This window comes from Panicum hallii, chromosome 5 (assembly GCF_002211085.1).
Source record: "Panicum hallii strain FIL2 chromosome 5, PHallii_v3.1, whole genome shotgun sequence".
NCBI classification, from domain to species: Eukaryota; Viridiplantae; Streptophyta; class Magnoliopsida; order Poales; family Poaceae; genus Panicum; species Panicum hallii.
Window position 1 is genome coordinate 18,071,821 of NC_038046.1, and position 71,283 is coordinate 18,143,103.

General features: G+C 46.3%; 3 protein-coding genes and 1 long non-coding RNA gene across 6 annotated transcripts; 1 reads left to right on the forward strand and 3 right to left on the reverse strand.

Annotated features, from left to right (window-relative positions):
• Nucleotides 1-9,322: 9,322 nt before the first annotated feature.
• LOC112895582 lies at nt 9,323-10,312 on the reverse strand. The gene is made up of 3 exons (XR_003229206.1): nt 9,909-10,312; nt 9,673-9,828; nt 9,323-9,593 (listed from the first exon to the last, which is right to left on the reverse strand). It is a non-coding gene; the product is annotated as an uncharacterized LOC112895582 (long non-coding RNA).
• Nucleotides 10,313-16,169: 5,857 nt separating this feature from the next.
• Nucleotides 16,170-19,175, forward strand: LOC112893897 (IQ domain-containing protein IQM1-like). Its single transcript, XM_025961422.1, has 4 exons — nt 16,170-16,455; nt 16,835-17,499; nt 17,636-17,812; nt 17,938-19,175. The coding sequence occupies exons 2-4, from the start codon at nt 16,876-16,878 to the stop codon at nt 18,829-18,831; spliced, it is 1,695 nt and encodes a 564-aa protein (XP_025817207.1). The 5' UTR covers nt 16,170-16,455; nt 16,835-16,875; the 3' UTR covers nt 18,832-19,175.
• A 4,802-nt stretch (nt 19,176-23,977) lies between these two features.
• LOC112892050 (carbamoyl-phosphate synthase large chain, chloroplastic) lies at nt 23,978-29,730 on the reverse strand. Of its 2 annotated transcripts, XM_025959112.1 has the most exons (4): nt 29,539-29,730; nt 28,358-29,496; nt 26,789-27,484; nt 23,978-25,865 (listed from the first exon to the last, which is right to left on the reverse strand). In XM_025959112.1, exons 1-4 carry the CDS (start codon nt 29,642-29,644, stop codon nt 24,324-24,326), a joined length of 3,483 nt encoding a protein of 1,160 aa, XP_025814897.1. In that variant the 5' UTR covers nt 29,645-29,730; the 3' UTR covers nt 23,978-24,323. The 2 variants fall into 2 exon arrangements, with proteins under 2 accessions (XP_025814897.1, XP_025814896.1); XM_025959111.1 differs by having other exon boundaries at nt 28,358-29,730.
• A 10,686-nt stretch (nt 29,731-40,416) lies between these two features.
• Nucleotides 40,417-46,856, reverse strand: LOC112893164 (casein kinase 1-like protein 2). Of its 2 annotated transcripts, XM_025960345.1 has the most exons (16): nt 46,536-46,856; nt 46,400-46,440; nt 45,669-45,738; nt 45,432-45,580; nt 45,241-45,336; nt 45,049-45,119; nt 44,776-44,837; nt 44,606-44,669; nt 44,427-44,511; nt 44,207-44,333; nt 44,023-44,102; nt 43,878-43,938; nt 43,100-43,239; nt 40,916-41,239; nt 40,724-40,834; nt 40,417-40,643 (listed from the first exon to the last, which is right to left on the reverse strand). In XM_025960345.1, the coding sequence occupies exons 1-14, from the start codon at nt 46,609-46,611 to the stop codon at nt 41,156-41,158; spliced, it is 1,206 nt and encodes a 401-aa protein (XP_025816130.1). In that variant the 5' UTR covers nt 46,612-46,856; the 3' UTR covers nt 40,417-40,643; nt 40,724-40,834; nt 40,916-41,155. The 2 variants fall into 2 exon arrangements, with proteins under 2 accessions (XP_025816130.1, XP_025816129.1); XM_025960344.1 differs by lacking the exons at nt 40,417-40,643; nt 40,724-40,834; nt 40,916-41,239 and adding an exon at nt 42,205-42,994.
• Nucleotides 46,857-71,283: the final 24,427 nt, after the last annotated feature.

Sequence of the window (71,283 nt, forward strand, 5' to 3'; positions counted from 1 at the left end):
CAACCCCACCCCTCAAACTCCATCCTCCTCTGCCTGCCGCCCTCTTAACACGAGTGCCGCGGCGTTCTCCCCATCGCCGGGTGCGGGCCCGTCGTGTCTCTCTGCTGGGACTCTAGAGGGGCTTTGCTTTAGCGCCCCATCTGACTCTGACGAGGATGAGGATATGCACTGGCTTCCCCGCGCTACTCGCCTAAGGGCAAGGGGATTGCCTTTGACTCCCGACGGTCCTCCCCACCTAGGCGCGTTCCGGGCGGCTTCATGGCCGACACACATAGGCCGCCTCTGCAGAGGCCCACGCCTCCGGTCGCCAGGGATTCTGCTCGGTCGCGTGTGGCTCCCCCTATGGATGCGGAGGGCTTTCAGCTCATCATCAGCAAGCATTGGCTTAGGTCGGAGCTACGTCTCCCTCGACCTCCTCTGCCCCTCGTCGGCCAGTGCCGGCGGATTTGGTTGGGCGTTGCTTCAATTGTTTAGCGTTCGACCATGTCGCGTCTCGTTGCACCTTCCCCTCGTGCTGTCTGCGCTGCGAGCAGGAGGGGCACATCGCTCAGAACTGCAAGAGGCCTCGCCCCGTCGTGCAACTGATGCATAGTCGTGGTCGTCCCGCTCACGCGGTGCATGCCATTCTGCGGCGTCGGCCTCAACTGCCTTGTCAGATTCTGCTTCAACGAGGCACCCCTGCTCTAGGCCGCCCTTGATTTGCGCCGCCTTGCCGGTAGCTTGTGGTCCTTCATCGGCAACCCCCTCACCAGTGCGACCGAGGGGACACCTATCTCGCCGCCCTGCGCTGATCTACCGCACAATCCCTCGGACCGAGGAGCTACAGGCGGAGGAGGATGCGTTGTCGGCCAACGCGCTGGTCATTCTGGTAGTCGGCACGCAGCCTTCTTTCGATCCCTACCAGGTGCGTAGGTTCATCCAGAACAACTACGGGATCACTGGCTCTGACTTCACCCTACACCGCCACTGGCCGGAGGACCTCATGGTCAGAAAAATAGCAAAACTATAGCAAATGGTGTCCAAACTTCATGAGATTTGAACCAGAGATTCCCCTAGCCATCATGAGTCTTCTCCCAAGATATCTTCCCAAACTACCCACTTGGTAAAACCCGGAACTTCCGCGTTTTAAACTCGGAACTTCCTAGTTTTTCCTAGGTGTAGAAAAATCCAAAGAAAAGAGGAAACTCAATCAAACGGCGTCCAATCCTAATGAAATTTTAACCAGAGCTTCGCATGTTCCTAGTGAGTCTTTTCCCAAAAGATCTCCTAAAAAGATCAAGACTTCACAACAAATTTTGCGAATTCGGTCAAGAACAGTAGAGAGGAAGGGTTTCAGAAAAACTCAAGATTTAAGGTGCTCGTGTGTGGATTCAGTGGGGGACCACCCTAGATGAGTTTGCACATGTCACAGCACCAAATTCCACCAAGAAATCCAAGCCAAATCGCAGCCAAAATCAAGAACGAACAATCACTCAAAAATAGCTCCGAAAATCACATAAAAAGAAAAGCAAGGAGACTAGCCATGAATCAACCATGAATGATTAGATTGAAACAAAGGTCTTACAAGATCCGAGGCTAGGAACCTTCCATCATCCTTCCCGCTTAAGATTAGAGTCACCAATCTAAGGATAATCACTCTCTAAACCTAGTTCCTCACCATTAAGCAAACCCTAGCCTTTTGTCTTAGGAAAATAAACCAAGGGGAAGGAAGAGATGGCCTCCACAACCAGCCATCTAGCTATATACGGAGGTCTGAACCAAAGACCAAACTAATCCTAAGATATTTCTAAGATATCTGCCCACGCAGCGGGGCGAAACGGTCCAGATTTTTCTCGGAGCATTGGACGGACAAGCCATCTTCAAGACTTCCCTTCGCCTCGAAGTAAGCTCCACGACGATGCCACGTGCCCTCCATCCTGGATGCTCGGCCGCATCGAGTCCACCTCCGGTTTTGAGGCCTAAACCGGAAACCAGCCTCCATGGTGGTTTTTGAGCCCCAACCGTCCATCTCCGCGGGGCCGCTACGTGACCTCTTCGATGTCGATGCGTGTCCGACCTCCCGTCGAGTCTTGACGCCTTCAAATCTTTCGCGCTTTAGCCGCACGGGCCGCCTACTTAACTTGCCATCGCCTTCCCGCTCGACTTGTCCGACACCGTCTCCATCCTCCTTCTACATGCATTCTTGCTCTTCCATACACCATGTGAATCGTCCATGACTCCGCCCGGTCTATTCGGATCCCTCAGTCCAACTCTACTAGCTTTCACTCCGAACCTTTCACTTGACCTTCACCTCGCACCGTCGGCCGCCATGTAGCACCCAACACCTGCACTTCACAAGCCAAGACATGCATCGTACGCCACAGTTGTCAATCACTCGTCATCCAAGGGTGACCACTTCATGTATGCTGACGGTGCCATGTTGTTCTTATCTCCTAAACAGCAGGACCTGGTTCTTCTCACGAGATGCATTTTGGAGATATTTGCAAAAGCTTCCGGACTAAAGACAAACATCAATAAGTGTCTGATTTCACCTATTCAATGTGATCTTGAAGCTACTGTCACTCTGCTCACTTTTTTCCCTGGTAAATTGGACCCTTTCCCCATCAAATATCTTGGCATCCCCCGTCCCTAACAAAGCTGCGCAAAGTCGAGTTCCAGCCACTGATCGACAAGGTCGCAAGTCGCTTGTCATCCTGGAAAGCAGGTCTCCTGAATCGTGCTGGTCGCGCGGTATTGGTCAAGAGTACTTTGTCGGCAATCCCTACTCACACGCACCAGGAACTCTAGAAAAGTCGCGCAAGCGTTACAGGATAAACAGTGGGTACGCGACATCACTGGGGCGCTGACCGTGCAGGTTATCTTGGATTTCTTGTTGGTTTGGGACTTGATCAGCAATGTGCACTTGGACGCCGGCTGACCAGACGCAATTCGTTGGAATGGACAGCGGATAAGTCGTTCTCCGCCTCCTCAGCCTACCAAGCCTTCTTTGTTGAGCGGCATGCCGTTCCGGGTGCCAAGCTTTTGCGCAAGACGCGTGCTCCGCCTAAATGCAAGTTCTTCATTTGGCTCGTGCTCCACGACCGCTGTTGGACGGCACAACGGCGTAAAAGGCGCAACCTGCAGGACGACGACTCTTGCGCTCTCTGTAATCAGCTGCCGGAATCAATTGCTCACTTGTTGCTGGCGTGTCCAACCTCTAGAGAAGTCTGCTTTTTGGCGTTGCGTCGTCTAAATTGGCAGGTGGTAACTCCTACGGCGCAGACGAACGACTTCCCACCTTGGTCATCTTGATCTCGTGGTGGCTTTGGAAGGAACGTAACAGGAGGATCTTCGATCACCGCACACGTAGCACTGCTGAGTTAATAACCTGTATTGAGGACGAGGTGGCCACCTGGTTACAGGCAGGGCATAGGCAGCTTCAGATGTTAGATCGACTCCAGCGGGCTTCCCATCCCGTCCTCGCCGCGGTAAATGGGACGCTGGGCGCACTGTTCATGCGCCCAGCGGATTGCCCATTGCTTCTCGGAAAAACGGGGTACCTCCCTCCCGTCCCGCAGATCCGCGCGACCCCCCCCCCCCCGGCATCCCATCCCAACTGTCACTCCCGTCCTTCCCTTCTCCCTCTCTGGCGCATCTCCCGTTCCGCAAGCCGCTGGAAGGAGGCAGCGGTTCTTCTTTCCCAAAGGGCAGGCCCCACGCTCCGCATCCCGGGCGAATGCCGATCCGCAGCCGCGAACGGTTGGAGTCGGTCTTAGCTCTCTCTAGCTCGCGCTTTAATAACAGTGTAATCGATTTTCGTGGACGCGAGGATAGTCCCCCTCTTTGCGACTATTCCTCTGCATGTACTTTTTCTACCTTCTTAATGAAATATGTGCCGCGAAAAAGCAGTGCCTGTCTCCGCGTCCGCCGTGGCGGGGGCGCACGCGCCCTTGACCAGACCCGTCCTCCTCCTCGTCCATCTCCCGTTCCGTTCCCACGGCTACATGCGGTGCGCCAGCATCGCATCCATCGGTTTGGGCTACCAGCCAAATTAATTTAAGGTGTGTTTAGTTTAGCTGTGAGCTGTGAAAAAGCTGTTGTGAGATGACAGCTATGAAAAAGCTGCCGTGAGATGGCAGCTGTGAAAAAGCTGAACGCTGTTTGGTTGAAGATACTGTGAAAAAGCTGAGAGCTGTTAACTAACCATTCTATTAATTCCCAAATATCAATTAGCCATTCCAGCTCTCAATTACATTAATTCTCAAATCTTAATTAAAAAATTCCATCTCTCAATTATATTAATTCCCAAATCTCAATTAGCCATTCTCAAATACGTATCAAGGGGATGGGCAAGATCCGACGGTCTGCGAGTCAAGGAGCGAGCTCCGGCTGCTGCGGCGGTGTCGTGCGTTCTGTGCATTCTGATGGGAAGAGTCGGAAGGGGTGGAAAAAATAACATGAGCGAATCGGTATCACTTAACGGATGGCACTTGCGGGTAATTTCGGCGACTTTCCATCGCCTCCAACGCTGTGAAAGCAGGTTCAACCTGCGGTGAAAATTGCACATAGAAACGTAGCTGCTTTTGAAAAAGCAGGTGTCGGCTAGGTCTCCTTTGGTTCAACTTCAGCGTTTTCAACGCAAACGCTGCCTGCCAACGCTGAACCAAACGGAGCCAACAAACGACGCTGCCAGCTGCCCAATTCGCCCACTACTACTAGCCACAGGTACTAGTCTCGAGCCAAGTTACTCGTTGGGGGAAATGTTTTACTGGGCAAAGCAAAACTTCGTTGGAAAGTTCAAACTGGTGCGAAGTTTCGTTATGTTATTCGAGGCCACAAGAACTGGTGCACAAAACTGACTGCGGCTTTCAACATTTTTGGCTGCAAACAAAAATTGACTTTAGCACCCCTATTTTAGCACATTCGAACACCCCTTCGTCTCTTTTCCATCGCTGGATATACAAATCTGCCAAATCAACTAAGAGCAAAGTTAAGGGGGTGTTTGGTAATCCCATGCCAAATCACTGGATGAGGGAGGGTGAGAAAGTTAGCCGGCATGCTACGCATGCGGCAGGCCTCTGGTCTCATGACGGTCTGCAGTTAATCAGATCCCTTGGATCGATTCAATCTCGTCGTCTCCGTAGACAATCTCTATCGGTCACTCACTTTCCAAAAAAAGGTCCAGATCTCCACGCTGACCCATCTGATTGACTGACAATTCTGCAGCGGCAGCAGGTCAAACTGACTGACCGGGATCCCAGTGTACGACGAGCTAGTAGCACATAGGCACGGAAAACTGGTAAGAGGCTAGAGCTAGCTAGAGAAGGGCCAGAGAATTTCTGTCTGGAAATCTCAACGTCTGCTAGGAAAAAAGAAGCCGCCGCCAAAATCAAATGGTTAAAAGTTGCAGCGTGAAGCTGCTCAGAAATGAGGAGCAGAGTTGGCCGGCCGCTCAGCAGGTCAGGGGAAGCCATACGTTCTGATCTTCCAGGCTTCCCTAATCTTTACAACCAGAAAATCCATTCAAAAAAATCACCTGATGTACTTTGTGCAAACTGAGACGTAGGTTAGTGCCAGTCTAGATGGAAACGCAAGTAAGTGTGGTTGCTTCGCAGCAGCTTGCCTGCCCAGCCCATTGCCCTGCCCTGCCATAGTGCCATGCACGCATGTCTCTAATTTCCTCTTTTTGAATAGAAGAAAGCCAAACTTTCTGCTCGCCGTCGACTGATTTCCACAGAATTTCCAGATCCACCTCCAAGTTGACTGCAGAATAGTCTGGTCCGACTGACAACTCTGCTGGAGCAGCCCATCGATCAAGTGGGATTCGGGCGTACGATAAAACGAATTGGTAAATAATGGTAGCAGCACATGCAGGGGACAGGAGAACCAAGGGGCAAGACGGTGCCCGCGAATCCAACACGTTCAGAATCTCCGCACGGGTTCTAATTTCTTCTTGGAGAATACATATTTTGGTAGATATACATGACCCTCTTTCTATACAAGTGAAAAATCAATTCTATCAATAGAACTAGCAAGATGCTCCGCGCAAACAGCGCGAGTAGCTAGCTTTTTGCTGCTAACATTTCGGTTTCTTTTTACCTGAAAATAAATTATTTAAATAATTTTGCTTTGTTGTTCATAACAATGATGTTCTCCATAGTTATCATCTGTCATCTCTTCCACTGTTTAATGGGGAGTTTCTAGTCCTTCTAGATGAACATGTTGATCTATTATTTTGTCTTAGAATTTATCTACTAAACATAATGGTATGAATATAATATTCTTATTTTAAAATTTATCTAATTTAACATATTCTACATGGTCTCTTTAGTTGATTCATATGCTTCTAAATATTAATGGAAATTAAAATACATTTTTCGTTTCTTTTCTTGAATTTAGTTATTTATTAATTGTTTTTTAAATGGACTATTTATTTTGCTATTTTGGTTCCAATTTAATATAGGGTACAACTAATCTTCCTATTATTTTAATTCTTAATTTAGCTATTCATCAATTATCAATTATACTTATCATGCATTCTTATATAGGCCATTAGACCATCATAAAAATAAATGTTGTAAATCATATTTTATTATCATGGTAATTATATGTTATAATTCAAAATTTATCTATCAATGAGTTATATTATACATCGGCTGTTTACGCAAGTAATTAGCTTCCCAATCTAAATGGAAATTTAAAAAACAACTTTTATTGTTTCAATTCCAAATCTTAATCATTTATTAGTTGTATATGTTGGAGACCCTTTATTTAGCTATTTGCTTCTCGATTCCCATATAAATGAACTACTAATTTTTTAATCAAAACTTTAATATTTGTTGATTGTATTCAACATGGATATTTTGTTCAACTAATATTTTTCTTTGTGTAATTTCTAATTCATTTATTTGTTAATCGGATTTGACTTTGATTTTTTGGATTTTTGTAGACCATTGAATCATCATAAAACCCAATGGTGCCTATTTAATCATACTTTTTACTAGAATTGTAATGAAATATTTCTAGACTTTGCATCTGAGATTAGTATTCTTTGTCTTTTGTCTACTATAAAATTAGGAAAAAGAATGCACCATTCCACATTGAAAATCGGTATTCTTCTGCGTTGCCACAACACTTCTAGTCTGACCATATATGACTGTTTTATTTCTACACCGCAACATGGCCAATTAGCCGGAGGAGTTTTGATCCCTATCGATTCAGCGAGAACCGTTTCTTTCCATGAGCAGAACCTGAATCTTCCTTTGCCTGTTTTCACATTGAGTCAATGCTGATCACTGAAGCAAAGCCTTTCATCTAGTCTCTCGTCTCTTCTCGCTTCTCAATCTACGTGACTTTCCACTCTACTTTAGCGCGCTCACCAATGTGGAAGAAACATAGGAGACGAACTATCTTTGTGCATGGCTTGAAGGGCTAAACATAGGAGAGCTGCAGAGGAGGTCGTGATTCTGGAGACAATGATAAGCCCGCCATCAAGAACCAGACGAGCGGCTAGTAATGTGGAGCACAGAGTAACAATAGTTGAATTTTTTATGAATGACTAGCTCACGTGATCTTTTTGATTTCTCGGCATCTAAACAACTGCTTGCTATTGTTTTATATATCTATTAACCATATTCGATACAGATATAGATTCTTTGAAATAGTTTGCGCCATTCGATCTTCAAAAAATCCAACGACATGCTCCTTTTTTTCTGAATAATGTGGGAATTTCTAAACCCTCTGGCAAACGTGGTGACTTCTTTTAACACTCTACATAATATCTACAAAATTGGCTACAAAATTAATCTATTTCCATATTCTTACTATTTTTGCTTTAATGTTCCATGTTTGTCCCTTTGTTGCCAACTACCTCAGTTATTTTGTATGCCATTATAATATTTTTGTAAAAAAGGGTATTTGTTCATCTTATCCAAAGATTTGCAGTTGTATAGAATACTTGTGATCCTGTTGACGAATCTGTGGCCAGGTTGACCGTAGAAGATGGAGAAATTATTTTGGCTAGAAAAATTCATGCAAGACCAAGCTGATTGTACGCATTGCATTAACATTCCATTGATATTGATGAGGGTGAGCACATTTGTGTCAGTGTCGGTCATGGGACCTGATCCACCCAACCTTGATTTGCTCGCAAAGCAGGCATGTTTTTTCATGTTTCCTGTTTATTTGCACCTGACCAGAATGTACATGTTTTATGATGTCTCCTTTCCTTTTTTTTTGACCTGATGGGAAACATGATTATGGAAAGGTGGAGTCCAAATTCTTTTTACATTAGGAAAACTAATGAAGTCTAAATATGATAGAAAATACCAAACTAATATGGACTCTTTAGAATAATAGAATAATATAGACCATCAGATCTTCATAAAATCCAACGGTGTACATTCTTCTCTTTTTTAGACTAACGTGGTAACTATCTCCCGGGGAATGTGGTGGCTTCTTTTAACACTATTGTATTAAGATAATAGATGTCGTATAATTTCTCAGTGAAAATATATATACTTTTTATGCTTTTAATGTGACAAAAACAAACATAGAGAGCCCCACACATTATTGATGCATGGATACACACGAAGTCAGCCAGTTTTTTAATATGATGCAACCAGCCTCCTTCACACCCAACAATCAATCATCTGGTCATTATCACATTTAATCCAATCAACATCCTGACTAAATGATGAGGGTGCTGGCTCATCTTCTTTGCTTTGCTATCGTAATTAAATACGGCTACGGATCGCGGGTTCGTCGTCAAACAACAACGATTCAATTCCGCAACCAGGTTAAACATGTTGCCAGAATGGAGTGGAAGATGTGAAATGTTCACTACGGGAAACGGTTACTTTGCCGAGTGTAAAAAACACTCGGCAAAGGCTTTGCCGAGTGTTGCACTCGGCAAAGGACACACGGAAGAGAGATTGTCGGCAAAAGGTACTTTGCCGAGTGCATTTCGTCGGGCACTCGGTAAAGCCTTTGCCGAGCGCAAAGCGCCGCGCTCGGCAAACTTTAAGCGCCGTGACGGAACAGGGCATATGACGGCCGATTTGCCGAGTGCCAGGATTTGGCACTCGGCAAAGACGGTTACTTTGCCGAGTGTCTGATGCTCGGCACTCGGCAAAGTAACCGCCTTTGCCGAGTGTCGCGAGCACGGCACTCGGCAAAGATTCTTCGGTCTTTGCCGAGTGTTTACACGCGGCAAAGATTCTTCACTCTTTGCCGAGTGTTTACAATCAGCAAAGATTCTTCAGATTTCCCATTTTAATCTGTTTTTTCAATTTCATCCACACATATACATATATATCAGAAAAATATTATATCATCACAAAGATCACCAATATCACATCTATATCACAAACATCACATCTATACTACAAACACAATTGATTCACATACATATCCCAAATCGGTTCACACACGTACTATTATTACAGATCATAAATATGCATGTCTCACAATATAGTCCACGGATGTCCAAAAACATGAAAAGTCTATAGAAACAGGATAAGTGGTAAGAATCATGATCAAGACCTCCAACCCGGCGACCTCCATACCGGCGTAGTTGGAGAAACATGAGGGTCATTTGAGGCCGCCGATTGATTCTGCAAAGAGGAGAAGCGATCCCATGTGTGAAACAAGATAAGTAAAGGTCAGACATGGCTAAAACTTATCCATACTCACAGGAGTAGAAAACTCCGCAGGAGGTCGAGGTGAAGCGAACAACGAAGGTGGTGGAGCTACACCCGTTGCGGCACCAAGAGTCTGCATGTAGGCAAACATATCCCTCATCCTGTGCTCGTTCTCCAGACATAGCCTCCTCTCTTCTTCTAATTCGGCCTACAAAATTTTCACTCCAATGTTATGATAATACAAAGAAATGGTATACAATAATCAATGAACGACGAATAAGAAATGACCTGGAGTGCCTGTATCCGGTACTGTGAAGTGTCTTGCCGAGGTCGTATGCCTGGGCTCGCACTCGTGCTCCTTGCTCTAATCTGAGATAGAGTAGGAGTAGAGGACGAGTCGATTGCGCTGTCGGCAATCTAATACCGCCCATGATTCTTACCTCCTCCAACCCTCATGACGACTTCTCCGTCAAGGTCCTCGGTGGCCGGATCAAACTCTGGACCATGGACCTCCCTTGCCATCATTGTGTACGCATTGAGGCGGGTATGGACCATGGGGTTGCTGTATGCCTCGGGCCCGTCCTCCGGATTGTAGTTGACGTCAGACGTCGCCTTGCCCTTATGGGACATAGCATATGCCTTCAAGAGGGAGCAAGGCTGGCCACCATGTGACGACGACTGCAAGAAAACAAGCAAGACGATTAAAAATCATGCATAATTGAGTGTTACATTAAATAAATTCATTCGCGTACCCATGCTTCTGCGTATCCGCTGAGGCTGCGACTACCTTGATGGTGTGTTGCACCTGGCATCAACAAACGTCGCTCCCGACAAGCGTTATGCGACTCCTCCCACTCGTCGGAGCACAACTTCTGCACCATCTGTCGCCAGCACTCTTGATGCCCGAGGCACCAATAAAGAGTCATCTACAAGGCATCAAGTATTTGAAATATTCGAAGATGAAATTAAGCCTGCTTAATGTAAACCAGAATGCATATTAATTTTCTTTATTTACCTGCAAATACTGCTCCTCAGTCAAAGACATGGTTCTTGCTTCCGTTTTGGTGACCCTCTCCCCAAGAACGTTGCCGTGAAAACTAATAATGGCCTGGATACGCGCCTCATAGTGCATATCCACGACTCATTTCTTACATACTTTGGTGGCCACCACATACTTTGAAAGCATACGCCTGGAGGGAGATTGAGGAGGATAACGAATACTGGCCAACATGTGTATGTTGCAGCCATCATTCCATAAGGATTGAACCCATCTGTTGCCAGCGCAACATGTACATTACGAGACTCTCTGGCTTTCTCATGATGAATGCTATCAAAGTGGGTCCATGCTTCACCATCGGACGCATGTACCATCTTATCACGATTGTATCGTTTTCCATTTTTGTGCCATGTCATTTGTTTTGCGTATTCCTCTGTCATGTATAACCGCTGGATCCTCGGTATGAACGGAAGATGACATAGGATTGTCACGGGGATGTCAAGCTGCCTCTTCTGCCCATCACCAGAGTCTACCTCCATGAACCTAGAGGATCCACACCTTGGACAATACTTTGATTCTGCGTATTCTTTCCTAAACAAGACACACCCCTTCGGACAAGCATGTATCTGGTCATACGGCATCTTGAGTGCACGAAGAAGTTTCTATGCCTCGTACATGCTCTTTGGAAGAATGTGACCCTCCGGAAGTAGGCTGCCAATAACTGTCAACATACCATCGAAGGCGTCTCGGCTGCGACTTTAACGCCATTATGCGTCCAATGGCATCCAATTGAGAAACCTTTGTCTGTCCATGAAGGTGTTTCTGTGCCGCGGCAAACATGTTGTAGAAGACCTTTGCAGTTGCCTCTGGCTCCTCCTTCGTATGTCCTTCAACAAATTGTGCCTCGTGGTAGTCATGTAACATTTCCGCTACCCCGGCATCGGCATCATAATCCTCGACACGTTGCCTCACCACCTCCTCTCTCATACGATCGGCTTCACCGTGGAAGACCCACTGGGTATAGCCTGCCGTAAATCCATTCAAACAAAGATGTTCCCCCATGACCTTCTTCGTTTGTCGTTTCCTGTTTGCACATTTGCTGCATGGACAGAACATTCTACTTGCTCCTTTAGCAGCTTCGCCAAACACCCGTTCCAAGAAGGACTCGGTCTTGTTGATCCACTCATCGGTGACTTGACCCCGACTTAAGTGGCCAGTGTACATCCAGTCACGGTCCTCCATCCTCTAACATATGCATTGGAAAGTAATATCAATTTCACATGACAATGCATTCACACTTTTTAGCCTAAAAGATGACTAAGGGACTAAAGTTACAAACATTGCGATCTCCTAGGCTTCTACGCTATGTTAATATATTTAATGGTCCAAAATGGTACCTGTCTCTACTTCAATACAAACAAACCATAGCAAACATATTTGCAAGTACACATGCATCATCTGGTGGAACATTAATGGATTAACGGATGCAGTACCTGCGGCGGCCGGGGGTGTGGCGGGGGCGCGGCTGGGGCCGCAGCCGGGGGCGCGGCAGGGGCGCTGCAGGGGGCGCGGCGGGGGCGCAGCGGGGGGGGGGGGTGCGGCGAGGGCGCGGCGGGGCCGGGGGCGCACGGGGGCACGGGGCGGGGCCGAGGGCGCGCGGGCCGATACACCTAAAAAGATCAATTTGTTAGAACAAAACAACTCACAATACTCTTAATGACACAACTATACAGATCAACTCACTCTACATCTAGGAACTCGCTTAGAAAACTGCACATAGCACAACCAAAATGCCAACAAAGGGCGGACCTGGACAGCGGACAAAGCCACAGAGGTCGATCAACTCTATTATTGCACATCGGTGTCAGCTCCACAGATGAACAATAAATAATAGCGATTCCTAATTATTTTGCACAAAGTCATCGATATCAGCTTGTATCGATGAACAGGCCTGGATTTGCCCAGCCGCAAAGGAAAAGCTAACATGCACAAAATTACTGGGTTTGAAGGTCTTGTAAGTGTTCAAAGATTTTTCTTGGTTCTCTTTCAAACCATCGATTTGACATCCATTACTAATCGTTACAATATGACATAGAGAGCAACGTTATTAATCCTGCAAGGGAACACGAGAGTATGATACATTCCCTATAGATTAGCACGGCTTGAAAGCTTACCAAGCAATTGAGTTGGCAGTCTCCCTAAGCTCTGTACTAATCCCGGGGACGGGGCGCGCGGGGCGGGGCCGGCGGCGGGGGCGCGGGGCGGGGCCGGGGACGGCGGCGGCGGGCCGGGGGCACGGCCGGCGGTGGGGTCGGCGGCGGGGGCGCGCGGGGGCGCGGGGCGGGGCCGGGGGCGGCGGCGGGGGCGCGGCCGGCGGCGGGGCGCGCGGGGCCGGGGGCGGGGGCGGCGGCGGGGGCGGCGGCGGCGGGGGCGGGGCCGGGGGCGGCGACGGGGGCGCGGCCGGCGGCGGGGCGCGCGGGGCCTTTGGCAAAATTTTCGTAAGTGCTATTAGGGTGGGAGCGAGCGAGGGAGCGGGCCGGGGCCGTATATTGAATAGCTTTGCCGAGTGCCAGATCGGCGGCACTCGGCAAAGTCACCTCTTTGCCGAGTGCCAGACGGCGACACTCGGCAAAGGATACTCTTTGCCGAGTGCCAGACGGGCGGCACTCGGCAAAGAGGTCACATTTTTCAGTCCCCTTTCCCAATTTATTTAATTTTTGTATTTATTGAAAATTGAGCTAGAAGTCACTCGAAAAAAGGAAAATAATGAATGAAAAAATTATATTCACGTTATTGAAGGATGCGTTGAGACCTTATCGAGAAAAAAATCAGAAATTTCAAACTTGTTGTCCACAAAACATGACGACGAACTTCATATCCAGTTATTTTTAAAATGTATAAAAAGCAAATATGGTCGGAAAATTATAAAATTTGTCGAGATGTAATGATATCATATGGGGAAGCTATGATAAAAATATGACGAGGTTTCGTGAAAGTTAAAACATACGATGCTTATAAATTGAAAGTTCTTCAAAGAGATATATGATTTCATGTGACATCCGATTAAGTGTTAAGCATCGTAGATGTCAAACTTTCACGAAATCTTATACAAATTTTATCACAATGTCCTCACATGATAACATGACATCTCGACAAGTTTCATAATTTTCCGACCAAATTTATCTTTTATACAATTTAAACACGACTTGAACATAATTTAGTCGCCATGTTTTGTGAATAGTAGGTTTGAAATTTGTGGTCCTTTCTTCGTTAAGGCATCAAAGCATGCTCATTAACATGAATAATAAATTTTCATACATTTTTTCCACTATTAAAATGACCACGTAGTTCAAATTTGAATTATTCAAGAAATTCACTACAATGAAATAAATTATCGAAATATAGCAAACACTTGGATAAAAGAACCTAAATAACATATCTTGTTCAGGAGACTGTAGGAAGACAATAGAAAAAAATTTAGAGAAATTAAAGAAAAAAAATTTGAATATTTTGCCGAGTGTCTGGCCGCGGCACTCGGCACAAGCTCTCTTTGCCGAGTGTCTTGGACCAAACACTCGGCAAACAATCACGGCGTGACCTACCGTTACTTCCTGGCGCCTGTTTGCCGAGTGTCATCCTTTGCCGAGTGCACGGCCCTCGGCAAAATGGTCTTTGCCGAGTGTTTTACTTTGCCGAGTGCCCGACACTCGGTAAAGGATGAATTCACCGTGTGTTTGTCTTTGCCGAGTGCGGCACTCGGCAAACAGTATCTTTGCCGAGTGCCCGATATTTTGCGCTCGGCAAAGCATTTGGCACTCGGCAAAGTGCTGGTTTCCGGTAGTGGTTGCAGGACTCGATTCATCACTTAGTGTCCTTGACATGCGTAGTGGATCATCAATGTGGTTACGCTTTCTTTTTTCACATAATATTCGTAAGGATTAAAATTAGTATCAATACTATTGACAAGTGATATCAAACACTCAACGGATTAACGGCGGGCCCAAAACCGTAATAAAGCTTTATGCAAATTTTGTTGAAATGTTCAAAAATAAATGGAAAAGAAAATGGACGTATGACATAAAAGGTACGCAGCTTGTGGATCAGCTTATCAATTCTATAAAATATATATCATCAATAACCTTAAAAACTGTAAAATGGCTCTAACCTTCTAGTGAGGATAATAATGTCGTATAATTAAATACAAAAGATTTGTAGAAGAGAACTGCACGGAGCCAGTGGTGAGGAGCCAGTGGTGAACTGGTGATGTTGTCACATACTATAGGTATTTATTACTGCCTGTGTTCTATTTTGTTTGATGTTTTGACTTTGATGGTCTCTACCGAAGAGGAATGTAAGCCTCACGCCTCTAGGAAATAATTTTTTGATGACTCAAAACGATGCATGTGCAAAAGGCCCACAGTATTGAGTTGAGAGTCAAAGCATCGCGGGATGAGATTGCAAAATTAACTAAATCAACGCCACATATCATAGGGGCCATCGTGATAGTGATAGTATCTAAGATAATAGCAACGCGGATAAGAATATCGTGTTGATCATGCTCATTAGGATGTGCATACATATATTTTGATAAATGTCATGGCGTGTCAACAATCCACGAAAGGAAAAATAGTTGTAAAAAGCAGATGATGCGGAATTTGACATGCAGCGAGAGAAACGATTAAAAGTCCAGCCTCTTTGTGTCAACTTTATCCTCCACAACACGACTATCTGTATATCAACATATAAATTACATAAACATATAAACATGTATGCACTCCCTCCGTTCCAAGTTGCAGGTCGTTTTAGCAAATCTAGATGCATAGATTTTACAGTGCATCTAAATATACATTATGTCCAGATCCATAGCAAAATTTATGCATCCAGATTTAAACGGACTACGATTTGGAACGGAGGGAGTATTTGTTTAAGGAGGAACCGGTGGAGCATATTTTTCTTTCTTTCGTAATACAACACCCGGTAAATCAGAAGGGTCCTTTTGCTAATAAAGAAGTAGCCCCACAGTTTTTGTCCTACCAATAATTTAAATGTTTTCATGACCGATATACATGGCACTGATATTAGCAAACCACATGTATTTTCAACGCTCTTGTGCATGGTCAAAACGACGCTTGTCCATGATCCAGAAGCGCTAAACCGTAGCTTGGACTACCGTAAATGATCAAGCTCAGTCCGAGACAACGCGGTAACTAGCTCTGGGAGTCTCCGGGTCCAAGCAAGAGCCCAGCGGAAGGAACAAAAATTGACCAGTACTGCATGTGTGCGCTTGTCCATCCGTCAAGAGTGCAGCCACTAGAACCGTGTGTTTGAGGTCGTTTCCGCCGCGGTTGATCGCTTCAACCGGCCAACCAACGCCGAGCATCCCTGTCGCGCGGTACGGATATTTGCTGCGCCCCGGGCGAGGCCGACTGAAACCAGGCTCGCAAGCCGCGGGCAGCTGACGTGCGAGTCCAGGCGGGCAGGGACGCGGAGGCTTCGTCGGCCCACCCCCTCCCCCGCTCGCGCGGCAACGACCGGCCCCGCGGTCCCGGTCGTCGTCGTCTCCCGCACGCGCGCCCCTTCCGTTCCTGCCCCCGCAACGCACAACTTGGACTCGTGTTCCTCCGCCTCCATGGCCTCCTTGCAGCACGCTCGCTCGCGTATATATAGGCGCCCCCCATCCCGCCCCGAGATCAGTACCATCACGGATCGGGCCAGCAACACCTGAACCCTCAAAGCAACACGGCGCCGAGCTCTCCATCTCCCTCCTCCTGATCGCTACGCTAGCTAGCTAGCCCAGCGTCGTCTCCGCATCCGCTTCAGCTCCCATCCGCTCTCTGGGTATGTACTGATGCGAGTTCATGCTAGTAATTTTTTCCCCTTCTTGTTTATGGTGTTTTGCTGGTGTACTCTACTCCCTGAGGATGCCTGCCATTTCCATGGATGCTCTTTAATCTCCTGCCGTAGTGCAGCGCTGGCAGTAAAGGCCAAGCTTCCGGTTTGGTCCCGTTCCTGCGACTTTTCCTCTCCACAGGATAAGCTGCTGCGTTTTTTTTTTAATAAGGCCAAGCATTTTCCAAGCCTAGCGTTTAGAGTAGCTTGTAAACAACTGCTACGAATAGATGCTAGGCCAGCAACCACCAGCCTGATTTTTCCGACGATCTAGTAGTACTAGCAGTTCCCCAAGCTGATCATCGCCATGCCCATGATTCGCCTGCAGGAACGACACCGTCTACTCTTGAGGGAGAAGCCAGCCGGGAGATGACTCTGAGGCTGCTCAACACAGAGCGCAACCACCTCCTCTCCCCGAAGCCGCACAGCCCCCGCCGGGATGGCTGCTCCTCGCCGCTGAGGCCGTCGCCCTCCCGCAAGACGATGGCGCGCGGCGGCCTCGAGCGCTCCCTCAGCTTCAAGAACTGGGAGGCGCAGGTAGCGCCTCAGGAGCCGGAGCCGGCGGGTGCAGCCACCGGCAAAAGCAGCGGCGGCGGCATCAACGGCGCGCGCCCGGGGACCCTGGCGCTGCAGCCGGAGCCGCAGTCGAGCCCCCGGCGGGCGTCCCCGGCGGCGCAGGCCATGATCGAGTTCATCTCCCCGCGGCCCCGCGTGGAGCTCGACCAGGCCGCCACCAGGCTGCAGAAGATCTACAAGGGCCACCGCACGCGCCGGAGCCTCGCCGACGGCGCCATCATCGCCGAGGAGCTCTGGTGGAAGACCTACGACTCGGTTTACCTCAACATCAAGTCCATCTCCTTCTTCGACGGGGAGAAGCAGGAGACCGCCGCGTCGCGCTGGTCCAGGGCCGGCAAGAGGATCGCCAAGGTCGGCAAGGGGCTCTCCAAGGACGACAAGGCGCAGAAGCTCGCGCTCCAGCACTGGCTCGAGGCGGTAAGTACATGGCCTCCAGTCCAGTCCTTTTGTGTTCATTTCTGTTCTTGTTTCTTACAGTAATTTTTTTTCTTGGATTGGAGGAAAAAAAATGTTTCTCATCTGTCTGTTTCTTCTTCTTCCTGAATTCAATTAGATTGACCCGCGCCACCGCTACGGCCACAACCTCCACCTCTACTACGACATCTGGTCCGCCAGCTCCAGCTGCGAGCCCTTCTTCTACTGGCTGGACATCGGCGCCGGGAGAGACATGCATCACCCGAAGTGCCCAAGAAGCAAGCTTTACTCGCAGCTTATCATGTACCTCGGGCCGGTAGGTGCTCCCTCACAACACATCCTTCCTTCCTTCTAAAGATCTTTAAAAAAAAATCTATCCCCAATTGTATTGCAATTGCAACAGAACAAGCTTACTGATCTGACGTTTCTCCGATCTCGCAGAACGAGAGGGCGGCGTACGAAGTCATCGTGGAGGAAGGGCGGCTGCTGTACAAGCAGAACGGAGAGTTGGTGAACACGAACGAGGAGTCCAAGTGGATCTTCGTGCTGAGCACGAGCAGGTCGCTCTACGTCGGGCAGAAGAGGAAGGGCAAGTTCCAGCACTCGAGCTTCCTGTCCGGGGCCGCCACCACGGCCGCCGGGAGGCTGGTCGCCAAGGAGGGCGTCCTCAAGGCGATCTGGCCCTACAGCGGTCACTACCTCCCGACGGAGGAGAACTTCAGGGAGTTCATCGGCTTCCTAGAGGAGAACAGCGTCGACCTCGCCAACGTCAAGCGGTGCTCGGTCGACGACGACGAGTTCCCGTCGTTCAAGAAGGCACCGGAGCAGCCGGCGGAGGAAGCCGAAGCGCCCACCGCTGAAGCCGCCGCGCACGATGATGAGGCCGTGGAGAGCCAACCGGTCGAGCTGCCCGAGGTGGACATCGTGAAGGAGGCGGTGGCCGAGACGGCCGCCGGCGACGAGGACGCCGCGGGGTCGAAGGTGATGGCAAGCCGGCCGTCGTTCAAGTGGTCGACACCCACGGGTGCGCGCATCGGCTGCCTCCGGGACTACCCGGCCGACGTCCAGAGCATGGCTCTGGAGCAGGTGAACCTGTCGCCGCGGGTGGCGCCGTCCCCGGGCGCGGCCTGCAGGCTGCCGGTGCCGATCCCGTCGCCACGCCCCAGCCCGCGGATCAGGCTGTCGCCGCGGCTGCACTACATGGGGCTCCCGACCCCGACCGGCGCCAGGCTCCCGGTGCCGAGCCCGGCCAGCAGGCGGTCGCCCAAGCAGGAGTTCACGGGGTTCCAGACGCCGGCCGTGGCGCTCACGCTGCCCAAGCACAAGGCCAAGTGAGGCATGCATACATGCCTGACCTCGGATCGCAGCCGCAGCGCCGGCCGTTTTCGAAGGCGTTGCGCGTTTGTTCGTCCAGCTGATTAGATGACGACGAGGGTTAACAATTTTGTTGGTTGTTTGTTGTAAGATGTTTTTTGATCTTGTACAATTCATTCTTTCGTATGTTTGTTCATCTTTTTTCTTCTTCTTTGACCTGAGGTGCAGCACAAGCTGCACGCTGTACAAGTGTAATCCACACGCTGCAAGGCCTGTATAACCTGAACCTGCAGTTCTCAGAGGAGTGTAAACACTGCAGGCTCTTTTCTGAATAAGAGCATGTCTTAAGGTTTCTTTTAAAATTCTGAGTGGATTCTTACATTACACCTGAGCTTTTGTCCATCTTGATGAGATGAAAACAGCGGCACTCCTGAATGAAAGGCAAAAGTGAATCAAATCTCGGGAGAAGGTCAGTTCACGGCGTCACAATCCTGGTAGTAATATAATGGAACTGGAAATCCACAGCAAAAGGGTCATGCGACGAAACAGGCACCCGGGAGCGTGTTTTCTGACTTCTAAATCCCCCATCCCACCCCCCCCCCCCCCCGCCCTCCTCGACTGACGCGCTTCGCGTCTTGAAGCTGGAACTCTGCGTTGTTTTCGAGCGCAACTTGAGTTCTGACGTGCAGAGGCCGCAAGTCCATGTCCTGAAGCAGAGCTCAAGTGGCTAGCCTGAATGTTAGTGCTGTATATTTCGAGTCTGCAGGTCTGCTGTCAACTTGTTCCACTTGCATTTCATCTTCCCAGTTCCAGTGTCTCCTTGTGTGATGCCACTTGAGCTCTGCTTGAATGTGGTGCCACAAGTCTTCAAGTCTGGTGAGAACTTGCTCTACTTGCATTTGCTCTCTGGAGCATGACATTTCTGAAAATCTGGGGCCCTTCTGAGGTCCCAGTTCCAGTGTCTTCTCGTGTGATGTCGTCTTGGACTTGTTTTTTAGACAATGCCGTGTTGGACTTGTGAATTTTGACTCTCTCTGATTACAGTGACAGGGACCTTAATGAGTTCTTAGAAGTACACGATTAAAACCTTGGGTTCTGCTGCCTCCTAACAGGCTAAGAATAATACTGCAAAGCGTTGCTGGTCGTTTCCCAGCTACTCCCAGAATTGTGACGGTAATCAGATCACGATGGCTCCATATTCTCAAGTCTCGCTGCATTTTCTTTTCTTTTCTGAAGGTTTCAGAAATCGCGTTTGACCACAGGGTGGGTCAGTGTGGATGCGCGTCTGATCCGATCGATCGGCACGAGCGCCTCCCGTCGCTGAGAAGAGCAAGGCTCCGAGAAAAGGTCCAAGTCTTTGCTGCTGCGCAAGTTTTCAGGGATCACCTGTCCACGTCACGTCATCCGGTCTCAACGTGTCCGCGGCAGCGGGAGTGCCTGAACACGCGGCTCCGTGCAGATCATTGAGGAACACGTGCCCAGGACTTGGGCGTCATTTGTATTGGCAAAAATAGCCAATTTGATTCTTCAACGTTTCATCAAAATCATCCTTCAACTATAAAATTGATCAATTTCATCCTTAAACTTTTTATTTGAGCTCAATTTCATCACTGGTCCTATATGGCATGATATGTTAGCATGCTTATTCAATAATGGGTGATGTAAAAGTGAGACAATAGATATAAACACACTCTTTTACCTCTAACTTTTTCTCACATTCAATGTCTCGCGAAAAATATGGTTCAACATACAATAAGAATGTATGAATAAATAAAATTTAAAACTTTTATTTATAGACAAAAGGTCATCAATAGTTTATTTTAGCTATGTTAGTGAATTATGAGTTAGTATACCACTTGAGTTGATATCGCTGTTGGACTTGATAACACGTCCAGAACCTTACATACACTCTGATATGACTCGGCATGTAGGCATACCACACCACTCTATAGATTAAATTGAGTCTAAATAGAAGTTTGAGGATTAAATTCAAGGACGAATTTGAGCCTTGAAGGAAAGTTGAGAGATGAAATTGGTTATTTTGCCATTCGTATTTTGGGGCTAGCAAAAGGAACTGTATCCATGCGATCCCCTCGTGTCGATCTATTTCGTGAAACAGGCCGAGTCCCAAACATGCTAAGCGTGTTTGCTTGGCGGATGGACGCGCAGTACTCTGTTCATCTCTCTGCTCTGTCTGGGTGCTCTGGACTGAAAGAAAGAGATGGTGCTATTGCAGGCCGTCGAACCCTGCTAGGCCTAGGCGGGTGTGTGTGTGTGCAGACGCGGAGATGTGCAGCCAGGCCGAGTTATTAGTTCTTTGAAGCTTCTGCTACGGCTAGGACCGAGCACCGGAACCTCAGGACCGGCTTAAAAATGGAAGCGTCCTGCTCATGGCTATCTCAAGGTTAGTTAATGACGGTGTGGGATTAGAGACTGGTGCTCAAGTGATGAAGACGGTCCTTGGACACTAGATTATATATGCCCGTGTGGTGCTTTGCTTAGAGAGATCGATTGAGGGTCTGTTTGGAGACTTAGTGCTAATGCATAAAATTGCTAAACTTTAGTAGTAGCATCTCCAAACAGAAGTGCTAATAAGAGTGCTAAAGTTTAGCAAACTTCAAAAATATAGGCAAACCATTAGACGGGGAGAAGGAGCTAATAGGCGCTAATTCCCACCATTTAGCAATAAAGTGTGGAGAAGGAGGTTCCATTGGCATGTGATTAGCACATGGCTCCAAACAGAATTTGGCTAAAGTTTAGCTATCTAAATTTTAGCTAGCTAAACTTTAGCACTTGAAATTAGCTCCTCCAAACAGGGTCTAAATCTTTTTTCGGATGTTAAGAGTTCGGCATGTCGTTTCTTTTCGGATGTAGCCCGGCCCATCTTACACGCTGAAGGTCTCTAGTTCAATCCTGGTCTCCTGGGCAGCAGCACAAGCTTGTACACCGCATATCCAATAGAATGGAGATCTATCATGAACAAATAATCGCTCAGCTATGCCTTGCCAATAGACAAGCAAATAGCTAACTATTCATGTTTGTAGTAGGACAGACAATAGACTGAGGCAACTGGACTCAGGGTTTCACACACACAAGCATGGACAGTAATCATTGTAAACTTAAGACATTTGGACTCAGGACAGTAGCAAAGATCTAAATAAATAAACAGCAGATCCAAATACTCCTTCCATCCTAAAATAAATATTATTTTAGCATTCAAATTTTATCCTGCAAATAATCTTTTAGTGAGGCTCATCTAACAAAAACAACACTCACACCAATAAAAGAATGCGTAGTATAGAGAAGCGATTAGATCTAACTAATTTGATGCTATTTTCTAATTCCAATGCATGCACATTAACAAACGGACGGATAGCGTGGCTTTCAATCATAACTACTATGTATAATTACGAGATGCCCCTTATGCTCGAAATATTTCTTGCGTATAAAGATCAAAGCTTTCATGTGGTGCAGATGTACGGGGCATTGGTTCTCGCTCATGGCAATTCTGCGCCTGGAGTTAGTTCCTGCTGGCTCCACATGGTTGATTAATTCTGTTGTTTTGAAACGGTGGTGATTTGATTACTTCACTCAAAAACACTGTTCATTCGACCTCTATTTTGCTTTAGAGCAACATAAATTCAGTTATGAACTCATAGTGCCTGTAAGCGTACTGCTATTTTTCATATTTAAAATTTTATTGATTGTTCTAAAGCTTTTATTTTTTGGAAGGAAAATATAATAAGCTACCAGTGTGCAATTCGTTTATCTGTTGGTGTTCCGTCTCAACTTCCTTAGCTCCGGTCTTGTCACATCTAGCACTGTTTTAATTTCGTCATAGAAAACTAGCAGTTTCTTCTGCCTGTCGCTTATTCAAAATTTATTGATTATTCTAAAGCTTTTCCTAGCTTTTTAAAAATATAACAAGTAACCAGCGTGCAGGTCCTTTTTGCATAGTTCATGACTTGCTTACTTCTGGTATTCACCAGTTAGGACTGACCGTTATCTTAGTTTCATCAAAGCAGCAGTATCTCCGGTCTTTTCTTTACCTTGCCAATTCATCTTTTGATAATATTGAATCTGGAAGTAAACGATTTCATTAACTTACACGGAACTCTTTCATTATCCTTTTGCTTTTCCAGATGAAGTTGTTCTTCATGATGCAGAGAATTTGAACATTCACTGACACTGATTTTTATTCGCAGTTTTCCCAAGAAAGAACAATGCAACTAATTGGGAAATCTGTGGAGAAGCTGCTGAAACAATATGATTAGCTTGGTGCAATGGCGAGGCACTTGCATGAGCTAGCAATTATGCAGAGATAGAACAGTCTGAAAACAGAAGTGTACTAAACATGCTTTAGGCTATGATCTTCAGCATTGATGAAACGCCACTGTTCACATATGCACATGATCGATGTTGGACATGTAAATCACACGATTTGTATAGATGGGCTGGCCCACTTCACGGAGGCGGTGGCGAAGCCACGCATGGTTTTCCAGTCAACAGATGAAAACAAGCTTGGGCTCAAGACCGCAAGATGCTTCCCACCCGAATCCATCAAGTTTTGCAATTCTTTTTCTAGATATTAACATTAATATAAAACACAAAAGAGTTACTATAGAAACATTTTAACTGCACTAAGTTGTTCATGCATCACTATCTGTGAATCAAACAATGGTAGACTGCTAGGGTAGATTTGGCAGAGCTCCCAGAGCTCATTCCAGGAGCTCTGCCAAATAGTTTTTCAGAGAAAAGTGATTTCTGCTGATTTTGTGGCTAGAGGTTAAAAAAAGTAGTTACTCCTAATTCTGTAAAGTGATTCTCCATCGTAATTTTAAAAGTTTATGCTAGAGAATCAAATAGAATCACTTTCAGCCACATAATTACTTCTCTCAGAAAATCGCGCTCATAGAAAATCAGAATTAGATAGAGCTCTACCAAACAGGCCGTAAAATCGCGCTCATAGAAAATCAGAATTAGATGGAGCTCTACCAAACATGCCGTAGTAGTGTGAGAAATCCGGATCAGATGCACTGACTGCAAGGGTTGACATAATTATATGACTTATGGTCAAAACTACTTTTTGACTAAACACTAAACAGAGGATAAAAGTTTTAGTTGTGGTACAGACAAGGTGAATTTGTAATTTATCATAGATAACAAGTACTAAACAATATTCCGGGATTCCACTTCCATGAAAATAACAGTACAACACTTAGAAGTTACAGTGCCATATATGATGTGCACACCAAGAATGTCCAAGTTTCATTAAACAGAAACTGTGCACCTTATAGCAACCAACATCCTGCTTCCCTATTAATCCATATGTTGCAGTTCATGCTAAATTCAAGTGTTCTCAAAAAATTGTAATTGGTACTCAGCTAGTCATCCCCACCTTTTAGCAATTATGCATGCAGCAGGTGCACTTATGCTAACAAGTAAACATAATACCACATGGGATGTGTTTTGGTTCGCGCTAGGCTCACATTACATGAATTAGAGACACGGCTCTAAGGGGTGGTTTGTGCCGCTGCTTGCAAGTCAGGCGACGCATCTGCAGTTTGAAAGTAATCTTGCAAGGCGAGGGTCTCGATCGACTTGTTCTTCAGGCTCTTGATAGCATCCATGGTTGCTCGTGCCCCATCCACAGTTGTGATTATTGGGACCTTGTAGGCGAGGGCCAGCCTGCGGAGTTGGAGGCCATCTTTTGAGTCTAGTGCGTCACCAGAACTTGTTATCACCATCACCTGAATCTGACCATTCTTCAGCATATCTCTGGCATTCGGTCGCCCCTCATGTATTTTCAGAACTGGCTCCACAGGGATGCCCTCGAGCTGGAGCACTTTGGCTGTTCCAGATGTGGCGATGATGTTGAAGCCAAGGTCCCGGAATCCACGCCCAATCTCAGCAAGGTGCCGTTTTGTCAGGTCGTTCAAGCTAAGGAACACAGTGCCACTTAAGGTGAGCTTCTGTCCAGCAGCAATCTGTGCCTTGGCAAAGGCACCAGAGAACTCGTAGTCAATGCCCATCACCTCTCCAGTGCTGCGCATCTCTGGTCCGAGAAGAATGTCACAACCTTGGAATTTCTCAAATGGAAGAACAGCTTCCTTAACAGATATATGCTTAGGAACCACTTCTTGAGTGAAGCCAAGTTCAGGCAAAGTCACACCAGACATGACCAATGATGCATACTTAGCCAACGGATGACCAATTGCCTTTGACACAAAAGGGACAGTACGAGAAGCCCTTGGGTTTGCCTCAAGCAGGAACACCTCGCCAGAAGTAGAGATAGCATACTGGCAGTTCATCAGTCCACAGACATTCAGACGCTTTGCTAGTTTTGTGGTCCATGAACGGATAACTTCTAGGCACTGGGCTGAGACTGTTCTAGTGGGCAGGGAACATGCTGAGTCACCAGAATGAATACCAGCCTGCTCAATGTGCTCCATAATTCCACCAATCACAACATTCCCAGCTGAGTCAGCCAATGCATCAACATCAATTTCAACTGCATCAATTAGATACTTGTCCACCAAAACAGGCCGTTCTGGATCTACTTGCACTGCAGTTGCAAGGTACTTAATCAGTTTTTCATCGTTGTACACAATCTCCATTGCCCGTCCACCTAGAACATATGACGGACGGACCACAACAGGGTAGCCTATTTCTGAGGCAATTGCCAAGGCATCAGACTCACTTCTTGCAATCCCTCCCTTCGGCTGTTCAATCCCAAGCTCTTCAAGAATTGCATTAAATCTTTTTCTGTCCTCAGCAGCATCAATTGAATCTGGTGATGTTCCCCATATCTTAACATTCCCGTTGCCTGAAGCAGAAACCATTTTGTTCTCCTCTATATACCGTTGTATAGGTAGCGCAAGCTTTAGAGGAGTTTGTCCTCCAAATTGCACAATTATACCATCTGGGTGCTCCAAATCAAGGACATTTGATACATCCTCAACTGTCAATGGCTCAAAGTACAAACGGTCACTCGTATCATAGTCGGTTGAGACTGTCTCAGGATTGGAGTTCATCATAATAGTCTCGAATCCAGCCTGTAAATAGATGAAAAAGGAACAAAACATTAGTTTCATCAACAGTGATAAAGAAAAACAGAGGGTCATATAATCAGTGGCGGAGCGTGGTGAAAACTCAAACTAATGTAGTGATGTATAAACTGACATACAATTCAAAGTGCCATTTTGCAAAGGTGAACTAATTTATTGAACTAATTACACACATATAAGAAAGAAGTAAAATGAATAGCCTGTAGGAGAGTTAGCAGTTTTGCACTTGGCTTCGCAACAGGTATTGGAACATGGGTTTGAAAATTGGTTAACCAACTGGCACTGATGGAATTAGCACTATCGATGAAAGGCACCAACAAGGAGATACAAATTTCAGCAATAGAAAAACAACAGACACTAATGGGGAAAATCGGTCACAAAATCAACAACGATATTCTTCTAATCACACACCCACAGATCATTAAATCAGGTCAAAAAAAATGACACAACTCGATGAATTATTAAACATGTATGCATACAAAATCTACATGAATCAGAATACCCATCACATCAGCTAAACTAGCAAACCAAGTCAAAAAAAAATCAGATCCAGCAGCAAGCTAAGTTGATAAAAACAGAATAGATTGATGAGTGTTCCCTGACACCACTAAGAGTATATATGCATGCAGCCATGCAGATGTGCAGCAGTGTACATGCCTTACACATAGGGTCATTTGAAAATGCTATGCATGCAGCCATGCCAATGCACATGCAGTGAACAAGTTCTTTGAAAATTCATCCCAGTATCGACAGAATGTGGCTCTGCCAGTGAATATGATAGAATGTAGTTGACTAAGAAACATGCAATATGGTTTTGCTCACAATAAGAATCTATTTATACAGATATAGACAACACAACTGATGAAAACAATTAGTGAAAGAAGATGGATATAAATTATGAAGAAACAAACCTCTCGGAGTGCAAATGAAGCATGACAGCAGCAGTAATCAAACTCGATGCCCTGGCCTATGCGATTAGGCCCACCACCCAATATCAGCACCTTCTTTCTATTGGTTGGAGCTGACTCGCATTCATATTCATAGGTAGAGTACATGTAAGGGGTGTTTGCTTCAAACTCAGCAGCACAAGTGTCAACACGCTTATATGTTGGAGTGACACCTAATGCCAAACGCCTTGATCTCACATCACTTTCTGCTGAAGAAGTAGCAAATGCAATTTGCTTGTCACTAAAACCCCTCCTCTTCACCTGATATAAGTCATCCTTTGACAACTGATCTAGGTTCCTTGATATAAGGAACTGCTCAACATCCACTAGCTCCTTGAGCTCTGTAAGGAACCATTTGTCAATAAAGCTAATTTCGTGGATATCATCAACCCTCATTCCTTTCTTGAAAGCTGCATAAATAGCATGGATACGATCTGGGTTAGGTACCCGCAAGCTATATTTTATCTTCTCCCAATCCCAGTCAAGTTCTTTGATAGGTCCACAACCCCATCCTGCAAAGCCAGTCTCTAGTGAACGTACAGCTTTCTGGAAAGACTCTTGGAAGGTACGCCCCAGTGCCATTGCCTCACCAACAGACTTCATCTGTGTGGTTAATATTGGCTCAGAGCCAGGGAATTTCTCAAATGCAAAGCGTGGTATCTGCATAGTAAATGCAAGGTGGATCAGAAAAGTAGAACATGAAAGTTGAATTAGAACAACAAGTAAACATCCTGTATGATGAACATATCAGGTATAAATATGGGCTTGTAACAAAACCATAAATAAGTTTATTAAGTGATCAGAATATCATTTGATTATCCTAGAGCATATTCTGAAACTGTAAATACTTATATGCATCTCAAATAGCAGCGTAATATGCTTTGGATAATACAAAATAATATCAGAGAATATAGCCATGAGACAGAAATTCACAGGTAAAGACAATGTAACTGATATCAGGTTATACTGTAAAGATTTATTATCAGGGAAAGGTTCAGTCAAAATACAATCTCCAAGATACGGCCATATCATAAAAAAACTATTGATTGTGATGTTTTCATCCTTATTTGACAAACATGTGAACAAGAAAATAGTACTGTTGCCAGACTAAGATGGCAATGAAGCAACACTGAGCAAGCATGCAAAAAAAAATAAAATGATAACTGAACAAGTATATGCCTGCCAAAAGCTACTGCCCAGCCTTTTAAATGGTATAAACAAATACTTTTGTACTATTAAGTAGTAGGTAGATGCAAAAGCATATGCCACAATTCATCAAGTCTGCCAACATATTCAACGGTCAAATAGTCCATGACGAACAGGATAAGCAACTGGACGGACTTATCTGGTTCAATTAGTTTGTTATTTTATACTTGGAATATCAATCATTACAAGTTGATAGGAGACAACTGACAAGGACGAGTGAGCAAAGAGGATACAGAAAAGTCAAATTTGTACTGCAGATGCATATTTGCGGCGAAACTTCATTTGCACAACTCTAAAAAAGCTGAGAAATGGAGACAGAAACCATACCTTCGTGACCACATAATCAATGGAAGGCTCGAAGCTGGCAGGAGTCTTCTTGGTAATGTCATTGGGAATCTGGTCCAGAGTGTAACCTACTGAGAGCTTAGCAGCCATCTTGGCTATGGGAAACCCTGTGGCCTTTGAGGCAAGCGCCGACGACCTCGACACCCTTGGATTCATCTCGATGACCATCACCTCCCCGTCCGCAGGATTCACAGCAAATTGCACATTGGAGCCACCACACTCCACACCAATCTCCCTGATGATGGCCACAGAGTAGTCCCTGAGCCTCTGGTACTCCTTGTCAGTGAGCGTCTGCGCGGGTGCCACGGTGATGGAGTCTCCCGTGTGCACACCCATGGGGTCGATGTTCTCGATGGAGCAGATGATGACGACATTGTCTGCCATGTCGCGCATGACCTCCAGCTCGTACTCCTTCCACCCGAGGAGGGACTTCTCGATGAGCACCTGCTGCGTGTGCGAGGCGGCCAGCCCCGCCCTGCAGATGTCCTCGAACTCGGCCCTATTGTAGGCGATGCCCCCGCCCGTGCCGCCGAGCGTGAAGGCCGGGCGCACGATGAGCGGGAACTCCCCGATATCCTCAGCGATGGCGAGGCACTCCTCGAGCGTGGTGCCGATGCCGGAGGGCGGCGTCTTGAGGCCGATGCGGTTCATGGCCTGCTTGAAGAGCTGTCGGTCCTCGGCGGCGCGGATGGCTGGGAGGGAGGCGCCGATGAGGCGCACGCCGAGGCGGTCGAGCGCGCCCGACTCGGCGAGCGAGACGGCGAGGTTGAGCGCGGTCTGGCCTCCCATGGTGGGGAGCAGCGCGTCGGGGCGCTCGGCGGCGATGATGCGCTCGACGAGCGGCGGCGTCATGGGCCCGATGTAGGTGCGGTGCGCGAGGTCCGGGTCGGTCATGATGGTGGCCGGGTTGGAGTTGATGAGCACGACCTCGTAGCCTTCCTCGGCGAGCGCCTTGCACGCCTGCGTGCCCGAGTAGTCGAACTCGCACGCCTGGCCGATCACGATGGGCCCCGCGCCGAGGATCATGATCTTCTTGACGCCCTCCAGGCGGCCGGCCTTGGTCGGCGCGGCCGGGAAGCGGCGCACGTTGACGGCGTCGGCGCCGTCGGCGGGCGCGGCGCCGGCGCGCACGGAGAGGGCGCCGGCGCGGCGCGGGGCGGCGCGGCGCGCGACGGAGACGCGCGGGTGGGGGGCGAGGAGGTGGCCGCGGCGGCCGGCCTGGGAGGGGGAGGGCCGGAGCTGGGACGGGGTGGAGAGCGAGGTGGCCATGGCGGCGCTGAGGGAGAGGAGGGGGAGGCGGCGGCGGGGCCGGGAGTGTCTGGATGGGATGGAGAGGGTGGAAAGGTAGGGTTTTTTGTAGCGCGGCGGATTAGGTGGTAACCCCAGGGTTTAGCCCCCGCCAAAGACGAATTTTTCTATTGCCGCACGGAAGTCAAGGCCCGGTCAGCATGCTACTCTGCTACCAGCCTAGCACCCCTACTTGGTGTTCGCGTCGAGGCGAATCTCAACTCGGGTTCTGTTCGAGCTAGGCCATTTCTGGGCAAATTCTGATCGAACGTTTGAACTGATTGTCTGGTAGTTTTGCAAAGTTTGCTCGGTCGGATCAGGAAACGTTGTCAGATTCAGAACAATGTAATGGCAAGATGTAGCTAAAAAGTTGGAAGAAAAATGAACTGCAAAAGGCCTTTGCCCTCTTTTTGGTTTTGGTGATGCCAGCAACAAGATTCAGAATATTTTGTAGCTAGTTTAATACACACACATCTCCTTGATCATGGGCCAAAACGACATGCGGAAGGGTGTAATCTCTCGCTAATTGCTCCACTCGTGTCTCTGTAAACCATTTGTTTGCTGCGCTTCAAGAAGAAAGAGATCCGAATAACAAAGCTTACGCCCTTCTGAGACAAGGAACTCTCGAAGGAACATTCAGCTCGCAAAAACAAAAGTTGACAAATTTCATGAAATGGGAATCAAATTACAACCTCTCAACAAAAGATCAAATTACATTACAATTGAACAAACTGTGGGCGGTTTTGCTTAGCATGGAGACCAATTGTAAATGGTTCCATTATGAATATACTACAAGTCAAAGATAAATCAGAGGATGAGTCGCAATTTCGTGGGCCATTTTAAGTTTAGCTAAACAACGGAACGTGTGAACACGGGAGCGGCTCCGGCGCACGGTGGGCCCGCAGAGATTGGCTGCCATAAAGCCAGAGATTGATGCCACGATAGGGAGGTAACACGATCTGAATGGTCCCTCTTATGGATAAAACAAACTGGAATGGAGTTTCAAACTTCACGTCCAGGCAATTTGTTGACCAATTATTTTTTTGGCGAGAAATTTGACCAACTTTAATCAGTACACTTGGTTCACGCTGATAGGGATGTTTGGCATATTTTGTGCTTACTTGAGGAACCTTTTGTGCCGATTTTGCAGTTTGATTCGGTTCGAGCCACTTGAACTGAAAAGAGCTTATTTTATAAGCCTCTTTGCGATATTCTTTTTCTTGATACCTACTACCTCCGTCCTAAATTCTGTATATATATATATATTTTATTACGCATCTAGATGTACACTATATCTAAATATATAGAAAAATTATGCATCTAATAAAACTAGAATAAATTATAATTTAGAATGGAGGGAGTAATAAGCTATCCTTAATATATTGAGAAAGGTCAACACTGTACTGAAGCCCAATCTTGTAATGATTCGGTAAACTCTCTTGATCACAACTCCGGAATGGTGCCCTGTTTTCTAGGAAGGATCTTGACTTGGGATGCGAACTGTTTTACTTGGATCATTGTGCCAACTTTGGACAAGCTGGCACGGGCTGAGCATAAAGGTGTGAGATAACTACAAATTTTTTGTGAGATATAAGTGTTACAGAATTGGGCAAAAACATCTTGAGAGTAAAACCCATGAAAATAACAGCAAAGGTTCCATGAGTAAGAGTAACTATCTAGCTGACTCAGACGAACACTTCCATTCCATTCACTCATGAGTGGTCGATTTCCATCTTTTTCGCGCTTCTCCGCATTATCAACTAAAAAAAATGCATATGCACAAGCTGACTGTAGGAACAAGTTAGATGTTGCTCAAGATTTTATATTCACACCCTCGAGTTTCCACGAACACACCGAAAATTGCTCAAGATTTTATATTGTTTATAAGATGTATGAAAGCGTCAGCTCACCTACCATACATAGACGGCGATGAATGGTATGCAGATAACGAGATCTGACTAGACTAGTCATCAGCCCGACGAAATCGCAGCGTTTACGCATCAAGTTCAACTTCCTGCTAGTTTCCTACGATTTGATTTCATCACGTGTATAAAAAAAAAAGGATTTTTGATTTCGAGTCTGTCCAAGGTCCCAACCACTACAGCAACGTTCTCTACCAAGCACACACATCTGGTGGTGGCACATCTCTTCTCAGCGTGCTGCTTTCAGGTCTCTGTACTCTTGACTGTTGGTTTGTTGCCATTGGGGATTGGTTGGAATTAAAACAAGCTTTCCTCTGACATGACGGGTTGACATTCCAGGAAAAACAACCTTCAAATTCAACCGCATTTTGCGTAAAAGAACTTACCACGTTCAGCACAAATATATCGCCCATACAAATTAGGAGAAAATTAGGAGAATCCAAGTTCATCAAGCATTGCTTCAGCATGTCTGAATTCAATCGGAAAATATTGAAAACTATGCTCACATACCATAAGTGGTTCAAATTCATCAAAGATAAATCAAACACAAAGTCTGTCAATACAAGTCTCATCCGTCACATATACATATGGACCAAGTTCTACATCTCACAACTAGAATGGAAACAACAAGCTTTAAACATTGGTACAATCCAGCTACATGAATCCAGCTACACGAGTCTAAGCACTAAGAGACTAGAAGCAAAGAGGTATGCCAACGCATCTGCAAGTAGAACCAAAACAACTACAAGGGTACCAAATCTAACTCCATTCTTGTTCAAGTCAGCAATGTTTTGAGATGTTTCTCCATTCTGCATCTTCATTTGACACATCTCCATCCTCAAATCACACAATTGCATCTTCAGGTCTTGAAAGTTTATGCTCATACTACTGTTAGCTGGTTCAACTCTTTGAGGCTGAACAACACGCGGTTGAACTAGTCCTGGTGCGGCTGCTGTAGCCTGAGCATCAACTACACTGCATGCACCGACACTACATCCATGACGATTAAGTACCAATTCTAGGTGTTTGTCTACCAACCACTTCAGGTAGATGTTTTCATTCCACCAGTAAGACGAACAAGATGTCGCATCCTCCTACCAAAATTTGACAAATATGTAAGAATATGTTGAAATACGCTAACTGGAATAATCTAACTAAACAAGCAAGTTAAGACAAATATGTAACATTAGTGAACTAGCAAAATAGTCTAAGACAAATAAGACAACAAGGTAAAATAAATACCTAACATTACATTGTTTAACTAGAACTAACTTAACAAGGAAGCTAAGGCAAATAAGATTAGACCAACAACTTAAAATAAGCAACTTAAGAGATGTCAAACTAGCAAAATATGATCTTAATGCGTAAATACTCACCTTGTAGTGGTTCAGGTACTTGTAGAAAATCTCGCCTTCCCTCCTCCTTAGACAAATGATCTTGGTTTGACATGACGGGTTGGGATAGGAAGGGGGAGAGCCACGAACTAGGAGCTGCTTGGCGCCGCGGATGGGTTGCCTGTAGTGCTCACCATGTGGACCTCACCTTGAAACTCAAGTGATGTCGACGAACTAGAGGTGGAAGACAAGGTCGACACATTTGCATCGGCGGCGGCCGTGGCGGCGGCGCGGTGAAGAAGGGGCGGCAGCACGGTGGCAAGCGCGCGGAGCCGTGGGGAAGGGGCCGAGCGAGGAAGGAATGACGGCGGGCAAGCGGTGGTGAAGCGGCGGAGCGATGGAGGATGTGACGCAGCGGTGGCGAGCGGCGGGGAAGCGGTGGCAGCGGATGCGGCGACGATGAGCTCGTACACAGCAAGCTAAGAGAGGGAGTGTGTTATGCCGTTCGGACCATGAACTTGTACGCAGCAAGCTTTAGTTTGAATCTCACATTTATGGTGGCGGGTCCTTAAGCCGCCCGCCAGCACAATAATTTGTGCTGGCGGTTTCCATAAGCCATCCGCCAGTGCAAATCAATTGAGCTGGCGGACGGCTTAAGGACCCGCCAGCACAAATGTTTTTTAGAGTAAGCATAGAAAATTGTTTAATCCTTAGAAAATGGTAAATAATTTTATAAATTATTGAATCTCCTAATCCAAGACTTATTTCCTGTACAGTACCTGTAAAAAGTTGGTTGAAGTTCATATCACTTGAAACACCTTTAATTTAGTGTACTCTTGAATGTTTCCATTAAGGTTTATGTAACTTCAAGGAAGATGTGTCAATTTGATACACGTGTATGCATTGATATTTTGTAAATGAGCTTAGTATTTTTATATATGGTCATTGACCTATGAAGGTATGATGGATTGTCTTAGGTTTTTTTGGGGTATATACAATTCTTCAAATTGACTTGTAAATACAAACTTGGTTTATGTTAACAATAATTTATTTATACAAATCACTTTTTTTATACTATCTATATTATAATTACGAAACTGAAATATGAATTTTCTAAAATTTTATTACTAATGTATAAAACACATATAGTTGAAATATTGTTTTCAATTACTTATTTGAAAATTATATAAATTTCTGAAATATAGCAGATGAATGTGGAAAATTACCTTATAACACTTGAATGTATTTATTTTTTTATACAATGATTTTAGTTATAAAATACTACGTAATCCGCAAATTCATCTAATATACTTGTAATTTACCAAAAAACAAACTTCAGAAAAGATTTTGCTTGGCGGTTGCTAATGTCACCCACCAGCAGAAATAGCACATTTCTACTGACGGTTCCTTATGTCACCCGTCAGTAGAAATACCACCATACATTGGCGGGGATGGAGCAAAATTTTCCTGGTTCTTAGCGTGCAATCGAAAGATGCCGCTAGACTACCGATTTTTTCTGCTGGCCCTCAACCCGCCGCCGCCACCTCTTCCTCCGCGATGGCCCTCATCCCCCCCCCCAGCCGGCCCTCATCCACTCTGCACCGGCCCCTCCTCGTCCTCCTGCGCCGCGGAGACCTCGTCCTCCGCACTACCGTGACCTCATCCTTCTCCTGCGCCGCCGGCCCTCATCCGCTCTGTGCCGCTGTGTCCTCCTCCGCACCGTCTCCTCCTCGTCCTCTGTGCCACCGCGACCTCCTGCTGCGCTGCCGGCTTTTCTTCACCCGGGTAAATTGATTTTAGTCAAGTGCACTACAATCTATCTATTCGAATGTGTCATTTTTTTATAAATAGTGTAGAATTTGTTATTTGAATGTGTGAGTGTGACTTGATTGTAACTTGTTATTTGAATGAAATTTGATAGAATGTGTTATTGTTACTATGATTAGGATTCTGTTATTTGTATAAAATCTTCATAACAACGCTATGAAATTGTTCATGAATAGGCATATGGCAAGTCGTGGTAGTATCGGTTGTGGCCTTGGTTGTTGTACGGGGCATCAGGATTACCTTTTACCCGTCGCTCACCCTCTAGGCATCATGTTCAACACAGTCAATCGAACTAGACCGACTCAATATCCTCAATCAACCATACCAGCTCCAGGAATAGTAAGATCTTTTTTTTCTTATTAAGATCATTTTAATCCTTATTATCGTTACATTTCTAATGCAGTGGATCGATGTGTTTACATGGCTTGCCAATATAGTAAAAAGTTTAGTTGGTACACCTCCTCAGGTGCAAACCATGAAATGCCAACCGTTCAAGAAATTAACAATCTCTTTCGAGATACCAGCAAGAGAAGATCTCGAAACTATGATTCCAATAGTGGCTAATGGTAAAGAATCACCTATTGAGATGACTTATGAAAGAAGTACCAAGGAAGCTTGCCTGACAGAACTTGAGAGGCATGGTTATCTAATTCGGAATTTGTCATGGTTCAAAATCAGAGTGATTTGATAGAATGAATATGATATTGTTAGTCTCTGTGAGAGACTTGCATAAGGAAACCAAAATAACATGGTACATGAATTTTTTCTAATTTAATAATATTATGGTACTTTTTTTCATCGTGTGAAGCAGTTTATAATATTTGTCTGCTATCCCCATTGTAGAATATGTTTGGCAACACCTTCAGGGCGATAAGTTTACAAAATATTTTATGTCAAGATTTGGAGAAGTTGGGTTATCATTAGTACGAGTCTGGGATACCCCATACTAGGAAAGGCCTGTACCAGACTTCTATTGAAGTTCGATCTACCCCATCACCTGCTGCGGGACCAATGTTCACCATTTACGGCAAAACACTTCCTCGTCGATGTGAAGCAAATGACAGTGCACTTTTCCATGGTTTGATTTTTATTGATGAAAAATTGGGGTACAAGATTGGCGATGTTAACTATATTCAGTACCTCTTGCTTAAAAATAATATCAACTAGATGATGTAATGTAATGTAGATATGCAATTGGACATTTGCATCTTGGATGGAACAATTAGAATGTAATATGTATCGGCTTTATCGAATATTTGAATCGCTTTTATATTTGGGGCCATGCAATGTGATGTGGTTGTATATGGATATCAATCTATTTATATATATGGATATCAGTCTGTTTATATATATTTGGGGATTGATCAAGCATTTATGCTGGCGGGTTGGTTACCAACCGCCAGCATATCATCTGACCACCAACACAAATAAATCATTGCTTGCGGGTTTGACCAACCGCCATCAAAGATCGATCTGTGCTGGCAGTCACGAACCGCTAGCATAATTGGTCATTTCTGCTGGCAGAGATTTCCCGGCGGATATTCGAACCGCCAGCATAATGCCAATTAGACCGTCAGTAAAAAACCTTTTATGTACTTAGTGGGACGTTGCCGGTGACAATACGGTCGGCCGCGGCTGGAGGCGGGCTGTGGGGTGGTGATAGGGTAACGCTGCTGTGGAGCTTGGGGCCGAAGAAACGTCGAGGAAAAAGGGAGAAGAACACTGAAACATGAAGAGATAAGGAAGTAATGGAAAGGTGGCACCCACTGTTAGTTGTCTATGCATTGACCATCCACTAGCGCCTCGGAATATATACATCTAACCAAATAATACATTCAACATACTCCTTTCCACCTTTTCATCAGATCTTGACAGAAAAGGGCAGGTATTGCACGGATATGAATACACAACCCATATTTTATATGGATGTCGAAAGTGGTATAGAGTCGGGGTGAAATCAAGATGGAAAAATGTTCATGCGCCATAGCAACATGACATCATCGTGCAACAAAAAGAGCAGCAGCAACGAGCCAACAACACACGGCCGTAGCAGGCTAGCAGCCTGGAACTGCCCACTTCTTTCCCTACGTTAAGGGATGATGTGTAGGAGTAGACGATAAACTGACGGACAGCGGTCTGGGACCTGGTGGGTGCTTCCCCGCCCGGCCCGCCCCCCCCCCCCCCCCCCCCCCCCCCCCCCCCCCCACGGCGCGCGCCTGCGTTCGGACACGCTGATAGCGGCGCGTGGACGCTTCAGTTCCCCCATGGCGCGGGCGCCTCTTCGTTCCGTTTTACCAGCTGATGAGCTGAACTGGCCAACCCACTCGCGCCACCTTTCCCGGATCAACCGCCTCCACCACTCCATGCACGCCTCTTCAATCACCCAGCTCCGATCCCCCACCATTGTCCTTTCTCCCTCGGAGCCATGCGTGGCATGGGCCTTAACTGTGCCATCTCCGCGGCGGCTGATCGCTACAAAAATCATATCATATCAGCAAACGAATCGGCCGCAGAGGAATAACACTGCGCGGCAGCAGGGTAGCCGGAGAGCCCCGCCTGATCGCCTTCCACCCTTAGCTTCCCTCCGATGGCGAGAGCGCACCCCGCGACCTTGGCGTCGTCGGAGCGCACGCCGCCGGTCGCGGCCTTCTCCTCCTCCTCGTCGTCCCCCGCGCTGCTGCTCCACGCCGCGTGGATCGCGGCCGCCGTCGCCGTCTGCGTCGCGCTCTGCACCATCCACGCGCGCAAGCCCTCGTCGTCGTCGTCGCGCCGGCGCGGCTCGCGGTCGTCGTCCAGCCGCCGCGGGTCCAGCAGGGAGAGCGGCGTCGGAGGCGTCGCGGGCGCGGGCGCGGGCGCGGGCGCGGCCGGCGGCGCCACGCCGGCCAAGGTGTCCCCGACGCCGAGCGACACGGCGGCCAAGGCCAGCGGAGCCGCCGGCGTCGAGACGCGCGCCGCTGCGGCGGCGGAGACGGCGGCTGACGTCGACGGCCCGGTCACGGTGATCGACGTCGGGACGCACGGGCCCATCGCGCCGGCGTTCCTGCCGCCGCCGGACCCTCTCCCGCCGCGCCGGAGCCTGTCCCTGTCCGCGAAGCACATCCGCTTCGCCGAGCGCCTCGGGCGGATACGCTCGATGCGGCGCGGCGAGTCGGGGGAGGAGGCGGCGCCCGCCGCGGCGGAGGACGACGTCTTCGTGGGGTGCCGCGGCGGCGGCGGTGGCGAGGTCGGGGAGGAGGGCACGCTGTGGACCAAGACGATCATCCTCGGGGAGAGGTGCCGCGTCCCGAGCGCCGGCGACGAGGACGGCGGCGTCGACGACGCGGCGGTGCCGTGGAAGAGCTACCGGCCCAGGCAGCCGCGGTCGGTGCCGGTCACGCGGAGCAACTCCTTCGCCGGCGTGGGCAGCGCCGGCGCACGAAGACTTGGCGATCCGCGCTTATAGCAACCTCTCCATCAAACGGTTTTCCCAAGGATCGATCGATAAAATGCGACGTGGCCGTCGACGCGGCTCCCTGCTAATCTCGATCCGATGAACCAATGTATCTGCCGAGACACATTGCATTGCATGTTCATAGGCTAAATTGTTGATTTCCTTTGATGGACCTTTTTTTTTCCCGTGATGGGTTATTAGCAACTCTTGGTAGAGTATAGGTTTATATAGTTAAACCATATGCTATGGCTTGTTACAGTGATCCCTCATAGGGCTGTTTTTACGTTAGCATCAAACCAAAAGTCCGAAACTAATCTCATTGTCTCTATATCTTGACTTTGTGGGATTTTTTTTTCAAGTTTTAGCTGGACAAGTATTTCATTAAAAAGACTTGGCGGGATCTCGATCATCCACTGTATGTATTGCTGTAATTTTGTTCATACGAGACCACGTGAAATCCTAGATCGATGAAAGCCAAATGCAAGCAATTTCAAAACTTTAAAAGTTGTAATTGTTAAACCATGCATCAAATTCAAATTCCAATTGAACAATTGTATCTCTTTCGAAGAGACATTCAAAAAAGATCCCACTTGCATATGTTTTGATAATATTTTTCAAAGATACATAAATTGCTTTAGATATAATGGAAAAATACCAAAATAAATTAGTTAAAATGCTCAAGTGATCTGCTAAAGTTACCTATTATTAATCATGCAATAAACATTCACATGCTCCAACAAAGTTGTTTACCCTTATCCACTAACCACACCAAGCAATCTATCTTCGCAATATCAACACCAATATCCAGTTAACTGAACTGAGACATATGAAACAACATTTTAATTTGTAAAGTCATAAGCAACTTTTGCAAAAGTCGTAAGCAAATTAGAATACACTAAAAAATATTTTTTTCTCATATAAAATATATTATTCAAATATAGTATTTTGCAAATTAAAATAACATTTTAATTTGTAAAGTCATAAGCAACTTTTGCAAAAATCGTAAGCAAATTAGAATACACTAAAAAGTATTTTCTCTCATATAAAATATATTATTTTGAAAGCTCTTATTGAAACAAACAAAGCTGTGTAACCGGATTTTTATTTTGATGATTAATTTTAAAACTAAGCTGTTTTTATTTTCAAATTATATGCATGGCATGGCTACCCAATCTTTTCCTCCCCTTACATACATGCATGCGCTTACGCTTTACTTCTTCTCCTTGGCCCCTCACATGCATGCAGCATGCAGACACTGAGAAATGTTGCCATGTTTTTTTCTACTAAAAAGAGAAGGCCACACGATGGTCTGTAATGCGGCCGATTAGCCGCGTCCATATGTTTTTGGTTAGTTTTTCCCACACCTCTGACCTATCCGAATTGCAAACTAGTTTATTTGATGAGCGTGAGCATGCGATGACTTCTTCCTCGACTAGATTTCTCCATCTCTAGGCTTAAAGGGAGATCATGCGAGGAAGGCCGGTTCGATGGTGATGGTGATGGTGAGTACAAGGCTAGGAGAACGGTGAGGCACTGGGGATGATGGTGGAGAGAGGGCCACCATGGATGGTGATGGAGTGCAGGAGACAGTCCTGAAGAGCTAGGCTAGTGCACTTGTGGCAGCTAGAAGCTGGACGCTCGATGAAGGCCGACAAGACGAGGGCAAAGAAGACAAACAATTGAAGGAAGAAGAAACAGCATAGTTGCTGTAGCTAAACAAGGAAGATATACACCGATTTATATAGATCGTGCGACATGAAGTGTAGCACTGCCTACGTTTGTTTCCCAGCCTCCCAGAGTTCACTAAAAAAATAGCTTAATTTCGTTGGCTAGAAACCATCGTCGAAAATAGCTAGAAAGCCGTCAAAAATATATATATTTTTTCGTCGGAATAAAATCGACGAAAATGAACGCATTTTCGTCGGCAACCGATGAAAATACATCTCTTTTCGTCGACCAACTAAGCCGATAAAAATACACACCATATTTTCATCGGCCAGCGCAGCCGACGAAAAAGATACGGTTTGTTTCGTCGGTCTCGAAGACCGACAAAAAGATGTAGTTAGTTTCGTCGGCTTCCGTAGCCGACCAAAATACTGGATACGCTCCAGTATTTTTATCGGCCACCTGACCGATGAAAATATTGGGCGCCTGCTAAAAAACAGCTGCTGCATAATAGTTTTCCATAGTTTTCTAGAATTACAAATAGCAGTTAATTAATATAAAAATAGTCACCCATAAGCACAATCATGAAATACATCATCACATAATCATGAAATACATCCAATACGTGCAATCATGAAATCCATAGTCTAAATGACATATATGTCAACCAAACGCAAAAGTACAAATCAATGAGTGGTAATATTATGTCCGCTGCTACTGTCACCTCCAGAAATGTTATGCGCTATCGATGGTGGCGTGGACGGGCCGCTAGAAACTCCTCGATGATGACTGCTCGTCAAACCCTGATTATAGACAAAGTTAAATGTATATAGTCCTTATATATAAAAAAGTTTAAGTATTGCTAGTTATACGAAAGAATTACCACTTGTGGAGATGGTAGATACATGTATGGTACAAAAGTCGGCGGTGGTGGAGGAGGCGAAGGAAGAGGTGGCAAATTAAATTGTGATCCAAGGGTAGCCGCTAACATTTCCTAAAAATTGATAATAGATCAAGTATCTTATAGCATTGAAAAGTGCACAACGACTTGAAAAATATCAAACTTGCATAGTACCTAAAGTTGTCGTTGCTGAGCGAAAAAACTTTGCATGTACTCGTATTGTTGCCTTGCCCACTCCTCTTGCCTCTGCATCGCCTCTCTATGCTGCCTTATCTCTTCCTGCAGTCGACTTTCCCTTTCGTAGCCCCGAGAACTCCGAGAGGACTTAGAAGACCTTGCCTCACTCAAAGCACCACTTGTATTGATAACGCTATTCAACATGCTGAACCTGCCATGCTTCTTCCCTTCCCCCGCTTAAGTATAAGGCACGGGCATCCACATCACTCCTCCAATGGTACTCCTCCCATGACGTGCCGCCATTTCATCACCATATCTCACCTACCATTAAAGCAAGCAATATTAAGATAATATTTGAATCATCGCTCAATTGAAATTAAATTATTTTACTAGTTTGCTTTAGTTTAGTTTCGTCGGCCCTAACTAGGCCGACGAAAATAGTACTTTAGTTTCGTCGGCCATAGTTAAGCTGATGAAAATAAGTGCAACGAAAATAGCACTTTAGTTTCGTCGGCCATAGTTAAGCTGATGAAAATAAGTGCATTTCATCAGCTTTAGTAAGCCGACGAACTGATTCAATTGTTTTCATCGACTTGCCGTGGACCGACGAGAAATTGAGCTGTTTTCGGGTAGTGGTTGGCTTTCATAAACAGAATTTGAAATCATTGAAATGCACATTTGTAAGCAACATGAAATCTTATGTATATCATTGTTGCAAGACATGTACATAGGGCTTATTCGGTTGTTTAGCTTCATAGTTTATACTTAGATAAAATGTGATTTGCCACGAAAAGCCAGGAATTAAGTGATGACCTTCTGCACCAAGGTTCAGCAAAAAAAAATGTTATCTATACATGGTGGCCGTAGGGTAAAGTCGCTTCAAATGTGATGAAGTTTGAGAAAACAAATAGACAAATGTGTACAATTCACGGACAATGTATTGAATGTGCTGCTATTCCCTCCACTTCTTCATACAGTGCATGTTTCAGCTTTTAGAGAAGTCAAACTTTGTAAATTTCAACTAACAGCTTGTCAGATTACATGGGTGTGCAACATATAAATGTTATATCAATAGATTCATGTCACAGATCTTTAAATATGATATCGATTTTATAGCTACTGCTAAGAACTATTGACGGTCAAGTACACTAACTTAAGATTTTTTCCAAATCCTAATATGCCCTATAAAACAAAATGAAGGGACTGCAGAACAAATACTAAGCATGCTAGCTCTAGGAATTGAACCAAGCACGCCCATACGTTATCTTTAGCTCACTGAAACAAGATGAAGGGTTTAACACTTTCACTTGAGATTGCATCCTCTTCTTCCACGTTTTTTGAGATACCAGAAGTCCACAACCTACACGCACAAGCGCCCCCCAAATACTAACCACTTTGGTTACTTACAATTTGCAAACCTTCACAAACAGGCATTGCATTCAGAAACCAGCAGCCAGAGCACGAGCCAGTTGACAGCTCGAGACGGGATATTATGTGAAACCAGAATCTTAAAGCACAATAAGAACACATTGGAACCTGTACAGACCTAAAACACCGTCATGATGCCTTTTAAGGCAAAAGCTGCTCAAGAGCATAGGTAGCCCTTTATTTTGCCAACCATCCTGCAGTGCTTTGGATCAGCAGGCTGCCTTGCAGCTCCAGCATGTAGCTTTTTGATCACAGGGGATGAGACTGAGGGTAGCTCTGAAAGTACATCCTTGCACTTCATCTGGTCTTCAAGCGATCATATAGATACATGTCCACCGGATCTAGAAGATACTAGTAGTGGATCCTATCATTGGCATCAAAATTTAGACCTTGGATGCCCCTTAAAGTGGACTCATAGTTCTTGGTGTTGGACATGAGCCTGCCAGAGGATGAATGCCTAAGCCTGGGGTCCGTGTACTCCAGCATCTGCGAGGTCCTACGTGGGGGGGCATTTCTTTGGAAAGTCCCTGGGCTTGCATCTGGTGTACGATTGTGTATTTCAGCGTCACTGGTCGGAACTCGGCTACTAGAAACAGCAGGACGCCTCAAGGATCCGCTTGACCGACCCAAAAAAGTCGAACTGGGGAACTATAAGTCATTTGAGGGGTCAGAAATTACATAGAAAAATCAAAGGCACCTAAAGCGGTTGCCACGTGAGCAATACATGATAACAAAAAATAATTAAAAACTCACCACAGCATCTTTTGACGAGGACTGTTCTTGTCTAACTGGAGATTTCTGTTTTGAGAAGCTGACTGCATTTATTCCTGCAGGTGGAACCTGACGTCTCAAAGGATCATCGGACCACCCACTTCTCCTTCCCTCTTCAGTGCCTAAATTAATTCAGGAGAAAGTTAGCCTTTACATAGTCAACCAACATGTTTTTTAAAGTTAGCCCCAAGCAGACATAGTCAACCAACATTTTTTTTGTCCAACACGCAGGAGAGCTGCATGTCATTCCATTAAAGAAGAGAATTAAGTTACAACTGTTTTGTTTAAAAAAAGTTACTACCGCAACAACACTTCATTTAAATAACGCAAATTAAGAGATACATAATAGTTAAATGGTAAAACAACAGAAGAATGCTTTTGAAAATCCATCTGAGTCAAGATACCTGGCATGGAATTGATAGTTCTTTTTTTTTTACAAAAGTAGGTTATGCAATTACCATATAGAACAAATATTGGTGTACTTCTAATTTGTGTTAACACATTTCCACTTGTGCAGGTATTGTTTTTTTTTGGAGCAATTTGTGAAGGTATTGTTATCATATAGAAAAAAAATATTTGATGTATTCATAATCAAGGAGAGAGAACCAGAAAAACGTTGATTGCTCGTTTTGTTTATCACCCAGTTGGTGATGCAGCTCATTTTGCATGATATATCCAATCCTAAGTGCTCATAAATTACACTCGCATACAGTTAGTGATGATAAGAGTAGTGGAATAATCAATCACAACACAGGCACACCTGACAGTCTGTTAGTATTTGCCATAGGAGCCATCCCAGAGCTTTGACCTGCTGCTGCAGCCTATAACAAGAGATCAAGTTCATAATGATATTTGTATGTGGTTGTAGACAAGTGCAGCAAGAGAGCACTATGGATTGTACAAACCATAGCACGAGGTGGGACGGCCATTTGTGACTGCTGGTACTTAATAATGGTCCAGTCGAAAACATAATCAAACTGAAACCCTACAGGTAGAAGAAATTTCCTCTTAGAAGGGTCTCCAATGGAGCATATCCTCAAACAGCATACTGGAAAACAGTAGCTATCAAGCTATAAACAGATAACCAACCCTCTCGAATAAAAAGGTCTCTGAACAATCTCTTCAGGAATTGATAGTCAGGCGTATCGTCAAAACGTAACGAGCGGCAGTAATGGAAGTAGGATGCAAATTCAGTAGGGTATCCACGACAGAGAGCCTGCAATTAAGAAAAAACATAATAATCACTAATTCCTCAATAATCACTAATTCCTCAATAAACATGATTCAGTTTCCAGCAAAGAAAAAGCACATCAACTGAAGTGGCAATCTTCTTTTCACTAATTTTGTCGTACTTCTGTTTCTTGGTCCCAGCTTTTAGACCCTGCCATGGAAGACTGGCACAATAAGGGCAATTGTTAGCACACAACAGGTTACAGGAGGTGGTGGGAATAGAATAACAACACAAAAGGAAGCACCCATAAGACTAACCTTCCTTTTAAGAAGTACATGAGTACATATCCAAGAGATTCCAAGTCATCCCTCCTGCTTTGTTCTATTGGAAAAGCAGAAAAAATAAAGTTCCTACTTTGTGAATATATATAGGCATAACAGAGTATAAACAAAATAAATCCAATGCTTAACTTGAAATGTTAACTTACCAATTCCAAGATGCGTGTTTACACTTGCATAACGTGCCGTCCCAGTCAAATTTTTGTGCTCTCTGCACGTCAGAAGAAAAATCATACCTCTTATTAGGCAGGGCAAATAGTATGCCTAATCAAGTCTTCGTAATTCTATCTAACCATCCATTGACAAGATATAATATACAAATGTCAGGAAGTACAACACCAATATCATGATGCAGATGAAAAAGAAAGAAAGGTTTAACTGTCACCCTCAGAGTCACAGATTGAAGAACTGCGACATATTACCTGTATGGAATGTGCTGGTGGGTTGCACTGTCCCTGTATTTCTTCGCCAGTCCAAAATCAATTATGTATACCTGCAGGAGAACAGAGAGAATGTGAAAACCCCAACTACCTAAGGGAAGACCAAGACCCTCGAACCTATAAGCACATAAACCACGTCTGCAGAAGTGAATGCCTCGATGCTAAAGGACTTGCCTGATTTGTTCTCTTTCCAAGGCCCATGAGAAAATTGTCTGGCTTAATATCTCGGTGCAAGAAGGACTTCATATGAACATACTCAACCCGGTTGATCTACAAAAAATTAAAGTTAAAAACACTGATATATATTTAACCGGCTAGCATCATATTGAATAACAGTGGAGGTTATGCTTGCATATATAACATACCATTTGATCGGCAAGCATCAAAACAGTCTTCAAGGACAATTTCCGGTTGCAAAAGCTGAAAAGGTCTTCAAGGCTTGGCCCCAAGAGGTCCATAACAAGAACATTGTAGTCACCCTCAACACCAAACCACTTGACGTTTGGAATTCCAGCTGCAAGAGAAAACAGAATGTAAGTTATAACCTAAACAAAATAAATAAATAAATGTAGGACAACCGACTAGAAAGGAACATGTATTACTTCCGCCCTGCAGTATCCTATACAGCTTTGACTCGTACAGCAACTGAGGATGTTTTGTCTTCACACTTTCCTGGACAAAACACAAAGAGGAAGGTCTTGTCAGTACATATAGTCCAAACCCTGAAGTTGTTTAAAGTGATAATGAGAAGTAGACTGAACGATACATTATACTTATTCCTACACAAGTAATCATTTTGCAAAGTATAACATAGTGAAATGGGTTCCATTTATAGAACAGAAAAAAACAAGTTAATCATTTTCAAATACAAGCCGATATGCTGTTTCTACTTTTTTTTTTAATAAAAAGAAGTGGACTATATCAATATGCTTATGAGAATGAGATTTGCCAAAAGGGCTGGGATGCACCTTCTTTCACACGAAATCAATCTATGAAGTTTAACTCTATGGAACTAACATGAATACAGTTCACTAACTACTCCATGGTTGCTATGAACACGAGCTATAGGCATCATTAGATTCACAAACATACATATGAAACGGCGGATAAGCTTTTGCTATCAATGCCCTGATATTATATAATTCAACAAGTTAAAAACTCCCCACCAAGTTTAGTAGATTTTTCCGAGACAAAATATACAATCACTTCAGTACCCTACATCGAAACTGCGCACATCAAAACAAAGTATCTTCACTGACCAATGTGTATAAGTGAACAGAACGAAGGAGCTCAGGGAACATCGAAATAGATTAATCGCTTCGCGTGAACTCACCAGCTTAATCGCGACCTCCTCGTTCGTCTGCACGTGAGTACCTGCAACAGCAGCGCCAAACAAACAAACCAATCATCAGAACCACGGGAGAGAAAAAAAGGCGAGAGCTTTCGCGGGGGGAGCCGGCGGCACTAACCGAGGAAGATCTCCCCGAAGGAGCCGCTCCCGAGCTTGCGCCCGAGGCGGAACTTGTTGGCCACGCGCGGCTCCATCAGCGCGTGCCCACCCGCCGGAAGACCGCTGCCGCCCCTAGGCCCCGCGGGGCGGGGGCATCCGGAGACGGGGGGAATCGGAGCAGTGCCGGGGGTAGGGGATTGGGAACTGCTAGGGTTTGGGAGGAGGATCGGAGTGCGGCGGAATCAGGGATTTTTTTTCTTTTGCAAAGGCGGTGGTGTTTTGTTTCCCTTTCCGCGAGCGAGCAGGAGCGGAGCCGGCAGCGCAGGCACCTACAGATGGCGATCGGTACCCAATACCCGAAACCCGGCAGGATACGGCCTAATATTTATACGGATAGATTTCTTAACGGGCGATAATCTGTACCCAGCGAGTACGCAGACACGGGTATAGGATCGTAGCACCAACCCACAGGTTTTTTAAACCTGACATAATATAAAGAATGCAGATCATATACTCATTTTATTATGGCTTAATAACTTTATTTTGGAACTTTGATGTTTAATGTAGTGAACTAGTGGTGCTATGCTAGGGATAGTGGACAGTAACTGGATATTAATCTAACTGTGAACTTGTGATGTCTGATGTGATCAATGGTGTTATGATTTGTGAAACACTCTATCAGTGTTATGGTTGATGTTTATCATGTATTATTGCCTCAGTTTTATGTATGTGTTTATTGGCTGATACATTTGAGTGGTTGAGTACTTAACAAATTGTCGGCCACGGGCAGCCCGCGGATACCCGCCACCCGTGTGGGTATGGTTTTAGGACATAATCTGTACCCAGCAGTGGGTATGGATTTCTTAGCGGGTGTATTTTATCCTGACGGGCACGGGTATGAGCAAACAATAACCAGCGGGTGCGTGCCCGTAGCCATCTCTACAGGCACCACCCCGGCAGGGCCGGCACCCACCTCACCTCATCGGCTTCGGCTTTTGCCTTGCAGTGGGAATTGCTGGAAAGTGGAGGGGTTGCAGTGGGAAAGTAACGTCCCAAGGTCGGGGAAAGTGGAGTTAAGGGCTCAAGCGTCGCGGCTCCCGAAAGTCGAACCTAACTACCCGAATGATCAAAATCTAAAAAATCGGTCACAAATTCGGTCCTGGTTCTTCACTGATAGAAATAATTACGGTTAATTCGGTTCTGGACCTCGGGTAATTAAATTAACAGAAGTGATTGAATTTACTGAAATAATTACGGTTACTTCGGTTCTAGATCTCGGATAATCGAATTAACAGAAGTGATCGAATACTGGAAGTCCATAGGCACATTAACTAGCATTACATAGCCTAGTCCAACATGGAAAAAGATCTAGCATATTTAAGCCTCCATCTCTTCCCCGGCCACTCCCCTCTTAACCATAGCAACCCACTCGTGGCGGCTGCTCCCCTACCCCACCCCTCCCTGGCCTCCTGCTCCTAGCCTCCCTTGCTTGTGCTTGGATCCACTCCTAGTTCAGCATGGCGCGGGCAGGTGGGCAGCGGTGCCCTGGTGCGTAGCACGGGCGGCGGTGAGGGTAGCAGCATGGACGGGCAGGCAGTGGCGGCCAAGCGCAGCGTGTATGGCGGCGCGGGGGCAGGCGGGCGGGCGGGCAGCGGCGTCCAGGCGCAGGGCGTGCGGCAGCGTCATGAGCGGCGCCACCCGAACAGCGGCAGCCCCCGCGGCGCGGGCCGTCCAGCGCGGTGGCAGCCCAGGCAGTGCGGGTGCACGAGCGGCACAACGCGGGCGGCACGGCACAACGCGGGCGGCACGGCGCAACCAGCGGTGCTCAGGCAGCGCGACGTAGGCGGCCGGCTCCCCGCGACAACCATGCTTCCCTCGGATCCCCCACTCTTTGCGATTTCTAGATTTTGTTGGTGGTACATCGGTTAATTCGGTTCCGAACCAAATTAACCGAACCCGAATCTACTCGGTTTTGTTTTTGATGAGGAACCAATCGTTCCTATTTTCTAGGAGCCCAATTTTGATAAAAAAACCGAAGAACCGCTCGGGTAAACCGAATGCCCAGGCTGAGTCGCGGTTGTTGTAGGTCCACCGTTTATTTCTTGGTAGCTCTGTTTTCTATGTAAAATAATAAAATGTAGTTTTTCAAAAAATAAAATGTTCTATCATTTTTATTAAATATAAATTGTGTCCACCATATAATATAAATTGTATCCACATACAACTTGTAACAATCGTATTATTTTGATCCAAACCATACAAATGGATGTATGGAATATGTGCTCATAGATCGAATGTATGCCACCAAACATATTTTGTCACGGTGTCAGCCTACATGGACTATCGCAAATTAATGTTCCTGATCCATTCCCAACATTTATAATTTCTAGCTTTGTCATTTTTGGGAATTCCACTACTCCTCCGAGTTAGTTTGGTAATTCCACTACTCCTCTGAGTTAGTTCAGTACTAAAGAGACATCACGTTGCGGATAGAGACATTATTATAGAGTCACTACCATGAGTCGATGCTCAGGTTGTCCATATTAAACCAGTCATTGCCACCCCATAGACTTTGTATACGTATTTCACCATTCAATTGTTGACATCACAGAGAAGGTGCGACGTTGCCGCGCCACTTGTTTTCTAGTTTCTCCATACTTCGGTTACTTTGGTTTAATTATATTCATGCTATAACCCCAAGGCTCTACACATTGGACCAATAGGTCTTGGCAATTTACCCATCTTTGTGGACCGAGTGAAAGGAGGAGCTGTCCCCCCCACCCCCTAGGGTGATTGTGGCAAGTGCAATTGCTAATACTTGGCATGTTAAATTTAATCATATTTGTTTAATTTTTTGTTGTTGCTAGCAGTTCGTTTTACTACTACTGCTGCCCATGTAGTTAGTATGCAGAGTTGCGGAGTGGCCACTATTTAACCACGCCTTGTAATTTTTTTAGGTGCCTGCTGGTCCTTTGGCACAGTTGTGGCTGTTGAAAGTGCTAACTTCCGCTTCACTAATGAGTTGGTAAAACTTTCAGAGCAACATCTAATAGACGCCAACAATCTAAGCAATTTTGGATGTGATGGTGGGTCTTCCATTGAAGTTATTGACTACATTATCGGGAACGGAGGAATTCTACGTGATCAAGATTATCTCTATACTGGAGTGCAAGGACCTGCTAAGCCTATAACGGTATGCAATTCTCCTTTGTAATAGGATCCTTGTTGGTAACGGACTCTAGTAAACTCTCTAATCACTTGTGTTTGTAATGTGTAGGCTTATGGTGTCACCGTAACCGACTGGTTTACTCAGTACAATGCTAGTGATCTTGTATGCATTGATGCTGATCAAGCATTCATGGAGCATACTGATGATGGGGATCATACAATTTTACTATTTTAATATACTGTAGCAGCTTCCGATCCTAATGATATTTTACTTTTCTGATACTAAACCAGAAGTCTTTTCTGTTTTACTGTTTGCAGGGTGTACTGGATGGGCCCAACTACACATTGGATGATAGGATCTCGCTTCATATTTCCTACGCTGTTGTGTGATACCTAACCTTAACACCGACTTTTAAGAAGCGATACGAAAGTAGTGTGATATCACTTATTCTGCGGACTCTATGCCCACACTGCACCGAGAAGACATTCACTAGACACCAACTCGGAAGACCAACTCTCTACAAGACAACTCAACTCTTTATTTACTATAAGTTGATACAACACAAGACTCTTGTACTCTTAACGTGGCTATCCTACCATGACACAACCACACTACATAGCTACCATACCACCTACTGCTTAAGACCTTTTATGCCATGGTACGACAATGGGAGAAAAGTACCCCTATTTATAGGACTTCATGGCTCATGTGGTTTTGCTATGTGTCCATATTCTACGTACTTCTTTACAAAATATCTAACTATAGAATTATCCTCGTACTTATCTACCCATACAAATATCTAGTTCCTAGAGTATTCCACGTTTCACCATGAAATATGGCAACCATAGTTCATGCATACTCTCTAAAGAAGCTTCTCACAAGTATGCATTGCTATTTTCAATATTATTGGATACGGTGTGACTTTACTAGGTGAAAAGTTTTGGATGATAAGAACTCGTATGGAAATGGTTCCTACTCATTGCAAGGGATACTTGGAAGATTGGTGGTGCGTTTGACATTGCCAGAGCGGTCACCCAAATTCTCAAGCTCAAACCAAACGGACTTGTGGTGGTCAAGTCCGACGAGGACATGGGAGTGGAGCCTCGCACGTTTACTACTGCACACTTTTGATTAGCTTGAGTTGTTAGTTGGCGATGGCGTCTTTTTGGGTTGGATGTTTGGATGCTGTAAACGACTTGCTGACAGCAGTGCAAAACTCTGCGCACAACTATGCACGTTGTTATATTATGCCATAAGGATTTGGTTTAGGTTGCAGGCATCTAGAACCATATGGAGATCTTAACGAGACTCACGTTTGATCGTGGCGCGAGCATTGTTTTAATTCGCTTGATTAAGGCGTGAAACTTTTTCTATCTTGTTGTTTGCAGTACTTGAATTGTTTCAATTCCAATTAATGCCTGATTAACAGTGAGCATCTTGCTGATATTTTAGCTCACTTCTATAACAGAATGACCCAAATCACAGCTGTAAGATGTAGTAAAACTGTTATCTCTCCCTTTGGATCAGTACCGTCTTTGTTTCCTCGACAACAAAATCTGGGAAAGGAAAAGGGAGATCTTTGGGTCACTGATCTCGAGCACAGGAAAGAAACAAAGATCATCGCTCAGGCCCGCACTCATGAGCTGCGAGTAGAGATCATGGAGATCTCAACATCTCACAATGTTCATGCACTCCAGAGGAGAACAAAACCTAGATCATGGAGATATCAACATCTCAGAATGTTCATGCACTCAAGAAGAGAACAAAACCTCAATATCTCGACACTTACTTTTGTATGCTGAAAATTGGTCCGGTATGGTCCTGACCCAAGCTGTCCGAATGATCAGATGCGTGGTGCGTGGTCCTGAACCGCCACCATTATTCCTTCCATTTGGAGCTGCAAGTTGCCGCATCGATCGCAAGCTCCAGGAGGAAACAGGAAGAGGACAGTGGAGAGTGGAGCGGAAGCACACAGACACAGCCCTCTCCGGTCGCTGGCAAGCTGTGGCTGTTGCCCCCTCCCGGCGTGCAGCGATCTGGCGGTGCATCATGATGTGCCAGTTCAAGTGCAAGGAGTTTCAATTTTGCCTTTTCCTGTTGTTGCCTATGGGTCGGATAAACTGTCTGGGCTACTTGTGCATCATGATGTATTTGAGGATGCCAAGTGTAGACATATGCCTTTGTCCAATTCACCTGTTCTAAGTGCTACTGTACAGGAGACCATTAGTGTTGCATTACCAGTGCGGGACATGATGTTGCCATGGAGGCCAAATGCTTTCACTTCTGGAAATGATGGATTAGTAAGCTCTCATATGGTGTCTGCTCGAATGCAGCACACTAAGCTAAGTGCGTGCAGACAAAACATCAGAAATGATGCTTGTGATCTGATTGCAATGGAAAGACAACTAGACTTATCTACCAAATTGATCTGGATATTTGGATATTAATTATACAGGTGTACCATGGGATCCTGAAGTTCAGAAAACTCCTAGCTAGGTGAAGCAAGCCATCAGTGGAATGTACAAACTGTGGACTTAATCTGTTAGAAGAGGTTCATTGTTGCTGCGACATGGGAGTGCTAGTTACAGCAGCATATATGATATATTCAGTTTGGACACCTCACGATATCACACTCAAACTTATTGTTTAATTACTTACAGAATGTGCATGATACTATGAAGATTCCCCGGTCGAAGGTTGAACGACTCCACAATTGTCAGAAAATACATCTGAGAATTATCTCCAATTTGGGGCCAAGTCCGAGCAATGGCACGAGGAAAGAGTTAGCTCGACTCAATTCTCTCAGGCCGAAGAAAATAGGCTAACCGAAGATGGACTTCTTTTGACCAATAGCCGGCAAGATCAAAATCAACAATACTATTTGCCCAGCTTTCCTGCACTTCTTGCACATATGATTGGTGTCTATGGGGTTTTGATCTTGGCTAGGTGCAGTAACAGCATGCTTCATTTTGGTCTTCACTCTTAGTTGCCTCCATAACCATGCTCAAGTGTAGGCTCCCGACAGCCAGTAATGGGAACTTGAGATGTTCAAGTTAGAAATTGACAGTAGACATAGTTTGCCAGTTACATTGGTTTCACTATATGAATGAATTGCTGATTTATTTATTCTTTGTCGTCAGTGGTTACATGGCGCCTGAGTGCTTTTGTGGGAGCAGCATCTCCGTGAAGTCTGATGTTTTTATCTTTGGAGTCTTGATTTTAGAGATCATAAGTGGAAGGAAAGTCGCTACCAGTTTCCGGCGATATAAAAGATCAGTCAATCTGATGGCTTACGTGAGTAATCTCTCATTCTCTTGTATGTAAAACTAATTTCTTTAAGATCATCTGCCCAAAAGATCTACTTCTTTTGAGAACAGGCTTGGCGACTGTGGGAAGATGGAAATTGTAAGCAGCTTATCGACCACTCTCCGAGTGTTGAGGAACACAATCAGGAGGTGCATTCAGATCTCGCTCCTATGTGTTCAGGACAACCCAGAGGACCGGCCCCACATGAAAGAGGTTGTCAGGATGCTAAGCAACAAGGGCACCGAGCTTGACAATCCTAAGCAACCTGCTTGTTTCAATGAACCGATCGTGGGAACAGCAAACAATAATCGTACCAGCTCTCAGTACCTCACGGCCATGCATGTCCATCAAGCTTAATAGACAATATCTGAATAATGCATAGCGATTTTTCCTTTCAGATTGTAACATGTGTCCATATATTTTACTGGAAGTTTTTTTTGTGGTTCGTACTTTGAGTTTATGTCACTCGCAATCGCAAGTCAAACAAACTGCTTATACGTGAAACTTGTACATTATTGATCAGAAAAATTATGTTAGGTTGCATTTCATTACACTTATTTTAGTTGGCATTATTCCAAACAGAAGGTTAGATTTACACTTATTTTAGCAAAGTTTCCGTCTCTTAAGAAATTTGGCTGTTTTTACAGGGCCTTTAGAGTCCTTATCCAGAACAAGCTGGAAAGAAACTAGTTTATTCCAAGATTATTTGTAATCAGAGCATTCAAAAGGCCATAATCGTAATGTGACCAAGCAAAACCTTATTATCCATTCATAAGAAGGATTATACAACTGTCCTGGATGTTATGTTATTATGCAGTTAAACTTGTCCGGCATCTAAAAATAAACTAATGCAGCAGCAGCGGTGCCGCAGTGCGTTAAATTTCCATCAGAGTTCATGAGGGCAGACTTTAATCCAGAAACAGCCCAACGGGTACCTATTACAAGCCCATAACGGCCCATAAAAGCACAAAACCTGTGCAAAGTCTTCACCTTTTTGGTTATTTGTGTACACAGCCGTAGGAGTGTAGGACAGCAGATGAACTCAGAAGTCAGAACCACATGAATGGTGAAGCGTACGTTGTTGCACATAATCACGTCAGCATGTTCGTTATTTTTTCTTTGTGTATTTGCTTTGTTTGCTGAGCAGCATCTCGTGTGGCGGCAACGGACAGTGGGCTTCGTTTTCTTGGGCGCCGGAAAGAATAAGCAGCGGCCCATTATATGAATTATATGGGTTGAATGGCCGCTATGTCTGAACGCAAATACTACTCTGCATCCAGCTTTGCTATGAAATCCAGGATTTCAGACGCTCAAAAAGAAAACGTCGATTTGAAAGGCCTTATTAAGAGGAGATTTTTGGATCTCCATGTTCAAAAATGAAAAGAAAATTAAGGAAAACAAAAAAAATTACAGTGCAAATTGAGTGTCGTCTCCTGCGAGCCGCGCGGATTAGGTGTTACATACATTCTGAAAATCTCCAGTATCTCTTTGGAATATGGTTGTATGTGGTAGCTCTCGTTCTCTGGTCTTTGCTTTCCCCTTACTGGTTACAAGGTGGACCCTCATCTTCTCCTCTTCATAACAAGTGTCTTACTCAGCGGCGTGATATCAACTGTCAGCATGGAAGAGTGCAATCACACATAACAATACAATAATTAGTTTAGTGGCATTTTTCACACTGCGTGAAAATAATACCGGCAATTTTATGTTTTCAAAAGGTAGCTGCTCTCCTTTTCAGTATGCATGAAGGAAGATTTAGTTGCATTGCTCATATCTAATTTTTAATTCCTTCCCGCAGTCAGCCAGTAAGGCAGTTTAAATTCTAAAATCTGAGCGGTCTTTCCAAGAAAATCTAAACCCTAAGCTGGATTCACGCAACTGCGTCTCACTTACCCTACAGATTCGGGAGAACTTTCCAAGAAGTATCACTACGCTTTGCTAGGGTGCTAGGGGCGGAGAGGGGGGCTCAAGCCCCGTACCTCCCCAAAATCAATGGATACCCTCCTAAGCCTCCACTCCATTTTTGAAAGAAAGAATTGAAAAAGGAGAGAGGAGGAAGAAGAAGAGAAGGGAAGGAAGAAAAAGAGAAGGAAGATGAGCCATCTCTTCATATTTTGCGTGGATTCACTGCTGGCTAGGGTGCAGGTGAGAACAAAGCTAAGACCAATCAAGGGTTCAGGACTGATTCTATGCACTGAAACATGTACGTTTTCCATCGCTGTTACAAGCCACACATAATTACAAGCCAAACAACAACATCCCAGTTAGGCTGTTACAAAGCTGTGGTCAACAAGACTCCCCGTGTGGTTCACGGCAGAGACTGACCGACCTTCAGCCAGTCAGAGCTGGGCGCGTCCACACCTTCAGCTGGATCCGTGCAGGTGCCTCTGAATGTCTGACTAGACTCCACAACTCCAGGTTTTCTGAGTACGAAAACAAAACAGAAAGCGGATTAGGAAATAGTGAGTAGCAATGACTGAATACATAAGATTAACTGAATCACGAAGCAGCAATTAAGCAGTAACGAATATCTTCTTCACTTAAGCTTGTACTATTTGCTATTTGGGATACTTTTAATTATTCTCTATCGTGACTGCAACTCTAGCAACGACAGGAGATCATTTTGTTGAACTGGAAGCCAGCCTGGTGGTCTAACGTCCCATCAGCAGCACACCGTGGAATAAATTCAACAGTCAAAGCCAATGATCTTTGAAATTTTCCACCGGTACTTTCCTATCAACTATTTATTCTTTCCACTCTCAGTAGGGTTTGATGAGTCGTTAAAAAGTACGTTGTAAAAACGCGTCGCGCCAAACACTTGGGTATGCAAGTGCATCCCCGCGGCAGCTCTCCTCGCCGCATCATTGTGAAAACCCGAAGTTCGGGTCGTAGAAACCAGAACTTTCGGTTTTAACAGACTAGGTCCATCGATAAATCCGTCGAATGCTCGCTCGGGAAGGTACCTCGTCAGGGCATACGCATGGCGGTTTACCCCAGATGGACCAGTTAGGGCGCCTATGGAGACAAGAGAAGAATATTACATGAGGCTTAAAAAGATTAGGGCAAAGAAAATAATAAAAAGATAAATATGTTTGATATATTAGATTGTTTGTACCCTCAATCAGCTTTGACCTTTTATATTTATAGTGTGGGGAGGTCTTGCTTCATGGACAAATTAAGTACATCACGAAATACATTTAAACAGACTCCAATTTGATTTTCCTAATAAAAACTAGAACTTCCAAAATCTAAAAACCGGAATCTCTGATTTTCTTCGATGCGAATTTCTAAAATGATTCTAACTTTCTCATTAGGGATCCAAATTAGAGGATCTAGATATAAATTTCGATCGTCTCGACAAGAGATACAACTACGCAATGGTGAAGTTCAATTTAGGATAGGGACTTCTCCAAACCGGAACCTCCTGCTTTAGAAAACTGGTTGCTCTGGTCAAGCCAGCCGTGCCAATTTCGATCCTTTAACATTCACGCATTCTTGGCCTGTTATCGGTACGGAGGTTCTCACGTAGCGTTGACACTGATGGCTACTGGCTAGGGTGGCGGTGGACGGCCAATGGACACGATAGCTGGAGGGGCAGCCGGGCAGATAGCATGGTCCGAGCACGCATAGGCCGCGGCCAGCGACAGGCGTAACGCGTAAGGCTCAATAGATGATTGCGTGGACGGAGGTTGAGGAAGGCCAAGGAGCGAGAGAGAAATAAATCACTGTCGAATCGTGATCCAATTGTTGGGTTGTGCTCGAACGCTCGATTAACAGACCTTTTCCAGACATACTGCTGTAGCTGCTGTTATTACGAGTAAAACTTCATTTCAAGCCTACCATGATGCTGGAAGAATCACAAACCGATGCTCTACACAGACTAAACCGTGCAGCCGACACCTGCATTATTTTGCGTCCATCCAAATCTCTAGCAAAGTACTCCTCCGTCCCAATCCTCAAAATAAGTGTTAGTTTAATATTCAAATTTTATTCCAAAAAAGTGTTCTTTTAGCGTCTTGTGAGGTCAATCTAATTAAAGCAATACCAGATACTAAGAAAAAAATTATATAGAGAAGTTCATGGAACCAATCAAATGATTTGTAGATGCTACTTTTCTGATTTCAATGTATTTATATTTATTGAGAATCTAGATAACCAAATAAACAACGTAGTTTTCAATGGTAATTCCAATAAGTAACTTGTCGGACTCGGAGCCATAGGACTGCGCACTTAGGATACACTTTGTAGGATAAGAGATGAGATATGACCCACCCATTACACCAGCTGTAACTACTCGTACCATAGTAGAACTAGTTGGAACAGAAGAAAACTACCCGAGTAGTACTCAGGTAGAACTCCTAAACTTATATCTGGCTAGAATTTCCATGTAACCCTGTCCTCCAGACTATATAAGGGCGGGCAGCCTAAGCTTGTATCTGGCTAGAATTTTCATGTAACCTTGTCCCCCAAACTATATAAGGGCGGGTAGGGACCCCCTCAAAACACATCAAATCCTAAGACAATACAAACTACCACACATGACGTAGGGTATTACGCTCCTCACGGTCCGAACCTGTCTAGATCTTGTGTTCTGTGCACCATCGAGTTTCTGATCTCGGCGACACCTCACCTGAAACTTACCATCTTGGGGGTATCCCTCGATGGGCTTGGAGGTAAAACATCGATAGCTGGCACGCCAGGTGTAACACCCTAATTTTGCAAAGTACAAAAGTAATTTGAATGGCATGATAGGTTAAAGGGCTACATGAATTTTTGATAAGCAAATTTCTTAAGGTATAAAAATAAATATAGGAAAATATATATGTCATGTGCATTCATGCTCTTTGCATTGCTTTATTGGTTGTAGTTTATTTGGATTAAATTTGAGTTCAAATTTCAGTTCAAATTCAAAAGCCCTTTTGATTTGGTTTGATCTTCTCTCTTTTCCCTCTCCTTTTCCCCCTTGGGCCCAGCCCAGCCCGGCTGGCCACCCCTCTCTCCTCCCTCTCCTCTTTTCCCTCTGCAGCCCGGCCCGCAGTCCCTCTTTCCTCTCCCTCCTCTCCCCTGCAGCGCGGCCCGCTTCCCTCCTGGCCGGCCCAGCCGCGGCCTCCCTTCTCCCTTCTCCCTCCCCCTCGCGCAGGCCGCCAAACCCCCCGGCCCAGCCCGCTTTCCCCCCCCGCGTCCCTCTCCTTCTCTCCCTCTCTCCGGCGCTGACAGGCGGGGCCCGCCTGTCAGGCCCTTCCCCTCCCCCGCGCCCGAGCCGGACCCGAGCTCGAGTCCGAGCTCGGTCCGTCCTCCGCGCCGTCCCCGCCTCGGGCCCGCACGCCCAGGCGCTCCTCGGCCCCCCCTACTTAAGCCGCCGCACCCCGTGCCCTAAACCCTAGCCGCACCCGCACCCCGCGCCCTAACCCTAGCCGCCGCCGCCTCGCCATCCGCGCCTCGGGCCGCCGTCGACTCGCCGGGCCGCCGCCGTTTTCCGGCCATCCTCCGCACCCGAAGAACCGCGTGGTGGTGAGATAGCCCCCCGGCCACTTCTCCCTCGTCCTCCCGCTCTCCCGAGCCCGCGCGTCGCTTCCCGTCGGGCCGCGCCGCCCCTCGCCGTCGGCCGCCGTCCACGGCCGCCCTCGCCCCTCCCCAGTGCCCCAAACCAACTCCCCTCGTTCCCCTCTATCTCCCCGGCCAAACCCCGTCCCGAATGGTCGCCGGAGACGCGAGATCGCGTAACTCCGGCGAGCCTCCGCCGCTCGGGTCGCCGCCGGCGACCCCCCCCCCTCCGCCGCTCTAGCCCGCTCGCCCCTGGCCGTGGGATCGGGATCCAACGGCTCAGCTCCGCCCTACACCGCGGGTCAATTAGATCCATACCGGTCAACCCAGGGCGTTTTTGCAAATAAACCCTTCAGTTTCCCCGAAAACAACCCGCCGTCCTCTCCCGTTCAAAAATAATTGCAGATTCATCCTTTTTCTTCTGTTTAGGTCCCTGAGTTATTTCAAAATTTAACCCGCCGTCCTTAGCCTAGGGTTTTGCAAGTTAGCCCCTCTGTCTAGGGTTTATTTACGATCTAGCCCCTGGCTTCTCTGTTTTAGGTCCTTTTTGATCTAAATCTTCGCAGATAAGCCCCTGGAACCCCGTTTTAGCCCTAACTTCTTCGTTGTAACTCCGATTTCGTCGATTCTTGCGCTCACGCGATCCTTACGACTTGTACAATGTTTTTAACATATTATTTTGTTCTGTTTTCACTGATTGGTGTACTGTTCTTATTTTATTTCGTTTGCTTGTTTGTATGTGCTTGTGTGCGACGTTAGACGGTGCGCAGTTCGAGGATCCGCAGGGACAAGACTTTGAAGAATTTCCTGAGCAGCAGCAGTTTGCTAACGAAGGCAAGTGGTCCTTGATCATGTTTTCAGTCCTATTAATATCACAATCACGCCTTTACTTTTATGCATGCATGTGTCTAGAATATGATGGAACCCAACTAAGGATACGACTAGATTCTATTTATCTTCCTTGTTTAAACCTGGGTTATTTTATTTATGTTATAGTTACGCTAGTTGCTTAATAATAATTTTGGATGTTTGGAAACCATGTTACCTCCTATATCTTTCATGTCCTTTGGAATATTGTTATGGCAATCAAACAAGCTTATCGAATGAATTGGAACATGGAGAACCACCCAGGAAAACAGTACAACCACAGTACTATATGGCTCTGGTCTTGGCTAATTAATTAGAAACCCTAGCTTGTGATGATCTTACCGAAAGGGCAAGAGGGGTTGCATTGACGGGGTATAGCTCGGTCCTTTGAGGCGCATAGCTATGTGAACCTTGGCTAAGGTATTTTCCTCAATAGGGAGGGTTATGACCGCTTTGGCTTGAAACCTTAGCGGATTGTCACAAGTTAGGGAATCTTTGTAAAGGCCTCGTAGTGAATCCCTGCCACTCACCTCGGAAGTGTTTAAGGGCCTTGCAAACCCGGGCATCAAGGGAAACACGAGCTGTGGGTAAAGTGTACAACCTCTGCAGAGTGAAAACTGATATATCAGCCGTGCTCGCGGTTAAGAGCGGCTTGGACCCTCACATGATAATTGAACCTAAAGATGATTTAAGCTGCTGTTCTTTGTGGTTGATGTTGTTTATTTACTCAGTTTATATATAAGGGTTGGTATAAACTTAAACTTAGTTAATGCTTGCTAAATAAAACTTGACCAACTAATATGCTTATCGCAGTCAAACCATGTCAGCTTATCCTTGATTTGGCCTTGCATGTCATATAATTTACTCCACTTGCTGAGTACCAACCATAAGTGTACTCACGCTTGCTTTATTAAAACCAATGCTGCTCAGAACAAGACAACTTTCCGGAGTTTCCCGAGGATATTGGAGATTTCTAGGCGAGTGTCTCCCAGTCAACTGCCTGTGAAGTTGAAGTCCGCTGCTATTTATCGACATTTATTTGTTCGCTTAAGGTTAAGACTGTCGGTCATGTAATAAAGTACTACTATACCCTTATTCGTTAATGCATTGTTCGGATATTCGCTTGTGACGTCTACTGTATGTGCGGAACTTGATCCTGGCGCACATATGGGATGCATTCGGTTACCTTTTCTAAACCGGGTGTGACAGAAGTGGTATCAGAGCCGTGTTGACTGTAGGACGTTAGCCTAGCTAGTAATGGTCGAATTTTTAAGTCTTATCTTGCTTAGTAGCCAAGCTTCTGCCTTCTTGCTTTTGAAAACTGCTTATTTTCTTGATTATATCGTTATTCTTCTACCTTTTTCTCTTTGAAAACATGCTTGTCTCTCAAGTGTGTTGATGTTTGCAAAAATGCCATCTTGCTTTAAGGTCACTCGTAGCATCTTCCTCTAAATATTCTCTATCTTGCGTTGCTCTCGTTTCTGTTGCAGATGGTCAGAATCAGGCAGACTGCCCGTAAGAGCACCCGTGGACCACCGCATCCGATTCATCACTCGCAGGAAGTGTCCGACCCACTGGATGACCATCACTGTGACCATTCCAACGGGGGATGGGTGGACACCGACACTGAGGAGGAGCCCATGGAGTTGCCAGACGACCATCCAGAGGTTTCAAGTGGCAGCAATGAGGGCCCTGCAGGAGGAGATGGTGGTGATTCAGGTACTGCAGATGGAGACAAGGATAAGGGTGATGCTGAGGACTCCGAGGCGCCAGGAGATGACGATGACGATCCAGATGATGGTCCGGAGCCAGCTGTCGCCACGACCCCACCACCACCTGAGCCTCACTACGGGAAGCAGATATTTCACTTGGAATCTGCCGAGGGTCCATTCCCCGCGCTTCTCTGGAGGGCCATGCAGAGGATTGGTTTTCCGCGGAAGCCACATTTTGAGGCTCACTTGTTCAAGAATGCCCAGCAGGAAGAAGAATGGTTGGTGTCTGTGTTGATTTGCGTTCCGGATGAGAGACCTGGATGCTGGGTGGAATACTCTAAGCACATTGATGAGGTGCCCAGGAGGACTTTGGAGGCAGGGACTAGTGAAGCTGCCAGGAGGGCACTCTACTTTCTTTGCTACGCTTACAAGGAAGAGCTCCAGGGCACTGAGTTCCAGCAATTTCCACAACGCAAGAGGGGAGCTACATGTGCGCAGATTCCTGCTCCACCCCCGGGGGAAGGAAGCCTGCTCATGGACACCACACAGGAGCTGGTCGCCGCTCTTAGCACGGATTTAGATGCAGCCGGAGCAGAGATCCAGGAGGTCAAGAAGAAGCTGATGAAGACCATCCGGGAGAAGGCAATTCTGGAGGCTCGGCTGAGAGGAGATTCAGTGTTACCTCCGGAGTGCGGCACCATTGAACCAAAGGAGTACTTGCCGGAGTCACCCCCTCGCAAGCGTATTCATTATGGAGAGCCTGGCTATCGCACCACCTATCGGTAGAGGATAGTTTTAGGAGTTAAGATAGGAGTAAATTTTCTTTCTAGATAGGAGTTTACCAAGAGTCTTTTGCAATCGTTAGTACGAACGATCTTAATAGTGTGTTAAATTAGATTAATGTGAAAGTGTGCTTGGTTTTGTGACAATGTTTGAGTTGGATCTTTGTAATGATTGCGATAGGTTGTGGAGTGATGACCACAACCATATCAAGTTATTAATACAAATATATAGTTAGTAAAATTTTGGGGTTGTTTTCTTCCGTTGCTATCTTCATCTTGCCCTTGTTCCTATCCATTTTCCATGATTGAGTTCATGAGTCTCTTTTCTCTAACCCAATCAGATGGTGAACACCAGGTCCGGATCAGGAGTTGATCAACCTGCAGCGCCGCGACGGAGGGTGCGCAACAACACCAACCCTAACCCGCCACCAAGTCAACCGAATCAGACGCCACCTGCAGGAATGGAGCAGTTTCTCGCCGCCCAGACTGAGCTGCTGACCAACATGGCGAACACCATCGCCAACATGCAAGCTCAGATGAACCAAGCGCCACCACCTCCACCACCACCAGCAAGGGACAGGCACAGGGAGTTCATGAGTCACAAGCCTCCCACATTCTCTCATTCACCGGATCCACTCCAAGCTGATGACTGGATCAAGACTGTTGAGAAGATGCTCAACCTCGCCCAGTGTACCGACAGGGAGAAGGTTCTTTATGCTTCAGGCAGACTGGAAGGGACCGCAGCGGATTGGTGGGATGCTTACACAGCAGCTCATGACAACCCCGATGCTATCGGCTGGCAGGAATTCAGGAGCAAATTCAGGGAGCAGCACATACCCAAGGGCCTGATGAAGCTCAAGAAGCAGGAGTTCCTTGCTTTGAAGCAAGGGGCAATGTCCGTGAGTGAGTATCGGGACAAGTTCATCCAACTGTCTCGTTACGCCCCTGCAGATGTCGCAGATGATGAGGAGAAGCAGGATCACTTCAGGGAAGGTCTGATTGGTCCTATCAAATATCAACTAATGGTGCACACTTTCGATAGTTTCCAGAAGATGGTGGACAAAGCCATCATGGTGGAGCATGCTCGCAAGGAGATGGGTGAGCAGAAAAGGAAGTACGAGTCATCGACGCAGTTCAGCAGTAATGCACGTCCTCGCTTCAACACCCCGCAGGGGACACCTTTCCGCTCAGGGGGACAGAATGTCAACTTCGGGCAGAGTCAGTACCCGCGCTTCAACCAACAGGGGCAGCAGCAGCAGCAAGCTCAACATGCCGGTCAGTCAGTGCAGCGCTCCAACTTTCAGCAGAATCGTCAGAGCACCCCTACAGGCACACCGATGAGAAGCAATGCCACCGCTTCCGCCGGTGGTAATACCTGCTACAGATGTGGTGAAGCGGGACACTATGCCAATGCGTGCCCCAAGAAAAATACTCAGCACGCTCCAGGCCAGTTTAACAATAGTGGACAGAGGCAGACACCGCAGCAGCAGCAACAGCCCCGAAACAACATGCAGACGCCCCAGAGCAACAAGGGTCAGCAAAACTACGTCCGCGGGCGAGTGAATCATGTGGCCGCGGAGACCGCTCAGGAGGCTCAGGACGTTGTGTTCGGTATGTTTCTTGTCAACTCCGCCCCTGCATCAGTTTTATTCGATTCCGGAGCATCGCATACGTTCATCTCAGCTGATTATGTTGCTAAGTACTCCATTCCTTTATGCACCATGCCTAGTTCCATGTTAGTAAATTCACCTGGGGGAAATATGAGGGCTGTGTACCGATGTCTCGGGGTAAAAATACAAATCATGGGCAAGGAATTCTGTGCAAACCCGATAGTATTACCGTCAAGTGGTATTGATATTATTCTCGGAATGGGATGGTTGACAAAATACGACGCAGTGATTCATTGTTCCAAGCGATCAGTGATTCTCACTAGCCAAGAAGGTGAACGGTTTGAGTTTGTTGCAACACTCCCGTCGGCAGCGGATTGTGCAGTGAATCAGTTGAAGGCAAGTTCGATGGAGGCTATCAGAGTGGTCAGCGAGTACCCGGACGTCTTCCCTGATGATTTGCCAGGTATGCCACCTGAACGTGACATTGAATTTATTATAGATCTTTTACCTGGTACTGCACCCATTGCCAAGAGGCCATATAGAATGTCAGTTGGTGAATTAGAGGAACTTAAGAAACAACTGAAGGAATTGTTAGGTAAGGGGTACATTCGTCCTAGCTCGTCACCTTGGGGAGCACCCGTGATATTCGTTGAAAAGAAAGATGGTACACAGCGGATGTGTGTTGACTACAGGGCCTTGAATGAGGTGACTATCAAGAACAAGTATCCATTGCCGCGTATAGAAGACTTGTTTGATCAGTTGAGGGGAGCCAAGGTATTCTCAAAGATTGACTTAAGGTCAGGTTATCATCAGCTGAGGATACGACCATCAGATATTGCCAAGACCGCATTCACTACCAGGTATGGGTTATATGAGTATACGGTGATGTCGTTCGGGTTGACTAATGCTCCAGCTTACTTTATGTACCTGATGAACAAAGTGTTCATGGAGTATCTCGACAAGTTTGTGGTGGTGTTCATTGATGATATTCTGGTATACTCCAAGGATGAGGAGGAACATGAGGAGCACTTGAGACTCGTCTTGCAGAAGCTCCGGGATAATCAGTTGTATGCTAAGCTCAGCAAGTGTGAATTTGGCTTAATGACGTCTCATTTCTGGGTCATGTCATTACCGGCGGAGGTATTGCAGTGGATCCAGGGAAAGTAAAGGATGTGTTGAAATGGGAGCCACCTACGACCGTTTCGGAAATCCGGAGTTTCCTAGGACTTGCGGGATACTACAGGAGATTTATTGAAGGCTTCTCTAAGATAGTGAAACCCCTTACGTCACTGCTAGAGAAGGACAAGAAATTCATATGGTCTGCGGCATGTCAGGATAGTTTCGAGGAGCTGAAAAAGAGGTTGACAACTGCGCCAGTGTTGGCTATGCCTGATATTTACAAAAGCTTCGATATCTACTGTGACGCATCTAAGCAGGGTCTCGGTTGTGTATTGATGCAAGAGGGACACGTGATTGCATATGCATCCCGTCAATTGAGAAAGCATGAACAGAACTACCCCACGCACGATCTGGAGTTGGCAGCAGTGGTACATGCTCTGAAGATTTGGAGGCACTACTTGTTGGGTCACCGATGCCAGATATACACCGATCATAAGAGTTTGAAGTACATTTTCACTCAGAATGACCTCAATTTAAGGCAGCGCAGATGGTTAGAGCTTATCAAGGATTATGATCTGGAGATACACTACCACCCAGGGAAGGCAAATGTGGTTGCGGATGCCTTGAGTCGCAAGAGCTATGTGAATACGACGATGATTAGCCAGATGCCTCAGGAGTTGTACAAGGAGTTTGAGCGACTCAACCTGGGGTTCGTCGCTCATACGGAAGGAATCACTATAGAGGTTGAGCCGACCCTCGACCAAGACATACGGAAGGGTCAGCTTGAGGATTCTAAGATACAGGAGATAAAGGGAATGATGGAAGCAGGCAAGGCACCGGATTTTACCGAAGATGAACATGGGACAGTATGGTTCAGAAAGAGGATATGTGTACCAGATGTGGACCACCTCCGAGAGAAAATTCTGCAGGAAGCTCATGACTCAGCTTATTCTATCCATCCTGGCAGTACCAAGATGTATCAGGATTTGAAGAAAAGATATTGGTGGTATGGCATGAAACGTGACGTTGCAGCTCACGTGGCATTGTGTGACGTGTGTCAGAGAGTTAAGGCAGAACATCAGAGACCAGCCGGATTGTTACAGCCCTTGAAGGTGCCGGAGTGGAAATGGGAAGAAATCGGTATGGATTTCATTGTGGGTTGCCACGAACACGAGATGGATATGATTCGATATGGGTCATAGTGGACCGACTGACCAAGGTAGCTCACTTTATACCGGTAAAGATTACGTATACAGGTGCACGACTGGCAGAATTGTACATCTCGCGAATTGTGTGCTTACATGGAGTACCTAAGAAGATAGTGTCAGACAGGGGTACTCAGTTTACGTCTCGATTCTGGCAAAAGCTGCATGAGTCAATGGATACGAAGTTGAACTTCAGCTCTGCTTATCATCCGCAGACTGGATGGGCAGACCGAAAGGACAAATCAGGTGTTAGAGGATATGCTCCGAGCCTGTGCACTGAAACATGGAGGCAGTTGGGACAAGAGTTTGCCGTTCGCAGAGTTCTCCTATAATAACAGTTATCAGGCCAGTCTAAAGATGGCGCCGGTTCGAGGCACTGTTATGGCAGGAAGTGCAGGACTCTGTTGTATTGGAGTGAGACAGGTGAAAGTCAGCTATTCGGGCCTGAGGTCATTAAAGAGGCTGAAAGGCAGGTACAGGTTGTTCGTGAGAACTTGAAGGTGGCTCAGTCAAGACAGAAAAGCTATGCAGATACTCGACGACGGGAGTTGACCTTTGAGGAAGGTGACTACGTATATCTGAAGGTGTCACCTATCAGAGGTTTGCGCAGATTCAAGGTCAAAGGGAAGTTGTCGCCTCGTTACATTGGTCCGTTCAAGATTCTAGAACGGAAAGGCGAGGTGGCTTACCAACTAGAGTTACCTGCACGGTTGTCAGATGTGCACAATGTGTTTCATATCTCTCAGTTGAAGAAATGCTTGAGGTACCTGAGGAGCAGTTACCGCTGGAGGAACTGGATGTGCAGGAGGACTTGACTTACGAGGAGCACCCGATCAAAATACTGGATACGGCAGAGAGAATTACTCGGAGTAAGAGGATACGAATGTGCAGAGTTCAGTGGAGTCACCATTCAGAGGATGAGGCTACCTGGGAACGAGAGGATGAGTTACAGGCAGATTTTCCCCAGCTCTTTGCTAGCCCAGCCGAATCTCGAGGACGAGATTCCTTTTAAGGGGGTAGGTTTGTAACACCCTAATTTTTGCAAAGTACAAAAAGTAATTTGAATGGCATGATAGGTTAAAGGGTTACATGAATTTTGATAAGCAATTTTCTTAAGGTATAAAATAAATATAGGAAAATATATATGTCATGTGCATTCATGCTCTTTGCATTGCTTTATTGGTTGTAGTTTATTTGGATTAAATTTGAGTTCAAATTTCAGTTCAAATTCAAAAGCCCTTTTGATTTGGTTTGATCTTCTCTCTTTTCCCTCTCCTTTTCCCCCTTGGGCCCAGCCCAGCCCGGCTGGCCACCCCTCTCTCCTCCCTCTCCTCTTTTCCCTCTGCAGCCCGGCCCGCAGTCCCTCTTTCCTCTCCCTCCTCTCCCCTGCAGCGCGGCCCGCTTCCCTCCTGGCCGGCCCAGCCGCGGCCTCCTTCTCCCTTCTCCCTCCCCTCGCGCAGGCCGCCAAACCCCCCGGCCCAGCCCGCTTTCCCCCCCCCGCGTCCCTCTCCTTCTCTCCCTCTCTCCGGCGCTGACAGGCGGGGCCCGCCTGTCAGGCCCTTCCCCTCCCCCGCGCCCGAGCCGGACCCGAGCTCGAGTCCGAGCTCGGTCCGTCCTCCGCGCCGTCCCCGCCTCGGGCCCGCACGCCCAGGCGCTCCTCGGCCCCCCCTACTTAAGCCGCCGCACCCCGTGCCCTAAACCCTAGCCGCACCCGCACCCCGCGCCCTAACCCTAGCCGCCGCCGCCGCCTCGCCATCCGCGCCTCGGGCCGCCGTCGACTCGCCGGGCCGCCGCCGTTTTCCGGCCATCCTCCGCACCCGAAGAACCGCGTGGTGGTGAGATAGCCCCCCGGCCACTTCTCCCTCGTCCTCCCGCTCTCCCGAGCCCGCGCGTCGCTTCCCGTCGGGCCGCGCCGCCCCTCGCCGTCGGCCGCCGTCCACGGCCGCCCTCGCCCCTCCCCAGTGCCCCAAACCAACTCCCCTCGTTCCCCTCTATCTCCCCGGCCAAACCCCGTCCCGAATGGTCGCCGGAGACGCGAGATCGCGTAACTCCGGCGAGCCTCCGCCGCTCGGGTCGCCGCCGGCGACCCCCCCCCTCCGCCGCTCTAGCCCGCTCGCCCCTGGCCGTGGGATCGGGATCCAACGGCTCAGCTCCGCCCTACACCGCGGGTCAATTAGATCCATACCGGTCAACCCAGGGCGTTTTTGCAAATAAACCCTTCAGTTTCCCCGAAAACAACCCGCCGTCCTCTCCCGTTCAAAAATAATTGCAGATTCATCCTTTTTCTTCTGTTTAGGTCCCTGAGTTATTTCAAAATTTAACCCGCCGTCCTTAGCCTAGGGTTTTGCAAGTTAGCCCCTCTGTCTAGGGTTTATTTACGATCTAGCCCCTGGCTTCTCTGTTTTAGGTCCTTTTTGATCTAAATCTTCGCAGATAAGCCCCTGGAACCCCGTTTTAGCCCTAACTTCTTCGTTGTAACTCCGATTTCGTCGATTCTTGCGCTCACGCGATCCTTACGACTTGTACAATGTTTTTAACATATTATTTTGTTCTGTTTTCACTGATTGGTGTACTGTTCTTATTTTATTTCGTTTGCTTGTTTGTATGTGCTTGTGTGCGACGTTAGACGGTGCGCAGTTCGAGGATCCGCAGGGACAAGACTTTGAAGAATTTCCTGAGCAGCAGCAGTTTGCTAACGAAGGCAAGTGGTCCTTGATCATGTTTTCAGTCCTATTAATATCACAATCACGCCTTTACTTTTATGCATGCATGTGTCTAGAATATGATGGAACCCAACTAAGGATACGACTAGATTCTATTTATCTTCCTTGTTTAAACCTGGGTTATTTTATTTATGTTATAGTTACGCTAGTTGCTTAATAATAATTTTGGATGTTTGGAAACCATGTTACCTCCTATATCTTTCATGTCCTTTGGAATATTGTTATGGCAATCAAACAAGCTTATCGAATGAATTGGAACATGGAGAACCACCCAGGAAAACAGTACAACCACAGTACTATATGGCTCTGGTCTTGGCTAATTAATTAGAAACCCTAGCTTGTGATGATCTTACCGAAAGGGCAAGAGGGGTTGCATTGACGGGGTATAGCTCGGTCCTTTGAGGCGCATAGCTATGTGAACCTTGGCTAAGGTATTTTCCTCAATAGGGAGGGTTATGACCGCTTTGGCTTGAAACCTTAGCGGATTGTCACAAGTTAGGGAATCTTTGTAAAGGCCTCGTAGTGAATCCCTGCCACTCACCTCGGAAGTGTTTAAGGGCCTTGCAAACCCGGGCATCAAGGGAAACACGAGCTGTGGGTAAAGTGTACAACCTCTGCAGAGTGAAAACTGATATATCAGCCGTGCTCGCGGTTAAGAGCGGCTTGGACCCTCACATGATAATTGAACCTAAAGATGATTTAAGCTGCTGTTCTTTGTGGTTGATGTTGTTTATTTACTCAGTTTATATATAAGGGTTGGTATAAACTTAAACTTAGTTAATGCTTGCTAAATAAAACTTGACCAACTAATATGCTTATCGCAGTCAAACCATGTCAGCTTATCCTTGATTTGGCCTTGCATGTCATATAATTTACTCCACTTGCTGAGTACCAACCATAAGTGTACTCACGCTTGCTTTATTAAAACCAATGCTGCTCAGAACAAGACAACTTTCCGGAGTTTCCCGAGGATATTGGAGATTTCTAGGCGAGTGTCTCCCAGTCAACTGCCTGTGAAGTTGAAGTCCGCTGCTATTTATCGACATTTATTTGTTCGCTTAAGGTTAAGACTGTCGGTCATGTAATAAAGTACTACTATACCCTTATTCGTTAATGCATTGTTCGGATATTCGCTTGTGACGTCTACTGTATGTGCGGAACTTGATCCTGGCGCACATATGGGATGCATTCGGTTACCTTTTCTAAACCGGGTGTGACACCAGGTAGGGGTGTTCATCGAGCATCCACCAAGAACCCGATTACATCTTTCGACTTCACTAGCGCCATGCTCAATAGGGCACAACGTTCGTCTTCAGGTCCTGAATCTGCATCGCCGACAGCTTGGGTGGTTTCAACAGCCACCTAGCCGACACCAGGAAGCCGGAGATCTCTGCAGCAACCCAACGCAGCGATCTCGATGAGTTCGTCGGCAACCTCGACGAGATGCTGCTCCCTAATCTTGTGGGGGAGATTGAGAAGATGTCTGCTTTCGACGCGACTTCAACTCGTGCTGCACCAGGACTTCTCCAGATCAGACTCAACCCGATCTGAGAAAGGGTGTACCTGATTCCCATTCGGGTTACGCAATGCCGCCTCTGTCTATCAGGAGGCTATGCGGTTTGAGTCCCTCTCCGACTTGGAGGAGGACTTAGATCATCTGCTCACGATTGGAAACGATTGAGCCGCCGTTTGCCGGGGGGGCCTGTCTTCGACACCTACTCAGTTTCAGATAACGACGCCGAATCCTTTTCGGGTAGTCACCTGGGTTTGACTATAACTACTACACCACAAGGCTGGTTCATGTACTGGAAGGGCATGGAGCCCTCTGAGCTACTCGAATACGACTCCTGCCTTGTGGCCTTCACGTAGGAACTGCCTTTCCAGGAAGACGAGCCCATTTCTCACATCACTGAAGAGGAAGAGGGCAGCATAGAGTTAGTTGAGTACGGCCACACGGCTGAGACATCGTCGGACCATCAAGTCTACATGGCCTCTCCACGCAACGCAGGGGAGGACGACGAGCTCGGCCCGGATTTTGACGTCGAACTACTCGTGGATATATCCGGCGATGAGCGTACGATGGACGCTCCCCAAGATAAGGACGAAGAGCACAGAAGGATCCGGAGGCTGAGGAAAGCCAAGCATGCCAAGCGCAGGCAGAACATGGAAATCCACGCTCGCAACCCGCCTCAGTGCATGAACCTCAACAATGCCTTTGTAGCTGCCTAGGATCGGTAGTACCGCACCCCGATTGGCGCCATTGCGGAGGCAGCGTTCCTAGTTCAACAGCTACCACCGAACCCTAGGTGCAAAAGCTGCAGTACCTAACCCAGCGTGCGCTCGTACAACTCGATGAGCAAAATCCAATGTCCTCAGTACGGAACACTCTCTCGAGATCTGAGCGTCGGGGTGACTCTGCATAGGCCAGTCGCACCCCCGGAGGTGAAGTCAGACCCCGGTGGGGGCGATAACCACCAGTGCATCCAGGACAATCAGGGTGGCCAGGGCAATTGCCAAGGTCAGCAGTCCGCGCGTGGCAACATCGACCAGGAGGTCCAGCAACCCCTGCGACCATCTCGCAGCCAGCACAACGCTAGGCCCCAGGGCGGAGCTCAACCCGAGGCCAGCCTGCATAACGCCCATATGGCTGATCTAAGGCAGAAGATCAAGGCAAGGAGAAGGGACCGACCTGACGGACATCACGACGCCGACGGTAGTGATCGCTTCCCC

Coding starts and splice junctions, on each gene's coding strand:
- LOC112893897 (XM_025961422.1), top strand. CDS start 16,876: ATGACTCTGAGGCTGCTCAACACAGAGCGCAACCACCTCCTCTCCCCG. Junction 17,500..17,635: donor TCCAGCACTGGCTCGAGGCG/GTAAGTACATGG, acceptor GAATTCAATTAG/ATTGACCCGCGCCACCGCTA. Junction 17,813..17,937: donor TTATCATGTACCTCGGGCCG/GTAGGTGCTCCC, acceptor CCGATCTCGCAG/AACGAGAGGGCGGCGTACGA.
- LOC112892050 (XM_025959111.1), bottom strand. CDS start 29,644: ATGGCCACCTCGCTCTCCACCCCGTCCCAGCTCCGGCCCTCCCCCTCC. Junction 27,485..28,357: donor TTGATTATGTGGTCACGAAG/GTATGGTTTCTG, acceptor TTTACTATGCAG/ATACCACGCTTTGCATTTGA. Junction 25,866..26,788: donor CTTCATTTGCACTCCGAGAG/GTTTGTTTCTTC, acceptor ATCTATTTACAG/GCTGGATTCGAGACTATTAT.
- LOC112893164 (XM_025960344.1), bottom strand. CDS start 46,611: ATGGAGCCGCGCGTGGCCAACAAGTTCCGCCTCGGGCGCAAGCTCGGG. Junction 46,441..46,535: donor CTTCGGGGAGATCTTCCTCG/GTTAGTGCCGCC, acceptor CTGCTGTTGCAG/GTACTCACGTGCAGACGAAC. Junction 44,670..44,775: donor AAACACGCATCTTGGAATTG/GTAAGTTAACAT, acceptor CTTTTCCAATAG/AACAAAGCAGGAGGGATGAC.